This window comes from Indicator indicator, chromosome 22 (assembly GCF_027791375.1).
Source record: "Indicator indicator isolate 239-I01 chromosome 22, UM_Iind_1.1, whole genome shotgun sequence".
In the NCBI taxonomy this organism is placed as follows: Eukaryota; Metazoa; Chordata; class Aves; order Piciformes; family Indicatoridae; genus Indicator; species Indicator indicator.
In genome coordinates, this window is record NC_072031.1 from 11474033 (window position 1) to 11546121 (window position 72089).

At 40.5% G+C, this 72089-nt stretch overlaps 1 protein-coding gene across 1 annotated transcript; it reads right to left on the reverse strand.

Annotated features, from left to right (window-relative positions):
• Window positions 1–3915: 3915 nt before the first annotated feature.
• On the reverse strand, window positions 3916–39838 carry C22H7orf50 (chromosome 22 C7orf50 homolog). The gene is made up of 4 exons (XM_054391329.1): window positions 39746–39838; window positions 33198–33373; window positions 8875–8956; window positions 3916–4098 (listed from the first exon to the last, which is right to left on the reverse strand). Exons 1-4 carry the CDS (start codon window positions 39836–39838, stop codon window positions 3916–3918), a joined length of 534 nt encoding a protein of 177 aa, XP_054247304.1.
• Between the last annotated feature and the right edge of the window lie 32251 nt (window positions 39839–72089).

The following is a 72089-nucleotide window of genomic DNA, read 5'->3' on the forward strand; positions in this document are numbered from 1 at the left end:
AATGAGCTTGTCCTACAAAGGCAAGGACATTTAGTTGTGTCCTTGTATGACTGGAATCACTGTAAACAGCTAATATTCCTATTTGCAGGGACAGAAATAAGTGACTCATTCAGCTGTACAGAAAGGAAGACATAAAAGGAAACCAAAAGCTAAACCAGAATAAGCCACTGCAAAGTTTTTATGTCCACAAACCTGCATTTAAACTAAGTATTTTGATTGTAAACGAGTCAAAACATTCAAACATCTTTGTAAAGGGAACATTTGTGATGAAACTGCTTTGAGTGGTTCTTACAGCAAAGGAACAGGAAAGTTCCTACTTACTTCTTCTGCACAGGACCAAATCTCCACAGAGGGGTCACTTCTCTAACTTTAGAACTACTTCGTAGACCTAAATTTTGAAAATGAGAACAGCAGCAGAACTGCAATGGAGACACTGAATAAACAAAGTTATACACAATGGAAACACAGTGCTGATGACACAGTTGGAGGTTGCATCACATCATACTAGGTATGCGTGGATTAAATTAAAATTCCACAGACAATTTCCATGCCTCTGTTTCCTAATTTTCAGAGTGCTTGACTTTGCAAATTAAATCTCTTTTATGAGTTTTTTTTTTTCTGACACTGATTTGAAGAAGTGTGAGTGGATTCTAATGTTTGTTACTTTGCCTTACTCAGCGACAAAAGTTTTCTTTAAACAGCAAGAAAAACAAAACCCAAACCAACAAACCCCCAAGGCTCAATCCAAAGAAGTGCATTTTGGAAGCTTTTGGAAATGATGGGAGGTGAATCGAGGGCCACCTCGCTTTAAAATCAACAGCAACACAGCACAGCTATTCTCCAGTGAGAGGAAAGAAGGAAATACACTCCACATTCAACAACTACAACACACCCTTCCCAAATAAGAACAGAGAATTCATTTACTCAGTCGTTTCACAACAGCGATAACAAATTAACATTGTGGGCAGAGAGCAGAGAACCAAGAAGCTCCACAACCCCTAGCAAGGATCAGCCAAATTAGAGGGAACTTTTTACACTGTCAAATCTTGAGTAATTAGCATTTCCATTAGAGGCACAGTTCCAGCTTTAAGCAATTCTGAGTAATTATATTCTTTTATTTTGCCTAGAAGTCCTGACTTCAGCATTCTCTCAGGATACGAACTCTTCTAGCCAGAGCTGCACAATAAAGATTAACTCAACTAGAAGACAATTAGAGTAGGCAGATGAAGATGTAATTTGTCAGTCTGCACACACTGTTACTTCTAGCCTTGGATGCAGTTTTTATTAACACAGCAGACTGATTTAAATGGGGGGCAGAGACACAACTTTGTCCCGTCTGTAGCCATATGACTGGCTAAGCTACAAGTGACGTTGAGATCTGAAATGCAGCACTGGTGAGAGGCTTTAACTGTTCTTTTCCAAATGTTCACATGGACTCCAGATTGGAAGGGTCTGGGTGCTTTTAACCTTAATTGATATAAAAAGGAACATGACATTCTTGATCTACAAAGCCTCTTTTCACACAGATTTGTCCACATTTGCACATTGTCAGAACCAAGGTTTGGGAAAAGCAAATCTTGCCAAATCTGTCAAACTCATAAAAGGTTCTACATCTTTTTGCCTGGAACTTACCTTTACAATCTTTTTTTTTAATGAGTCCCTTCCAAAACATGTTTGCAATGTAGTTGTGCTTTTAAGCTACAAGGTATATTAAGTGCACAATGAGGACACACATTTTTGCATGATGGAGAAATCAAAAGTGACCTTATGAAAGAATACAAATTCTTCTCTGATAGCTAAAACGCAGCCATAGAGTCACAAAAAGACACTTTGAACATGCAATCCCTGGGAAACTCCTGTTTCTCCTGATGGACAGGAACCCTAACCCTAACCTAAGAGTCTCAGCTTCTGCCTAGAGTGACAGTAGTTTTTCCCAGCTGCATGCTCTCAGATAATCAGAGGGCTGGAGCACCTCTCCTATGAAGACAGACTGAAAGAGTTGGGGCTGCTCAGTCTGGAGAAGAGAAGGCTCTGAGGTGACCTTATTGTGACTTTCCAGTATCTAAAGGGGGTCTACAAGAAAGCTGGGGAGGGACTTTTCAGGATATTAAGTAGTGATAGGACTAGGGAGAATGGAATAAAGCTGGAAGTGGGGAGATTCAGGCTGGACATGAGGAAGAAGTTCTTCCCCATGAGAGTGGTGAGAGCCTGGAATGGGTTGTGCAGGGAGGTGGTTGAGGTCCCATCCCTGGAGGTGTTTAAGGCCAGGCTGGATGAGGCTCTGGCCAGCCTGATCTAGTGTGAGGTGTCCCTGCCCATGGCAGGAGGGTTGGAACTTGATGATCCTTGTGGTCCCTTCCATCCCTGACTGATTCTATGATTCTATAAAACACAATATCCAATTGTCTTTTACAAGTTCACTAAATATCAGTATCCTTTCTTTTTCTTAGACCCTTTTTGCCAACGTTTACCACGGAAGACCAGTTTCACACAGCTTTGGGCCTCAGAAAGGCTTTGACACCACATGCATCCTCTGCAGCCCCCATCCCAGCATCACCCCATGGTGCAGGAACAGCACCCAAACTGCTGCTGAACCATTGCAGAGGTTGGCAACTGCTGCGGAATTCTGCTCAGCGCTGCAGCAAGGCCCATCACAGTTACTGTGTTTGAGCAAGGCATGCTGGTCTCCAGTCTTTTTGGCTGAAAACATCATCTTCAAGAAGTCAGAAAGCATAAGTTACTTGTTACTAGTAATATATTTCCTGCTTTTAAAGATTTGTAGTAATCCATGACTGTGAAGGCTGTCAAATCCACTCGAATGCTTCTTATTGAAGAATTAGGTCTCTATATCCATAGATCCTCCCCTCCTTCCCCCATCCAAATGAAAGCTGTAATTCCCAAAGACAGCCTCTCTTCTGAAACACTACACATTTCATATAGTTGTTATTAATAAAGTATGAGCAATGTTTGCAGAAACATTAAAGAATGAGGTCAAGAACGCCGTCTGAATACAAGTGTTATTAAATAAGCCAATCAGCCAACTTCTGAGTAATTAATGTCTTTGGGTTTTACTTGAAAGCTTGTTCAGAGGAGAAAACTGTCCCATGCCAAAAGGAATGAACACAAATTAACTCTTTTGATGCCAATTAGAAGAGAAAAATGAACATGCAATATTGGCAGGCTGGATACAAAATGTTGCAGCACAGCCCTGCTTATGGCAGGGGAAGCTTAGGTGCAACCAGATGATTGCACTCCAAACACTCAAAGGATTTGGTCCGTTCCCATCTGTGCGTTATCTGAGTAGCTAAACCATTGCCATAATGCACTTGAAAACCTTAAGATACAAAAGGAAAGCTAACAAAGCTGATGGCATCTCCAGATTACTCTGTGAAGTACTAATAAGCAACTGTGTTATACAACTCATGTTCAACAGACTGAAAATGATCTTTCCCAAATCCAAATGACATACTTCTAAAGCTGAAAGTGATAGATTACAGCTGGCTGAGCAAGCACTGTACTGTACGCTCATTTTAAAAGCTGCCATTGTAAGAGACCCTCCAGGCTTTTTTGTTGGTTCCTTTGCTGCTCTTGTTAAGAGCTGCAAATCTTCCTCTTATTTAAAAGTAATTAGAGGGGAAGGTGGAGAAAAAATAACAGGGGAGAGAGGTTGATCTTTGTAAAGATATGCAGTGAGATTACTTTCAGCAGCACGTCTGTCAATCACATCTTTTTATTTCATCACCTCAAAACATGATAAATAATTGCAATTGGATAAAAAAGGATGAGTACAAAATCTGAACACTTACTGTTAGGATTCTTATTAGAAAATCCATCTTTATAACTAATTTATAGTCTCTGTATAGGACACCCTATCCCTCCTCACCACCAGACAACCATTAAGACACAGAATCACTCTCATGACAGCAGCTGCAGAACTTGTCGTATGCGCTCACACTTCTCCAACAGGTTTGGGTCTTCTGTATCAGAACCATCAAATTCCTTCATAAAAGCTTCAGCTTTCTGCACAGTCAGGTCTCGTGCACTGCCTTGAAGCCCTTGCAGGTAATCCAATAAAATGGTGAAATACTTGTCTGGAACCTTTAAAGAAGAAGAAAAAAAAGAAAAGGAAAGAAAAAATAGCTGTTTTATTTTCTTCTCTCTCCATACTCAGTCACAACCATTCCAAACCATCACCTGAAATGTAACTAGGAGGACTGCATGGGCTTTTGTGTTTGCCAACACCCATGTCTGAGGGGAAGAGTTTCTTAGCAAGGTTCAAGCTGCAGGGAGGGATGGACCATGGTGAAACCACTCTCATGTGCCCAGATGAGTGAAGCATCTGAGAGGAAACTCTCAGCAGATGTGGAAATGCTGAGCAGCAAATGCAAACACTCCCTAACAGCAAGCTCAAAGCTGTGAGGGTCATTGGAAGGAAAAAGCCACTAGCCAAATCCTACTTCTGGAAACACTTTTTAGGGTGTCATGTAGTGACAGGACTGGGGGGAATGGAGTTAAAATAGAAACAGGTAGATTCAGTCTGGATGTTAGGAAGAAATTCTTCCCCATGAGGGTGGTGAGACACTGGGACAGGTTGCCCGGGGAGGTGGTAGAAGCCTCATCCCTGGAGGTTTTTAAGGCCAGGCTGGATGTGGCTCTGAGAAACCTGCTGTAGTGTGAGGTGTCCCTGCCCATGGCAAGAGGGTTGGAACTAGATGATTCTTGAGGTTCCTTCCAACCCTGAAAATTCTATGATTCTATGATTCCATATGCAAACCTTACTAAAATCAGGGAAAATTGCATGTACCTGTCTGAGGAAAGAATTTTGCTGAAATAACCCTTGTCCCTACCCAAAAATGATTTGTTTGCTAAGACGAGATACCACCCACCATCAAGAACTTTGACTGGGTGCTTCTACAAAGGCACAGAATTTGAAAAACAAATTGAATTCAGACATATGGAAAAAATTTTTAAAGCATGCTGACTAGAACTGATAGGCTCCACTCACATCACTAACATTAAAAGCAGTTTAATCATCTGTAGTTGCATTATCCCCATTTCACTTCCTTTCTAATGAGCAAGTCACAGGTAATATTTTAGCTTATCTGGTACAGCACACATTTTAAATGATCATTACATTAAATAATCTTGGCAACAAGCTAGAAAAGACTTCAATCATTTTTATTCAGTGTTTCAAAGCAATTTATCTGCAAAAGCATTAGGTGAACAGATCCACGTTGAACCATATCTTAACTTCTGTTGTGTATTTGTGGAACAGGTTTCAGCCAATAAGAGATTTTTTTTTTTTTTGTTTTTTTTTTTTTTGTTTTTTGCTGTGAATCAGGAGATGTCAAAGTGATCTAATCTTGCAGGCATTTTCCTCCATGTTTAACTTTACACATACAGCTTTAAAAGGCATACTTTGCCAGGAGTCAAGTTAAACACACACGTAAGTATTTAAAGGATTGGAGACTAATTATTCAAGGGCTGTTTCAATGCTGCAAAGTATCAACATTCCAGAGAAGACAGAGCATCAACAGATACTCAATTTACAACTCATTTCTCCATCGACATTTGGCAGCATAACTTTGATCACTAAAACTTCTCTCGCTCCAAAAGAAGAGGAAGAGAGAATATTCCAACACTGCCTTCGCCCATCGGGGTTATTACAAAGCGATACATCAAAACTGAAGTCTGTGTTCAGCCTCTCATGCTATGGAAAAACCTTCTAATTCTTCACACAAACACTCCTGTGCTAAAGAAACAATACAGATACCCCCCAGAATATTAATATTAATTTTACAGTGACTAACACTGAAATGGGTGATACATGAAGTGCTGCTACAATGCACGAATCAAACACATTTAAACATGATGAAAAATGTTTCCATTAACCTCTTCACTCGCAGTAAACTGGGACTAATGACAGACAAAACCATTCAGGCACAAACAACTTCAGCAAGATAGTGTGCCTTTAAGCAGATGCTCTGGACTGGGTATTTAAAGCTCAGCACATTTGTATGTTTCAAACTTTAGCTCAATTATCCACGTAATTTACACCTCTTTTTCTCAGGCACTGCAGTACAGTCATCCCTCACCCTGTGGAATTACAGTTATTATTTTATCATTGAAGTAAAGTGCTTGAAGGGACAATTAAAACTCTAAACTTAGAAACACTAAGTGTGCAGATAGATATGTGGCTGCCTGAAACCCAGAAAACATTTAGCATTTGGCCCTAAGGATAAGTGGTCAAGAAGTCTGATTTTTCCTTTTTCGTACTGCTATTAGGTTTATTGCAGCAAGAGATTACAAGACAATATCCTCTTTCCAAGATAATATCCTCTTTCCTCCTAACTTACACAGAGAAAAGAGCCCACAGAAGGACTGGAATGTAGAAAGTGCCAGCAAAAAGTTAAGGAAATCTAAATTTTAGTACTCCACACACAGTAGTAGAAGAGCTGAAATTTCAGAGACTCTTGGCAAGGTTTGACAAGAAGGAACACAATCCTGCTTCTAAGATCAGCTTTTGGGCTGGCTGGAAACTGGATATCAAGACCTCCCAGCATGGCTCTGGCAAGTGGAAGTGATGCTTATGGGATTTTATTATTATTCTTTTGTTAAACTGTTTTGACCTTTTTCTTGTTTCTTTTTCTCTCACACACACATTAACCTTGCCTCTGTGCTAAGTAGCTGATACACACTGGAGCTAATACGGAAATATCCCAAAGTGAAATAATCACCATCAGCAGGAAAAGGAGGGGGGGGAAACTACAAAACAGTAGCAGGAAAAGAACAGTTATCACTTTTAAATTACTCTAATGTAACCCAAGAGTTTTCAGACTTTTTAGATCTGCAGACACCCATATATGTTTGGCAAAGCAGATACAGATATCTGCACAGAGAACTCCAGCTTAGTTTTCTCAGATGCCTTCTGAGGAAGCTTCAGAAACCCCTCCAGGGCCTTGCAGTCCAGAAGCTGAAGACAGCTGATAGAGTTCCTTGCTAAAAATGCTGTGCCAGATGACAAAGATCAACAAATGATCTAGTGCTTACTTTATACTGAACTCTGGAGAAATATATACACTGGAGGTATACAGGCTTGGCTTGGCAGCTGTCAGCCAACCACCAGATGGATTTTAAAAGGATTTTATAACCCCCTCATGTTGGAAAGGACTTTCAAACCTCAACTTAGTTCTCCCAGAGTCCTGTCTGTAAGACATGGCTTTTCAGTAGGCATCCAAATGACACCATGAGATCAAAGACACGCTCAGGAAAGAAAGAAACTCATCTCCTTTTGCGTTTTAGTCATGCTTGGATGTCCAACAGATTTTATTCTGTCATGGACAGGAAGTTGAATCTTGGTGTAAAAAAACTATTCAAAAGAAGCTGGCCTCCCTTCCCTACGGTCCTGATGAAGAAAGAGACTTCGTCATATGCTTAATTGCAAGCACTTGAGCAAGTTCTAACTGTACTGAATCTGGATGCAGATGTTAATCATTATCTAAAGCTCATATTCAGTGTGTCTCTGATTATTAAGCTACAAAAAATATATGAATTTAAATAATTCCTAGAAATTTCATCAGATTTGAAAAAGAAAGAACAGGGAAAAAACAAACCAAACCAAAACAAAATTCCTAGAAATTTCATCAGATTTGAAAAAGAAAGAAAAGGGAATAAACAAAACAAAAAGGAAGTTTCATTCAAGGAAGTTTCATTCCAGTGCTGAGAAATAAGGAGTTAAGCTGTGTTCCAATATGCAAAACAAATGCTCCCTGCAGCCAATTATTTCCCAGTATATTTCAACACAAACCCCAAAGTGAACAGGTAAAAAAACCTAAAAACATCATTCTGCCTGTAAAACAATTTCTAGACAGCTTTAAGGAGCCTACACTGATTTGGAAAGTTTGATAAAGATTTTTTTTTTTTTAACTTGAAACTAAACTTAAAAATAGAAGACAGAGAGAACAGCCTCTACACCTACAATCAAATCTGCATTCTACAACTGATCTTTTTAAAGTACTGTATTGTGTGAAAAGTTTTGCCTTCATGAAACTCTGCTTTTAATTATCTGGTTCTCCAGAAGTATTTTTAATCATAAAAGGTAATATCACTGTGCCAGGTGATTGGCTTAAGAACTGCTGAGTAATTTGGGTCAGGATGATTGGTATGCTTCAATGCTTAACTACACAGCAAAAAAATAAAAAAAAATAAATTAAAAAAAAAATTCAGCAAAACCTAACTGAATGTCAACTACATGAATCAATAACTTGCTGTGCAAACAGCTCAGTGTTTGTTCTGTTACACAACAAAATGAATGACCTGAAAGCCCCATTCAATACCATGCCTGGAAATTCAGTTTCTGGTGTTTTTCAAGTTATGAACTGAATGGGTTTCAGTCATGGTAAAAACCTAGCTTCTGCTTATACCTCATGCTTTTTACAATCACCATTGGGTTTCACTTATATTTTAATGAGAAAGCTATTTTAACATCTTGCCAGTATGGCTTAGATGGAGCCAGAGATATCTGAAGCAAGATGAGAATCCTGCTTGACACTACATGCAGAAATTCAAACGAAGGCTATGACTCAAATTCTCAGGAAGCTCCAGATCTATATAAAACATGAATCTGCTCTATTTATGCTTGGCATATATCAAGCACAAAAATCTAGCATACACATCAGAATGATCATCAATGACTAATTGCAAGCATTTTGGTTCAAAAGGAAGTAATTGATTTATAAATTTGTATTAAAAAAAAAAAAAGGAGAAAACTGCCTGGCTAGCAGTAGCAACTTTTGGTCAATAAAGAGTAGCTAAAACTAATGTACAAAACTTTGCATCATATTTGTCCTGAGAAAAGGCAGTGCTGATACAAACCTTCTCTTTATCATACATGTGCAAGAGAAGCCAGGTTTGTCTTGTCTTCTGAAACTTCCATTCTTCTGGGTTTTCAGACCAGCTGCAGCAAATTAATGAGACAAAACAAATAAATGACTTCAATGAAAGACTGTGTGACCAAAACATTCATTATTCATAAAACATGTCCTACAATGACTCCAAGTAATTTTGCATGCACAACATGGGGGTTTCATGACATTGTGTGAAACAGATGCTAGCACATATTTCATAAGGGTGTCAATAAAGGTCACAGGGGATGGCCACCTGATTTCTGTGCCACACCTGAAAGGTTTAAAGGAAGACATTATGGCAAAGAATTTTATAAACTTTCATCAGAAAGCATTGATTCCTTGAAGTTAAAAACCAAATCCCACTCCTCAGCTTGAATCAGTCCTTTACCAGAGATCATTGCCCTCATTTGATCCCTGACAAGTGAGCACCCCAAATCCTTACCCCAGCTACACAGACACTTGGGTGTTTGGGGAGGTGGAGTGGATGAGGAATTCAGACAGCTGGGTTTCAGAAAGTTGGTATAGCACAAAACCCTGAAGTTTATATGAAACTAAGCAGCTCTAAAGGACTGGAGAGTCATGCTCCTCACTCATCTCTACAAAAACTAAAGCTCATCACAGAGCTTCTGTTCTAGAGCATAGAAAATTAATTTTTCAGGAAGAGACATTTTAAAGCTCGGGTGACTTAAATAGTGATGCTTAGAGGACAGAAGAATTGTGTGTGTGTTTCCCTCCCCCCAGCAACTCTGATTCCAGTATTCAGCTCAAAACTTGAGGCTGCTTCAATATTGCTTAAAGTGAGAGAGTAAAAGAAATTATTAACATCTGCAAATGTTCTTGGGAGTGTTTAGCCAGCAACTTGTAAATATGCAACATTTTAGCTGGGTTTAAATGGCACTTTTAGGTACCTCTTGAACATGATTTTACTGTTGCTGTATTAGGGTTTGTAATAAGAAAGAGATGTTTATTTCCATTAACAAATAAGCAAGCTATCAAATCTCACTAGAAAATTAAGACAGCTTTTTAAAAGCATGTACTTGAAAATCAGCAGCTTAACAAAATGTACAAAATTTGTCAGTATATGGAAACATTATTTAAAGACCCAGGAAAAAAAATATATGAGCAAACCCAGAAAGTTTTCACTTATTTGATTTTTCTCTAAAGAAAAACAAGTACCCAGAGAGCAGCATGCAAGATGTCTTTAATGTTCCAGCTTGGTTTACACAGCAACAGAGAGCAGAGAAATCAATTGAGAAGCCAGCTGGGTATGAGAATTAGTATTGTTTAAACACTGTCAAGTCTAATAAAGCAAAAGAGTCCTCATATTCAGTGAATGCTGCACCAGCAAGTACATTGTTCAGACAATTCAATTGAAGAGAAAAGAAAAAAAAAAAAACAAGACCAGAGATTTGTACAGAAGGGCTTGATGGAAGTTCTCTGCAGAAAAACCCCAAAAGAAAAAAAGTAATTATCTTGACTGTAAAATTCAGAATAAAGAAAAAGCAGCAACAACTCATTAGGGTTATCACTAGCCAAATTCAATTGGAATGCCTATTAAGCAACATGCACAGTAAAAATCAGACAAATAACAGTAAACCAGGAAGGACAAACAAAGCTAATAACAACACCACCAAATTAAATCCACAAATGGCTTGATTTAAAGGTCTCTTTGGGGATGCTGTCAATAAATAGGCACAAGTTTACAAAACAAATATTGCAGGAAAGCAGGAGCCTGAAAGCTACAGAGTCCAATAAAACAAAATAAATAAAAATTATTATGGGGAAAGCATCCCTCTCCCATCACCACCAACCTAGAAAGCAAAGTACTGGCAAAATAAAGAACCCTCAGCCCTTGATGCCATTTGGCTTTGCAGCAAGATGCCCAACTGGGCAGCAACAACTATCAAAATGAAAACACCTGTAATGAAGGAGCCAACAGAGAATGAAGTCAAAAAGGGTTTTCTTGTGAGTGCAGTTTCTGGGGCAGGCTACTTCCTCATTTTGTACTCAATTTCTCTGTTTGCCAGGCAATAAAAGTCCTTTTTTTTAAAAAAAAAAAAAAAAAAAAAAAGACATCAAGAATGGTGCCTGCTGTTAAAAGAAACTCATTCTTTCATGAGGTCCATCCTTCTGAGCAATTCCATGGCAGATGTTATAAGAAATACAGTAAGTTTAAAATTCTCTGTCATGTTAAATGAGCCTGGAAGCAGTTTGCATCATAACCTTTGCCAGGTGACAAGAACAAGCTGAATGACAGACCTGTGACTGCATCCTGTGAAACCAGCATTCTCCTCAGGAAAACCTTTAACACAGATTTTTTATTTCCTTAAACTATACTCTGTATTTATCCATTTGTGATTCTATCCATTGCTTAGACACACCACACAGTACTCTGAATATTTTCCTCTCTGCCTATTTTGTTTCTGTCACTTATGCTGTCACCTGAGTACTGCTGGGCATTAACTGGAAAAATACAGCCTGATTTCACTAATCTCCTATAAAGCTTTAGGATGTTAAAATATCTTTATTGCCTGGTTTATAAACAACTGAGACCAACAAATGAGTGCACTATAAGGTTAATTGCTCTTATTAGTCTATTACTAAAACCATATGCTCTCTTCTACACGTTTAGGCAAGCCACTATACTCCTGCATGTAAGATCCCACATTGACTTTCACTCTAGGGAATTCTCTTGTAGAAACAAACAAAAGTTTCAGCTAGTCTTCCTGAAAAGTTTCATTCCGTATACATTATAAGCAACAAATACTTAAACAGAATCAACTGGGGGAAAAAGAGAAGAAAAAATGGAAGAAAAAAGAGAAGAAAAGGGGAAGGGGAAAGGGAAAGGAAAGGAAAGGAAAGGAAAGGAAAGGAAAGGAAAGGAAAGGAAAGGAAAGGAAAGGAAAGGAAAGGAAAGGAAAGGAAAGGAAAAGGAAAGGAAAGGAAAGGAAAGGAAAGGAAAGGAAAGGAAAGGAAAGGAAAGGAAAGGAAAGGAAAGGAAAGGAAAGGAAAGGAAAGGAAAGGAAAGGAAAGGAAAGGAAAGGAAAGGAAAGGAAAGGAAAGGAAAGGAAAGGAAAGGAAAGGAAAGGAAAGGAAAGGAAAGGAAAGGAAAGGAAAGGAAAGGAAAGGAAAGGAAAGGAAAGGAAAGGAAAGGAAAGGAAAGGAAGAAGGAAAAAAATGTAGGTTTGTGCTCATTATAGCACTGGAGCCTCACAAATAATTTCTTTTGGCTTATGCTCTGTCCTATCAGAATCAAATGCTAAATGAGTATGATAAAAAAACCCCAAACCCAGTATTCTCCTTAGCAGATTATGAGTATAGTCATACTTCCAGAAAATGCTCCCAAGTTTTTAACTGGTGCTCTACCCATGTTTGTATCAAATCCCTGTTTCTCTCCCTTCAGGAAAATAGGCCTTCTCTTGACCTTCATTCCTATCAGGCCATGGACAAAACACTCAGGATAATGGATGCACAATCTTTAAGACAGATAATGTGGCAGTGGCTCCCTGCAATTGGACCCCCCAACAGTTCCTGAAAGAAAAGTTTTCCACTGATTCCTATGACGGCTTGTTTCCTACTCCTGTAACAGCTTCCAAAACCTATGGAAAGTATCACTCCATGGCAGAGAGCTATCTCCTTTTAGCAGAATGACATAACTGGTATATTTTTAGAAAGGCTCAACTTTTAAACTCAAAAGTTAAAGCTTAGTAACACAAGAGAGGTCTCATTTTGCTGTTTATATGCAGATAAGCTTCCTTGACAGAGTACAGCAGTAGAAAAGGCTTTTCCTTTGAGTGTTTCAATATACAGAGTAAGACCAACTGCAATATAGTTTAAAAAAAAAAAAAAGAATTTTTTAATAGACATCACAACCTCTTCCACACAACCAAATCACAGCTAACTTGGTAGCCTTTAGAAGGATCTATGTCCAGCTCTAATATAAGCTGCAGACTTGGATGAAAACTGCACACATGTAAAGGATGCATTTTGCCAGTATGCCTCAGGCTAATTTTCAATATATTGTACAATCTCTAATTGCTTTCTTCGCACAGTTAATATTTGAATCTCTCTTATGAGTATTAGCTCATTGGAAAAAAAAAAAAAAAAAAGCAAACCCAAACACATTGGCTGACTTTAGTTAAAGAGAAACTGAGAAACTTGACGTTTCTCTTTTATGTTTACACAAATGATCTTCTTAAATGGCTTTGAAACTGAATATACAGAGGAAGTTAATCAAATTAATTACATGGCCTAGGGAATTTTACATTTGGGCTTTTGGATTTTAGCATAAGAGTATGATGTAGAAAAGCTGCCCAAGATTCCTACTGCTCTATCTCATAAATGACTTCTAGTCTCGGCATTAAAATAATCTCACACAAATCTATTCTCAAAACACTGGAATATGGGCAGGGCAAAGAGAATGCAACTGGTAGTGTGGAAGCACTCTCTGGGATGTCCTCATAGGAAGAGGAGGGGAGGGAATAATAGAAATTGGTTCCAGAAATACAGTAAGAGGGAGAAAAAAAAGAAAGAAAAAAAATCCCAGCACATTATTGTCACAAATTGGATTCAGGAAGACAACACAATGCAACTGCTTAGACTGCTGGGGCAGGACAAAACACTACAAAGCTGTCATAGTTATTACATAATCTCCTACATGTAGAAAAGCACTGGGCTAAGAATCAACCATTTTGCTCAATCAGCTTGAAAAGATGATTGGGTAGGAGACAAGTCTCAAGAAGCCAGAAAGACAGACAGATAGACAGACATGTGTCTGCTGGTAACTTTCCAGAAGACAAGACAGCACTGCTGCCTGCCAAATGCAAGGACACCTGGACTCACCTACATCTACTGCTCCAATTTTGTGTCATTGACAGTCCTGCCCACTTTAGATACACCTTCCAGCCTGGACATTTATCCAAGGTAAAACAGATTGCCACCAGATTTAGATCTCCCCAACACAGAGCCCAGGCTTAGCATCAGGGAATTAAATTTGAAAGGTTTCTTCAGCCCTGAGGACTAGGTCAGAGTGCAGCCTCTTCTTCCAATCCTGTGATTTATCCAGGAGGACCCTTATGATTTACTCTCTCCAGCTTCACTGAATCTCAAAGGAGGGACAGAGGAACAGATCTGGTCCATGACACTACCTTCAAGGCTACACTGAAAAGCTCTGTTCAACACATTAACAGCAGCACACTATGACTCCATACAACAACCATCACATTCTTCCCACCTCCTGCATCTGGGTATTTCTGGTTTGATACACTCAGTTATTCCTCACCCTGAAACCTGTCTTTAAGCATCACCTGTGTTCTTCTACATGTCCCACAAGTAAGTCCCACAAAAGTTCACAGGATCACAGGATATTAGGGGTTGGAAGGGACCTCTGGAGATCTTCAAGTCCAACCCCCCTTCTAGCACAGGTCACACAAGAACACATCCAGATGGGTCTTGAAAGTCTCCAGAGAAGGAGACTCCACAACCTCTCTGAGGAGCCTGTTCCAGTGCTCCATTACCCCTACAGTAAAGAAGTTCCTCCTCATGTTGAGGTGGAACTTTCTGCGCTGTAGTTGACATCCATTGCCCCTTGTTCTATCAGAGGGCACATGATTAAGGTTTGAAGGAATCACGCATGTTATTCCCCAAGGGCTCTACAAACAGTGCAAAAGGATCATTTCTGCACTCACTGCTCTATCCCTGAAATATGGATAACAGGTGCTTCCTCAATAAAGAGCAGCCATGCTTGAAAAAATTCCCTCAAAGAGATGTCAAGCCTGGCTGAAACACTTGGCACTAGAGTGCTCTGCTGTGATCTTTTCACTATCCAACACATACAAAAGCAGTGACTTTAAAATGCCATGCTCTTATGTTTAGGGCAGCTCACTGCCCTTAGAAGGTCTGAATTTGGAAACTCTGAATACTGGTATCAAGTCAGCTCAGCAGTGAGAGTGTGACACCACATATGGCTAACAGGTGAGCTGGGAACCCAGCACTTCAGAGAGGCTCCCTGGAAACACTGAAGGAGCAGAAACTTGGCATAAGCTTATTCTTGTGGGAGAAGAGCTGTTTTATAGATGGAGCTTTTATATGGATCTATAAAAAAAAATCTGTGGATGTGGATGGAAGTTTTATATATGCCCTATAGTGCACGGAGTGAAGCAGGAATTTTTTGTCCAGTTGTAACACATCGGGCTGTTTAAAGGGAAATGTAAAAGTGTTTATTTTTATTGGGGGTATTCAGAATTTCTTCTGTTTCTCTCAGGGGCATTTAAACAGACTTACTTTTGAAAAGATTGGCTTTGAATGTCTGTCTCTGTCAACACCTGCATGCCCAGAAAGCTGCCTTGCAACGTGCTTCAGTGCTCGCTGCAAGAGAAGAGGAAATCTCATCAAGCGTCTCTGATGCTAATATCCCTCATTTGGGAAATAAACAAACAAATACATAAATCCAACATTAAACTTCTAAATAGATTATCAAAGACTCGACTGGGATGGCTGTAGTTAAAATTTTAGACATATGAATCTGTGGCAGCAACTCCAATTCCTGAAGAAAGTCAATATATTTATACTGATATCCTCAAATCCAGTTTGGAAGCTAATTAAATTCTGACTCAGATAAAGGGTTTTTTCCTTATTTTCCTGGAAGAGAAGAAGAGACACTAATGGAACTCTTTTGCCAGAAAGAAAACTTACTAAAATTGTCAACAGGTTTCAGAATCAGTGCCACATTTTTGGTTGAAAATCCTGGCACCGTTTCTCAATTTATGGCTTCAAACCCAATTTTTAATATATTCTTCCATTTGGTTTAGACACAGGGTAATGACTTGAAGACTTGTGCAAAGGTGAGGGGAGGAAGCTTTTTTTTAAAGCTTTTGTTGCTGTTTTGGGTGTTTGGGGCTTTTTTGTTTGGTTGGCTTGGGTTGGGTTTTGTTTAATTTAGGAAACACCCATGCAGGAAATAAACCTGCTTTTTGGTGTCCCATTTTTTGTCCTGATGTCCAATACAAGGACAGATTGTATCTGATTGCACAGCAAATTGCACAGGTGATGGAATTTTCTTAGAAGAGTATTTATAAAGCAAAAGGAAAGAGCCTTTCTGCCTTGAAGCAAAGCTTTGATTACATCTACATAAAATGTTTATCACAGGGCATCCTTTACTATAGGCATTTTTATCACTTGCCATTATTTGTAACATTTTCTGTAATGTTTGCATCCTGAAGCTTCAGCCAAGCTCAAAATCCCCTTCCTCCCCCCACTCTAGGCACTGTTCAAACACAACAGGAGCCATTCCCTTGAAGAGCTTCGAGTATAAACAGATGAGACAGATGATAAGTGGAAAGGGAAGTTGACCCAGAAAATTAGAACAATGCCTCAAAACCATACAGCAGGTCAGCAGCAGAGCTCTTGTCTATGGTACAGTACACATAGGGCATCTTACTGTGAATCAACTTGTCACTGTACCTGCAAATGCCCAGAGCATTCCACTTGGGGGAAAAAAAAAAAAAAACCCAACAACAAACAAACCAAACAAAAAACCCCAACAAAACCAAAAGAATTTTTTTAACAATTTTTACAATAATTTTTACAATTATTTTTTAAAAATTATTTTTCCAGTACAGATTTTTAGTTGCTGCTATCTGTATTAGGCAGCCTGCAGCAAAACTGCATTCTGAGCTGAAATAAAATATATAGCAGTAATAGCATGCTGAGAACTTTCTGTTGTTTTCAGTAATAACAAAATGGTCAGCAGTAGGCTTGAAAGCCCACAGCTAATACTACTGGATTATTAACCTAAATGTGCTTTTTATTTAACATACATTCATAAAAAGAAGACAAAGCAGGAGCTGAATTATCACAAGTGAATTTAAAAAAATAGAATTTGAGCCCTCCATAGGCAATCTGTTCTGCTCCTGCAAGGAATCCATGACTAAGTGCTACCCCAGTGCTGTGCTGAAGTCCCAGCTCCTCTCCAGATGTCCATCTTTTCTTGCACTTAATTCTGGTCACACTGATGCCCAGACCAAAAATAAGGGAAAGGGAAAATGAAAACAACTGTTAAGCTTCCCTCCCATGAAGAACGTCCTGGGGGGTACGAGGAGATAAAGAGGGCCCCATAGTCTGTATGAAAATCATGTCAGAAGCCAGCTGCAACTAAAACCACTTTCAAAAGCTGGCAACAATCCAGTTATATAAATGCTTTCTGATGATCAGATGAGGGATCTGCTACCAGACCCAGAAAAAACAAATATGGTTACTTCTCTCCTGCCTTACCATCACACCACATAATGTCCAGCTGTGGTGCACAATACTCTTGCCAAGGCATGGACTCAAGCTGAGTTGCAACCAGTAGCTCGTTTTCATTGTTGGTTTCTCCTTTTGATTTGAAAATCAGCTTTAAAACTTGCAAAGTTTCTCCCCTTTTAGCATCTCAAAGAAGAAAAGAATAATGGAGGGGATTAAACGATTAAGAACAAATGAGGAAAAATTAATTTCTTAATCTTAACTAATTGTATTAGCAAAAATGTCTTTACCAAAAGAGTGGTCAGGCATTGGAACAGGCTGCCCAGGGAGGTGGTGGAGTCACCATCCTTGGAGGTGTTCAAAAACATGTAGACATGGCTTTTTGGGACATGGTTGTATCATGTTGATGGTTGGGCTTGATGACCTTAGAGGTCTTTTCCAACCTTAATGATTCTAATGATTTGAAGAGCATGTCATTGAAGTCAGGCTGAAATCACTGCTCCTGGCTCTACAATTCAGTGTTGTTGGGAGAAGACTGGGCTCTAGAATGGTTCTCAGCTAGAACAAGTCATCACTGGCTCTTACTGCTCATCGGGAGCAGAACAATGCAAGTCCTTTCACACTAGGTCTAGAAGCTTCGGTTCTATTGTTCAGTGCTACAAAATGACCACAGTAATCCCTAGGCATGGGTATAGAGTTCATGGAGCAGTAACATACCTTCAGCTTGCTCTGGGTGTCAAAGCAAAAATGTTACAGTTTCAGCAGTCCTGGGTCATAGTTAGATTAGCTATGCTTAGAACATTACAGTGTTGATGAAAAAAGAATTAGATAAGCTATTAAAAGCTGTTATGAGAAGTATGTGTTTGGAAAGAAAAAAAAAGTCTGTATAATTCTAAGATCTAAATGCTAGCAATGACTGAAAGAACCACTTTTGGCTTTTATTAAGAAAACAACAGCAGGGTCATGGTTTTCCATATAGTGACAATGAAAGCAAATACTGGAAGAGAAACCAACTTCATGTGAAAATGCATCAGTGAAAGTTTTTGAGGAGAGGTGAAGAAATGACCACACAGAGAAGGGTTTTAATACTGAAGATGTTGGCTGATCAAAATGGGTTGGAACCAGCCAGGCTGCCAAAGTGCTAATTTATTGCTCACCATACTGAGTTGAAAGTTGGTGTGATTCAGTCATTATGCATGGGCTATTTCAAGAAGCCCTGAAGCTATAAAGTGAGGCTGGCACCCTATGAAGGTGTCAAATCCAGCTGAGTCTCTGATCAGCAGCTGCTGAGAAGGTGTTGCTTTTTTGTAAGCAGATGTCTTTAATTTAACTTCAGGTTGGGTGTTTCTGTTCTGTTTCTACCCTTGCAAAGACCTAATGGTCAACATGATCACAAGTGCTCTTCTGCAGTTCCAAACTCCAGAGTAATATCCAACTATACTACAAAAACACAAAGCTCTCTCATGCTAACAAGATGCCCAAGTGCCAAATGCCTGCTGGCACTAAGTCCCAGCACCATGCTCTCAGCATCCAGAACATCTAGTTCCAGTTGCAGGGAGCCCCACTGGCCTCCTTTCCTCCCCACAAGATTCAAATCCTGTGCCTGCAAACTTCACCACAGGGTTTCTTGGTAGCCTTGAGGATCAGGAGCTGCTTAGAGCATGGGGCATGGTCTCAGTGAATTCGAGGGATGCAAGGGGTGCAGCCCACTCACTGCAATCTGGAGGACAGCCAGGCAGGATGAGTGCCAGCAGCACCTGTGAAGAAGTACCTCCTGTGTCCTCTCCTTGCTTGACAAGCAGAGACATTTACACTGACAAAGAGCTGGCCTCAAATCAATCCCATCGTGTCCAGAGTCTGTAGCTGAAGCCTCTAGGAAAGGAGAAATCCCTCTCTCAAGGGGAAGTTGAACCTTGAGCCCACGCAGGACTAACCCTACACCTTCTCTACAACACTGGTCTGCTCTGTAGGAATACAGAAGACATCCTGGATAGTTAAATTCTTACCTAGCCCCTTTACTTAACCAGCTTCTGTTAGGACACTTGAAGAACAGATACAGATTCCAGCCCTATATGCAATGTTGCAGAAATTATATTTGCAAGTCTTTTTTTTTTTTCCCTCCTTTTTTTAATGAAAACCAAGTATTTTTATTGCTGGTGAATTAAACACAGCTCATCCTTGTTACATGAAACCCCACACAGCCCTCTTCCAATAACCCATCACGCAGATGGCTTTTGAGTGCATCTGAGAGGATACCACATTTAGGCTTATTCTGGATCAACAGCAAGAACATACATAGAAGCTTTAAAAATTACAAAGATTCATTAACCCTCCCTGTCATTTTTTGCATCCCAATTTGGACATCCCACAGTAGTAAATAGGAAGCATGCCAAAGGCAGAAGGAGAGTGTTGCAGACCCCTGACCACTCGAATCTCCTAAGCTGTGACCTTCCAGAATGATTTACTCTTCTTTCTGCAGAAGAGCTCTAAAAAAAAATGAGGACAAGCCAATGAAAGAATAAAGATCAGCCTAAAAGTATACAGCAGCTGACAGCCCACTTGCCTTATCTTGATTTAGCTGCTATGTTCAGGCATCTCTCACTGCATAATAAAAAGTGCCACTGCACAACAGGCTTCAGGACAGTACCAGATTCCCCTCTTCTAATAGCCTGTGATATGCATTGCAGGACTAAGGTTTTAAGCAACCTGAACTTAAAAGAAACCAATCTGCCAATTACTGCTTCCTGCAGATGGCTCTCATTCCAATTCAATTTTATTCATATAAAAGTAATTACTGATACCTTTTGGGGCATCAGGGTATTAATAAATGTGTGAAGCAGGAGACAAGTTTTATTAAGGATCCAGTTTTATTATTTCAAAAATATTGCTTGTTATTCTAGGCTAGGAAGCCTTGACAGCTCCCTGGAGCTAATTGATTACTAATCATTGCCAACTGCCTTTTAAATTTTAATTTTGGCTTTGGCTGACTAGGCTAAATGATTCCCTAGAGCTATGAAAGTACTCACCACTATTTTGAGTATTTGGGCAGTGCATGAATAGTTCGAAAGTGTTTGAGGAAGTGAGCAGCAGTGCTAAGTCTCCTAGATCTGCATTTTATGACACAAAGAAAACATAAAAACTTCCTTTTGCATTTGTGCCATGACAAGGACACAGTCTGAATGGCAGAAGGTGGGTGAGTACAAAATGCCTTTTCTCAAAGCCAGAAGACAGGTTAAGGATGGGATGTCTGGGCTCAGAGCCAGGCACTAGGCAAGGATTTTGGAGAGCAGACTTCTGAGGCTGGGAGGAAAAAGCTATGCCTCATACTCCTTCAGCCAAGCCTCACTGCAAAGGAAATTTTATTAAGATCAAGACAATAATCCCTGCAATCTGTTTTTAGTTTAAAAAACACCAAGAGGTAGTTTGTTGTAATACTTCTATGTGAAATGAGTAATTTTAATTCTCCTGGTTTTAACCGACCTGAATAACACACAAGTTTTCCTCAAGACAAATGGAAAAGGTCAAAGTGGTTTTGTGAAGCCTTGAGCACTCACAACTTCAGTGAGCTATGAAGGTATCTAGTTCCTGGCACAGAATCATAGAATATATCTCCTTGCAAGAGACCTCAAAGCTCATCCAGTCCAACCTTCAATCCAGCACTGAAGGGTCAGCACTAAACCATGGCCCTAAGCACCAGGTCCACACACCACCTGAACACCCCCAGGGATGGTGACTCCACCACTGCCCTGGGCAGACAATTCCAATGTTTGAGAATCCTTTCAAGATATGGTCCTGAAGCAGACTGGCCTGTTATTAAAACCTTCTGCTTCTGAAGCTCCCCAATAAACCTCACAAAGCTTCTAAAAGTCATTTCAGATTAAATAATGAAATAGAGCTGCTTAATTATTCAATTAGATGCAACCTCTTTTGTCTAATGCTATGGTCAGATGAAAGCTGGATCTCAACAACAAATATCTAATGGCTACATTTAATAAACTGTTCAGAAAACTCATTTATACCAGATTTTATTTTACTGGAAATGAGAGTCATTAAGAAAGGATGCATTACGTTTTCTTAACGAGGTTTGGAAATAAGGATGGTATTTTACAGGAAAAAGAATCAGGCAAAGAAACTTTCTCTACTTTTACCCCAATATTTAGGGATTTACCAGGCCTAACCTAATTTTCTCCATCTGAGGAAGCACTTTAGAGCACACCAGTTAATTACTGCTAATACAGTTCATAGCTGTGACAACACATGTGTGAAAATTGGTGAGGAATCCTAGAAATATTACTGAAAAAAAATAAACAAAAGCAAACTAAACCTTGGGAAAAAAATCAATTCACCCAGAATGCATTGGAAGCTTCCTCAAGCACATGAGAACAGAGCAATCTCACCTGAGAGAAGATCATGATTGGGCTTGATAATCTTAATAATCTCTTCCAATCAAAATGATTCTGTAATGCTATGATTCCATATGCAGAAGGGAAAAAAAAATCTTCCCATATCTGACTGGGAATCAAAGTGCTGTCTGTAACCTTCAGTTTGCTAACTCAGGAAATTTTGTTCCCAGTTTTGTCAGTAGCAATAAGGTAGAATAAAGCTGTTCTGGTCATTTGCACACAACTGCAAGGAGACCTGAAAGGCAGAAACTCCTTCCAAAGTAGCTAGAAGGTTTGGAATATTAGTCCATACCTTACATGCCCAATTGGAGATTGAGTATAGCTGCTAGTGGCCTTTAGGAGAGCCTTCAGATGCCACTACAGAAAAAGATCCATGCAAAATCCTCTTTCAAAATCAGGGACTGAAAAAAATTCTACAGGTCTGTTGGGACCAGACCTTGGTACAGGGCCAAAGTAAACAGAGCCTGTGCTCAGATGAGAAGAAAGTTATGTCTGGTTTCCCTCCTGTCACTTGCTTGAAAGGAGACCTTCGGATAGCACAAGGACTTTGGTGAGTCAGAAACTTCATCACTCTTTAATTTATCCATCTGAAAAGTGGGGTAATGTAACAACTTCCCAAAAGCTGTCATAACAAGATTGAATAAATTAGTGTCAAAATATTTTTCATTAATTTTGTCAAAATACAGTCATGAGATGCTATCAAGACAGGCATCCTGGGAAAACAAATTACCATTACTACGATGGGGAGAAGACAGAGAAAGTATTTAAAAAAAAAAAAAATCCCTTTAAAAGACAAGAGCTGGTTAGTCAATAACATATTTTTCAGAGTGATCCTGCAGATGAAAGGATTTGTGAATCCATGTTAATGATACTATTAAATACAGCATTTCCCTAGGAGAATGTTTGAACCAAATGCCCAAGTAAATATTTTGACAGCTTTGTTTCACACTGCAAAAAGGGTAGAAGCACAAAGAGGGAGAAGGTTTCAAAGTAAATCACTCTGCAGCTTTTACTGAATATGCTGAGAGGTGTACTTGTGACCTTCCATAAAATTAATTCAATGATTTAGAAAGACAAATTATTTGATTTGGAGCTGTAAAGCAGGATTAGAGTTTCCTAATCTATTTCTTCCCTTTTTTTTTTTTTTGTTACATTTAGTGACCATTTACGGTGATGGAAATTACAAGAAGAAATTTCTTCCCTCTGCCATAAACTGAATAGAATGCTGAGCAGATTTAGAAAGACAGAACTACTGACTCTGAGACAAAAATGAGCATGGACATGAGCTCTCTTACTTTTTCCTCTTAAGCCATACATCAGTGCTAGGCAAAGGGGTAGGAAAGCTACTCCAAACCCATTCCCTATAGAAAGGGATAGGAAAGCTACTCCAAACCCATTCCTTATAGAAAGGGGTAGGAAAGCTACTCCAAACCCATTCCCTACAAAAAGGGGTAGGAAAGCTACTCCAAACCCATTCCCTATAGAAAGGGAGCAGGAAAGCTACTCCAAACCCATTCCCTATAGAAAGGAGTTTATCCAGAACAACATTAATAGCTGAACCAGAAAGAGGTTTGGTTCAGGGAAAGTTGTGTTTGTCTGGCTGCTTTTCTAAAACATCATAAGCATTTACTAATCTGGCTGGAAAATCATGCAATCATTGATGCTTCTAAAACTTCCTACTTCTTTATGAGTTGAAAATGCCACAAAAACATCTGAGAACTTCCAGGTATAAGCAAGCTTAGAAGTCTTAGGACCTGACATTACAGAAGCTTCAAAGCAATCACCTGTTTTGTCTCTGGAAAGCAGAATTGCTTACCCAGCAAGCAAAAAATGGCAAATTACATCCAAACATATTTATAGTTACCTAGGACCTTCACAACTTGATAAGTCAATATGGAGAAAAGTTGCTAGAAATGACTGAAATTGTCCAAAAAAGTAATTCTGCCCATCTGGAATATTTCCAGGCCGGTATTACAAATACCCAGAACATATTCTTACAGTTCATTTTCTTCCCAGAAATTCTTGGCAAAAATAGCTAAGATTGGCTCCAAGCTACTTAAAGTTGGGTTTTTTTTGTTCTTACTTTTGGTTGTTGTTTCTAGAATTATGTAGTAAATAATGCTATCATTTGTCAGCATTAGCTTTAACTGCATGTTTATCTCAGTGACATCTAAAGAAGCCTCAGTCTGACACTGGCAGGGGCATAACTGAGAGATCAGCCCTGGGCAGTGCCTGAGCTCATTTGCAGAGAGCCACAGCTCTTTAATTCAGGCTGATCTGGGTGTTAACCTGGTTACTCAGCTTCCAGCCCCCAGTCAGGATTTCTGCACAGCACTGTGTCATGCAGACACCTTCCTCTTAGTGCCGGTGCAAGCAGCTCTTCAACCACCTGCATTGCACAGCTGGACTTGCATGGAAGAGCTGCAAATCAGAATTGTTGCCTTCCTTGTTTTGGTGAGCATTCATCAGGAATAAGCCTGGATGGATCACTCAGTCTGGACAGCTGTAATACTTAGGGGTGGAAAATGAAACAGGATGTAGAATCATAGACTGGTTTGGGTTGGAAGAGACCTTTAAAGGTCATCTAGTCCAACCCTCTTGCAGTGAGTGAGCATCTGCAACTCAATCAAGTTGCTCAGAGCCCTATTCAACCTGCCCTTGAATGTGGTTTCCAGGGATGGGGAATCCACCACCTCTCTGGGCAACCCATTACATAAGGAGCATACACATAAGGAACAGGAATCTGCATGAGTTCACTAAACTGAGTAAGATGTTAACACACCTCTTGCAAAGCAATGAAATTGTTGTATTAGAACTATAAAAAGCAGCTGATCCACCAAGATGTTAATAATGGTTTAAAAGCAATTCCTGCTCAATATGACATCCTGTGGATGTCATGTGGGGGTTAGAAAAACACTGGCATGCCTCCAACACTGTTCTGCATATCGCTTGCCATCAAGACACAGGAAAGTGAATCCAGAAGTCAGTGAGTGTATCATAGGGACTGAAAATCATCAAGTCAGGCTGCTGTCAGACATCTTGATTAAACAGCAAAAGCTGTATGGAGCTATTACTGAGAGTGTAACGTGACATTCACAGAATCCTAAATGCATAGTTTGAATAATCAAACAATAATGAGAACACTAACATCTGGAAACGGGTACCATAAAGCCAGCCCTGAAACGGCAGAGAAGCTGACTTGCTGCAGCCAGGCTGAAGTAGGATGAGAAGCACTGTTCCTTCCACAGTCAGTGAAGAATTTATACCAGCTACAGTTGGCATGTCCATGCCAACACTGCCATTAACACAAAACTGAGCAATAGTCTGGGGGGAGGAAAGCAAAGGTTTTTAGTGTGCAGCAAATTAAATGTCAAATGTCAGCGTACTGTGGCTCAAAGATGAGTCGTTGCTCATAAACCAAAGGCAGAGTGACAGGGAGCAGGAAGGAATCACAGACTCTCAGTCTCTTCTGCATAAAGCTGGAAGGTGGCTCTGGTAAAAAGGCAGCAGGTCTCACATTTCCAGAACAATCACAGACACAGGAGTTCCAAGAGCAACAGAGCACATCAGTGTCTGGAAGGACTCAGCTGCAGATGAAGGATTATGGACATACTCCTTCAGTGAAGGTGCAGTGAGATTGAGAAAACTGATACAGAGCCATGTGAAGGATGTAAACACCAGGATGGGGAGAGGTTATTTACAGAATGTGGGGCAATACAATGAAAACCTTGCTCAACAACAGGTCCAACACAGCAGAACAATTTTTCTGCTTCAGCGACGTGACCGCAAGTTCTGCCTTCTGCAGAAGAGAATATGCTTGAGTACATTTACAGAATAGCCCTAAGCAGCACCAAATCTGTAGAGTGAACATGCCCTCTCCACCTACCCCCACAAGAATAACTGCTGGCATACCAGCACCCTAAAAATAGGAAAGGTGTGGGCATTGCAACAGAGAGCTTTGTAGAGTTTCTGAGTAATGCCTGGGCTGCTAGGAAACTGCAAACAAATCAAGGCAGCTTCATCAGATGCCATGGGGTACTGGAGTTACACAGGGAGTGTAGGATAATGATAAGGTAGCTCTTAATAAGACAAGACAACTTTTCTCTGCCATGCACAGAGACAGTGGATTCCTTCAAAATGAGGAAGATCTGTCCAACTATTAACATCAGTTGGAAAATCCTGAGTTTTACAGACATGCTGATTTAGGTCAAGGCGAAGAATCCCACTCAGAGGCAGGTCAGGCCCTGGTAGGAATTGAAAGTCAAGTAATATAGAAAGTTGGAGCAGTGCTAAACCAAACTCACTGATCTCTGCAGTAGTAGCAAGAGTGCAAGTGTTTGAAATCAGATAGCAGCAAGTGCCTGGCCAAGTTCATATGAAACAGCCGCAGAACAATGCCAAATGCAAATTTATCCTGTATCTGACTCTCTGGGTTCATGAGGCTTCTTATGGAGCTAATGAGTGTAACAAAATGACTAAAAGCATACATGAATAGATTAATTATACCCAGAGTTAATGCTTGCCTCCAGAATCTTTGAAAACCAGCCCTGTGATTATTAAAGCAAAACACTATTCCCTTAATCTTTGAGGAAAAAAGTTTCTTTCAAGACACCTTAAAGCCCCAGTAGCTGATGTGACTTCAGCAATGTTGCTGTGTCAAATTACCATGGTTTCTCTTAAGTTCATGTACTGGTTTTGCTAGTGGATAATTGAGATTCATCACTTGAGCAGCTCTCCAATATTTTATGAAATTCAAGATAACTGAGGAGCTTTTTTATTGGCTGCAACTCCCTGTCAGGAAGACAACTCATTCTCTGTCCCAGAGGGTGGGGGAAGGAGCAATGACATTAAATGCTAATGTTAGTTGTTATCAAGCCCAAGGAGTCTGCCTCCAGAGGGAGGGAAAAAAAAAAAAAAGAAAATCTGTATATGTTATATGTTTACATTTCTAGTGCATCACTTAATATCTAAAAGCTTAAGCCATTGATGGTGACACATTAACATCAGTGCCAAGTTTGAAATAAATAGAGATTAAGGCCAGAAGCAATGAGAACTACTTAAGTTCAGAATGAATTATCAGAAGCCATCACTGACTGAAGCTAGAAAAATACTTAAGCTGTGAGAGGAAAACCAGCTTCAAACATTATGGGTCAAAGAAGTAAACTCAGTCTGACACAAGCCCACTAAATGCACTTTAAATTTAGAAACTGTTTTTCAACATTAGTGAGTGTGGCATTTCTACGCCAGGGAGTGAGCATTTGCACAGAGGCTCTTCTAATAGAGTCACCTGGTCATAAATGTGGTAGGATGAATGCTTTTGTGATTTCCTGAAGGGCCACCATCATCTCAGCTGACTGACCAGGATCTCAAATGTTGCTGTTTTCATTACAGCCCAACACAAGCCCCTCTTGGTTCTTTCAAAAATCAAAACCTTCTTAGATGCTAACACTGAGTGAAGACCTATTAACACCCTTCTCCAGATGGCCTCTACTACACTAGGAGTAATAACTTGATATACTCCACACATCTTGTTTTTATTTATATCATAGCTATGTAATATCTATAACATACATTATAAAATACAAAGCTATCAAAATAAATGCTCACAGTTAACACCCCTCAGATTTCTGTATTCCTTGAAAGGAAGAAGAACGTTTTCAGCTTTAAAACCTCCCACGTTTGGCACTGCATGTAATAAAAGTTTGAGTGAGGACTGGGATCTGTTTCCATTCTGCAAACACAGCAGATAAACAACTGCCCTGGGTTCTACTCTGCTTCCAGCAGCACTGCCACTGTGCTCAGCAAAAACCACCTCGTGTTCTGCAGAGTCAGACTATTTCCCCACTCCATGGGAAATTCTGTCTCTCACTTTTGTGTTTCTGCGACATGCCCTTGCTTTGCCTTTTCCTTAAAAGCATCTTTTCTTCTTTAAAGAAATCTCTGACATCCTCTGAATCTCACCTACATTTAAAGTAGGGATGATGAAAGTAAAATCTATAAAGAAAACTGAAAAGGCAATGCCTTGGGAAATATGCTGGTGACATATTCTTAGTAGAACATAAATCACTACAGAAAGAAATGTGGTCCAGCAGTTTATGATTTGAAATTTTAACATGATGAACAGTACTGCAAGGCTTAGGTAATTCAACAGCAATATCCAGATAATGATATTATCAATCACTTCTACTTCAGATCACAGAATCACAGAATCTTAGGGGCCAGAAGGGACCTTGAAAGATCATCTAGTCCAAACCCCTTGTCAGAGCAGGATCACCTCTACCAGATCACACAGGAACACATCCAGACAGGTCTTGAATATCTCCAGAGAGGGAGACTCCACAACCCCCCTGGGCAGCTTGTTCCAGTACTCCATCACCCTCCCAGTGAAAAAAATTCTTCCTCATATGATATCAATCTCATAATTCTACATATTTTTAGTGACATCTTTTCAGATCTGTGTCTACTCCTTTGAAGGGTGATGGGAAAAAAACATATGTGCAGATCCATATAGCAATGAACTCTCTAAGCCAAGCACAGAAGAATTTCTAGGAGAGTGGCTTGCCAAGACAAACAAGTTCTGCCAACATTTTAACACCAGAGAAGGTCAGTTAGGTTATAATTAAGTCTAATTACCATTCTCATGAATTGCAACATCTTTTCATTTCAAGGCACTTTAAGCTCAGAAAAAGATGAATTTTTGTCTCACATTTTCCAAGAATCAGAGCAAAGACATTCTAATCTTGGCTTTAAACCTGAACCATTACTTACCATCATAAACAAAATAAGCTTCATGACTTGAAAGGAAGATATTTGTGCAGTTTATTCAACCATTAACACTTCCTCACTCCTCCTTTTCCCTATTCCCTTGCAATAATTGTACACTTTTTTTTTAACCTTCGGTTCAGTACCTCTCTGGTTATTTTCGTTATTCTGTATTTTCTTTTTTCCATCTCATAGTTTTGTAACCTTTCTGCTTTCTTTTTCCCTTTAGCTCCCTGTTTTTAATCCTTGATATATCTCCAGATCTTCCTCTCCACTCCCCTAGCAAGCTGGAGAATCTGATGGCAGCAGTTTCTTCTGTTTCCACACGATTGCTGCAATAGGCAGAACTGCAGTGGGAAACCACCTGAGTTTATCTCAGGTGAGATAAAAAATTGGTGAAGCAAAGGCATTTTTTTTTCCCTCCTCCTTTCATATTCTCACAGGCCAACAGAAAGTGAGAGAATCAAAAACCAGGAGGCATTTGGCTGTTTCTCCCCTACCAGGAGTGGAAAACATGGTGCATGCTTGTCCTGGTCTCACTCAAAAGAGAAAGCTGCTGAAAAGCTTGGGCTATCAATGTCACTTCAGCACCCTGAGGTCTAGCTGGGGGCTGCAGTTCACTAGTAGGCATCAGCTGCTGTTGCATGCAGCCATCCTATATGCATGGGGAGGAAGTTTCTCTCAGTTGCTAGGATGGTCCTCCAGAATTATGATTATTTGACCTCTCTGGAACCTGGCAAAGCACCCAGGACTGCTTGGTTTTAGACTCAAATAACAAAACTGGAAAACAGGAAGAACTGGGGAGCCTGCAGCACACTGCGCCCAACAGCACAGTGGTTTATGAAGACCCCCCAGCAGTTCCCAGCAGCATGGACACACACCAGCAGGGCTATCAAAGGCAGCCAAGTGCCCTTTGCTAGAAGCATCACTTTAAAGCCAGCTCAGCTGCTGCAGCAGTGGTCCTGCAGCCATCAGGAAGTGCAGCATGCAATCAGCAGTGCTGCTCCTCGCATGCTGCATTGCTTTGCTTCTCATCAGTGCTCTCCTCATTAACTCATCCCAACTGAAAGAACGAGGCACGTTGCTGCACAAGCCACCTCATACTTCAGCAGAGAAAGGAGTGCTGCCTGTGGGCTGCTGCCTACCTCCATCCTAGTTTTTAAATGGAACACCCAAAGCTATTGCAGAAGCAGGGCTTTATAGGCACAGGACGCCCACAAAACAGTCATTTATTAACTACATTTGATTTCCTGCAAGGGAAGTTCTGCTACTTCTCCCTGACCTTATTGCTTGAAACAGAAATTCATTCTCCTGGTGATGAATTCTGCTTACCCAAAAAAAAAAAAAAAAAAAAAAAAAAGGATGATTCTGCACTCTGAGGGAACTGCTACCTCTTCAAAAAAATGTATGACTGACAAAGTGAGTTTTCACTGGCACATATCAAAAGTCTAGATGTGTAATAAAAAGAAAAATCTTTCACTGAATGCTTCCTAACATTTGTCTTTTAAAGTTATCAACCAAATTTCACTAAAAGTCGTTCAGTATTTTACTCTCATACATTGAGGTCACGTACAGTGGTGCTCTCATGCTGCAAATTAGCTCCTAGCAAAGAAAAATGAGGTTTAGTTATCATATGGTACATCAAGTTCCACCTGTCCTACAGGAGATTCACATGTCATCAGGCAATTAAGATGCCACTTCACTTAGCAACCCTTATGGCATGTCAGGCTTTTTATTGTAGGTGGGGCAAAAAAGAAATCCATAGCACTTTTTTGATTAATTCCAATTATGTTAATCTCTTGCATCTATAAGATTACCTTCTCCTCCTACATACTCTTCATGCCTGTAGCCCTACAAAAAAAAATAGACTGAAATCCTTGAACTACTGATGCTCCTGGGAGTTTTGCAACAGACTTCCAGAGCTCAAACTTTAGTTTCCCTTCTCCACCTGATAGATTACTTCTCTGATGACTTTTAATCCATTTCTTTTTCCAGTCTTGCTAGGTTGAAAAAACAGCTGAGGTGCAAAAGGACAAAGCTGTTTTTCTGTCACTGACAACAACACAAGATGGTCTTGGCAGATTTGCAGCCACAATGTTCTCTATGGTTGTTTGCTAGGCAGTTCAGCATCTTGTGGCTATCCCTGATAAGCCTGTGGCAGTGAGTGCACCCTCAGCAAGTTTGCTGATGACACCAAGCTGGGTGGTGCAGCAGACACCCTGAAGGGAAGGGATGCCATCCAGGGGGACCTTGACAGGCTGGAGAAGCGGGCCCATGACTACCTCATGAGGTTCAACAACACTAAACACAAGGTCCTGCATCTGGGCTGGGGCAATCCCAAACACCGACATAGGCTGGGCAGCAACTGGCTTGAGAGCAGCCCTGAAGAAAAGGACTTGGGGGTGTTGGTGGATGAGAAGCTCAACATGAGCCATCAGTCTGCACGTGCAGCATGGAAAGCAAATCACATCCTGGGCTGCATCAGGAGAAGCATAGCCAGCAGGTCAAGGGAGATGATTCTCCCTCTCTGCTCCACCCGGGTGAGACCCCCCCTGGAGTATGGTGTCCAGTTCTGGAGCCCCTATTACAGGAAAGATATGGGCATGCTGGAACATGCCCAGAGAAGGGCTGGAGCTCCTCTCTATGGAGATAGACTGAGAGAGTTGGGGCTGTTCAATCTGGAGAAGGGAAGGCTCTGAGGAAACCAGTGCTCTTCCAGTATCTTAAGGGGGTCTACAAGAAAGCTGGGGGGGGGACTTTTTAGGGTGTTGGGGAGTGATAGGAGTGTGGGGGATGGAAAAAAAAAGGGTAGATTCAGATTGGATGTTAGGAAGAAGTTTTTCACCATGAGGGTGGTGAGACACTGGAACAGGTTGCCCAGGGAGGTGGTGGAAGCCTCATCCCTGGAGGTTTTTAAGGCCAGGCTGGATGTGGCTCTGGGCAATCTGATGTAGTGGGAGGTGTCCCAGCCCAAGGCAGGGGGGGTTGGAACTGGATGATTCTTGAGGTCCCTTCCAACCCTGACAATTCTCTGATTCTATGCAAATGCAAATTGTCCCTCACAACCTACTGCTGTACATACAGCCCTTGGACTTTGTGTGTTGCAAGACCAAATGACACAGCTAGTTTACTATTCCAAGGTAATCTGATACAGGTTAAGTGAAATTCTAGAGTTAAACTGGTTCAAACATTAGTTCAACTACAGTTTCATGTTCTCTCACCTAACAAGGCAAAACTCCCCAGGGGATAACAGTAGAATATGAAGCAAAACCCCACCGCTTGTTCCTTTGTTTTCCAAACCTGAAAGGCATTATCTAGAGATTCACCACTTCCTAGCACACATACCAGAGTGCAGTCTGAGCAGATGGTTCAAAGCAAACTGTCAATCCCTTTGCAGTTCAAACCAGCGGTGAACTACTCCAGCTGTTTTCCAGATCAAAAATATTATTGTCATTTTGCTATCGCTGCATGCTGAGGGTTATGTAACAAAAATGCACATGTCCCTCTGCCTGGAATGCAATTAATTTCCTCCCTCCCTCCCCACTGAGAGTGGTAAGTAGCAATTCAGACAGTCTGGATGCTTCAGTTTTGAGCACGGCCAGAGATGCAACCCTGGAAGGATTCCACGTGGTAACCCACTATTTGTAACACACCAGTCTTCTGGAGGTCTTACACACAGGGTATATTTTGCAGTTTGGAAAGAAAATAAACATTATCATCCTGTTTATACATGACCTTACTGTCTGCAGGGTGCTATGAATGCTTTGCTGTACTTCTTCTTCCTTAGCTATAGACTCTGCTTTAGGTTGGAACTTTAAATAAGTCTGCTAACTAGATGAAGCTTTGGGCTCCCCAGTTCAAGAGAGAGAGAGAGAGACCTGCTGGAGAGAATCCAATGGAGAGCCACAAGGATGGTTAGGGGACTTGAGCACCTCCCCTATGAAGAGAGACTGAGAGACCTGGGGCTGTTAAGTCTGGAGAGGGGATCTCGGTGGGTGTCAAGTGGAGGGGGCCAGGCTCTTTTGTGTGGTGTGCAGTAATCAGACAAGAAACAACAGGTAGAAGCTTCAACATAGAAGATTTCACCTCAACATGAGGAGAAACTTCTTTACAGTGAGGGTGACAGAGCCCTGGAACAGGATCCCCAGGGGAGCTGTGGAGTCTTCTTCTCTGGAGACATTCAAAACCCACCTGGATGCATTCCTGTGCAGATCCTGGGTGATCCTGCTTTGGCAGGGGGGGTTGGACTTGATGATCTCTGGAGGTCTCTTCCAACCTCTAATGTACTCTGATACTGTGAAAGTAATGGCTTCTGATCTGAAGTCAGCTGCTATACTTGCAGCATCCTTTGGTATGCAAAAATAAGGCATTGTGCACTATTGACTTTGAAACAGCAGCATAATCCCATCTTAATTTACAAACACCCAAACATCATCGTGCAGGTGGTTAAATTCAGATTCCATAATGTTCAACCACTTTGTGCAATTTGCTTTCCTAAAGAGAACAACTGGAATCCCTTTGCTTAGAACAGGGCACTCAAGAAAACAAAACTAATTTCCTCAATGCAATCTTCTCTGCAACGTGCCTTTCATCCTTGTAATGAGAGCACCCAGGGAGATTTATATCTCAACTGCAAGATCTTCAGGACAGGAGCTGTCTTTCTATAAAATGTTGGCACCATACTTACCATCTCTCAGTTGTTCCTGTGATATAAATACACTGAGGTGATCAACTGTATGCTGGGTGTCAACTGAGATGAAACATTAACTTAGCAATTAACTGCAGCAATTTCCTTTAATGTGTTATTAGGTGGTTCAGCTTGTTCTGCATTTCTGGCACTGTTTACAGCTGTGGGGAGCACCTGCAGTGGTTTTACTGTTCTCACCTGGTTAAATAGGCCAGAGCCAGCTCAGATGCTGAGGGTTTTTTGGGTTCCACCTTTTTAGTAGAGATTCCAGCTTCCCTCAGCAGCTGCTTTTCCTTCTTCTTGCGCTCTTTTTTTAATTTTCTCTCCAGTTTCCTCCTTTCCTCTGCTGTAAGCTCTTCCTCTTCTTCCGTTGCCTGAAATAATCAACATTTAAATACAGTGTTTATACTTCTATAGGAGAGTGAACAAAATATGCAGCAATCTTCATAACTCACTATTTCTACCACCCCTCTACTCTGCTCAAGTCACAGAACTGTAAATTCTGCACTGAGATCTGTATAACTGCCCTCTAGAGTTGATTCTACTGTTCTCAGCAGCACAGTAATCTAAGCACCTTCTAGCTGTTTAACACCAAAACCATGAAAATTTGTTGTGCTGTTTGTTCTTCCACGCTCAAACCTGAGGGGGGAATGTGAACAGCAGAGGCTGTTTCATAGTGGAGGGAGGGTATGGATTTATTTTAGCATACACAGGTTTAAGTGGGAGAAGTGGGATTTCCCTAAGATCCTAACTCTCTGGGGCTGTTTGTTGTGCAACCTCACACTTCCCTGGACTGAGAAACCTCTGTCTGCCACACAGGGACTTCACCTGCAGTATGCCAAAGGACATGTGATAACTGCCATCTTCATCCAAGACCACTCAGAGATCCTTTAGCAATCTTGGGTAAACATACACACAATCTTCAATAAACATACATCTCATAAAGGTTGAAGTTTCTTCAGGCTTGCAGACAGAACAGTTAATCATTCACATCTCTAATCACATCACTACAAATATACACATGAGCATACTCCAAATGAAAATTTGCTATTTCACATGCAGATGAAGAGGGTTAAATAGATAACCCTGTTTTTATCAGGGAAAATCCAGTATGAGATCACAGTGCGGAAATAAAACACCCTTCCATAGCAAAGTGAGACTGACTCCAGGGACTTCCAGATGGCTGAGAAATATTCATTCATATCTTTCCAGGCAACAGTCTCACTGAATTGTTAAGCATCAACTAGAAGCACACCAAAAAAAAAAAAAAAATTGGGTCTGCTTATTCAATGCCGTCCTCAATATTTCCCTAAGAGAAATATTACAGAACCTCAACTTTGGATACCTTGGGTATCCAAACACCTATGAACCATGGGAAGCAGGAAGGACTTGGGACAACACAATCCATCTCTTCTGTGAAATGCTAGAGCATCAGCAATGACTGGAGGCCAAACTGGATGCAAAAGAAAATGTTCTTCCTCCTTCCCACTTACTCGCTCCCTCCTTACCCGTTTGAGGAACCCATAACTGAAATCTGAGTCCATAAGAAGATCAACTGCTTTATGGACAGATTTTTGTAAAGCTCACTTTATAAACTGGCAAATCCTTAATGTTGTATCAGTTTGTGTTAGTTGAGTGCTTTCCAAAGAAAATTGAGACATGGTGCTAAATAACATTATTTCTGCTGACACACAAGCAAAAGATGGTTAAACAAGACAATACCCGGACACAATCTTATTTGCTTTTAGACACCTGCTAAAGACTAAACATTTGTTCAGTGTCAATTCATGTATCATCTAAATTTACTCAAGCTCATCTTTTCAACTTGCTATTTCCAAAGACCAAGAAAAAAGCAAGAAGGCAGAAATCAGAACAAACAGAAATGAGACAGTAAAGAGGATTTGTTTGGATTTTGTTTGGTTTTGGTTTGGTTTTTTAAACTTTTTAGCTACTTTTATGGAAAAGCCAGCATTGGTGTGCCAATGTGCAAAAAAGCAAGCAAAAAAGCGTTTGTGTAGAAGACATTTTGTAACTCATGCTGAGAATAAAGCAATATTTAGGGTGAAGGTAGGTACATAACTGTTACACAGGAAACAACATTTTCATTTGAAAAGCCACCCTGGTACTTACTAAAATAACAACCCAGCCACACAAAACCCAGGAAAACACTGAGGGTGGTCATTTATAAAGTGTTTGTAAAAGATTACTCCAGCAGCTGTCCAACAGACGACACACTACAGTTAATCTTCTTTGAAAAATAATGTAATGAATTTGTTTACTTTTCTGTGAGCTACGAAGCTTTCAAATAAAAGTGACTGTGGCACATCATTAGAGCTGGTCTGATAAAGCTTCTTCATACTTACAGTAAATGCACATCTCTGTACCTTCCCTTCCCCCTCCCCACATTCCTTGCATCATCAAAAAGCTTTTTATCCCTCTCTCTGACCGCTCCATTAAAAACAAAACAAGTTGCTCCCTCCCTGTAGGTCTCAACGTAAATACCGAGCCCCAGACGACGTTTGTTTCCAGCATCACAATCGATGCACCGTGGGCTGTCTGAAACACAAGCACTGTTCTCCCTGCAGGGCTGTGGCTGTCCTGAGCATGAAAGAGTTAGGATTTACAGCTGGAGGTACCTTCTGTTAGCCCACAGCATCATCCAAGGAAAATGGGATTCGTCCAGCTCCTGCCTGGGACTCCCGGCACGCATACTGTGGAAGCACTCACAACTGTACAGCACAAACAACTTTTTTGGTTATTTTACCCATCCACCTCAACTTGGATAACCTAGTAGTATGTACCACAATCTGGCCTTGACTAGTTTTTCATTTGAAAAGCCTCTAGTTTTACATGGTTCATAAAAATTCCTACATTTGGGGGTATCACTGCTGCTGAGGCTGAGGGTTACTTTTATCACCATTTGAAAGAAAGCAACACAACTACACCAAACCTTTCCCAAAACCTAGGCCTCACAAGAAAACAAAGCCAAACCTTTGACTGGAATGCAAAGTCTAGCTGTATTTATTTTGACATGGATGGGCTCTGTTATGATACTCTGCTGATGCATCTTGCTTTCCTTTAAATCAACAGCCTTGGTTTTTAAATTTCACTTTTCCTGAGCCATTGCTGTGACCATTTTACTGAAAGCTGTGTCCAAAGTCTGGGAGCCATTCAGGAGTTTTAGTATTATGTCACTATTTAAATTAAAAAAAAAAACCAAAACAACCAACCAACCAAACCCCTAACTAACAGGACTTCATTGTTTTGAGGTCATAAATTTTCCACGTTGTCTCCTCCTATATTTATAAAGTGACACCACAATTTGTAGTGCCACAATTTAGTCTTAACTACAACATTGTAAAGTCCATACTGGTGCCTGCGAGACACTTGTTTATTGATGTGATAAATTTAAACCATGTGCATCCAGAAAAACACAACACTTGCTTATTTGCAAAGCCTGCTGAGAGCTACCACACCACCTTGGATTGTGGGCTCATTAGATCTCAATCTAAACAAGGTCAGGCTAGGTCAGTGCACTTGAATGAATGACATTCAGAGGACAGCCAGTGTTTTCTCGTGATTAAGGAGGTGGGAGTCTTCCACTTGGAAACTTTCCAGAAGGCCTGAAAAGGTGCTAAAAGGGATGTTGCCACTGGAAGGCATTATTTTTGAGCAAAAGACAAGACCCCCAAATCTTTAGCACTTGCACACATAAAAATCCATGTGATCTGTGCAAAGGGCTGTGGAGCTGTGAGCTCAGACATCTGAAAACAAATTCCCAAAATTCAGATTATACCATGCCCATCTGCACGCAAAGCGCTGTGACTGCCAATGCTGTGCCTTTCATCAATGCCTGGCTCCAAATTCCTGACTTGCACATCAACACAGTGATATACTGTAAATAGTCTAAGATGTCTGACTCAAAATATTTGGAGGCTTCAGCTGTGGCAGTTTTAGATACCATCTGAAGTTCCCCATTATTCTTTGTAATCTGGAAATACTGCACAAATTTAAACCATTCTGTAGGTGATCTTTAGAAATGAGCTTACCCATCACAAACGGGGAGCCATCTGCAATGGAAGCAAAGTACTTCATGCTGTAAAGCAGTCCTGCTAGGCAAGCCAGAATAGAGAAAATCAACCACAACTGCAAGAAAAACTGGCAGAAAGATGTGCCCCAGACAGGATTTCTTGAAGATATCTGAGCCTTTTTTCTGCAGAAAGCGTGACAAACCCCAACAGCCGTAGCTTTTTCAGACACTGCATCTGTGTAAAAGCTTCTACTGCCAGGGGACTATGAACCATAATAACTGGGCAACCAGTACTGAGATGGCATTAACAGGACACTAATTGCATTGTGTTTCAGCAGAGCAGTAAGTGCATTTTTTAATTTGCTTCCAGATTTATAGTTACCCAAAGGTCCTTGACTGCCTCATACTTGAGTAGAACTGAAGACGTCTTCTAAAGGCTTCTGTTCCTCCTCCACCCTCATCACTGTTTCAAAGACTCCTACATTTGCATCCCTAGTTGTTGCCAGCACAGAATAATGTTGACAGAGTCAGAAACACTGAAGAATTACTGCAATGAACTGAATACTCATTTATTACAAATCTGCCTCTAGGATTTGCCTGTGTAGGTCTAAACTTTCTGCCTGTTCAGGGATTCAGCCTTGCTGCCAAACCTATAGCAGTAACCACAGACCAGCCACAACACCAAATTTGCTATTTATTAGTATCAGTGAATCCAGCTCCTCCAAAACCCAGCAGACTTTTATCCTTTTCTACCAGCACAGCAACAGAAGCTTGTAAAACAGCAAGGCAAGCAGCATCAGAAATTCAGAGGCCTGAATTATTAATTGATTAACAGGGACAAACATATTAAAAATGTGTCCAATTTCTGAAGTAAAAAAAAAGAAAAAGACAGGGAAATGTATGGTATGGCTTGTTTCATAGTAGGAGCATTGTACCACCATGTTTGTTCATTAAGCTCACGTTATTTCATAACTGTTAATACAGAGAGATGTCAAAAGGGGCTTTGTTCACTGACCAAGAGTTGACGAGGAGCTACCAACCTGTCACATAATGGCTTCTGCTTACAAATAGCCTTTTGCCCTAAAAATACCCCATGCATATGATATCTGCATGCACAATGTCGTGTTTCAGTCTTACACAATGCATAGGATCCCAGATAAACAACTGGCCATGTGCCAGCTTAAAAACAAAAAGCAGCATCTATAAACACAGTTCAAAACCTACAAAGAAGAAAGGCTGGCAAATCCTTAGATGCAAGGTTCATAAAAGAAAGATTGACAAATGATTTACTAGCTGAGGCTGGCCAAAGAACTGTGCTACAACTACAGCCACAGGATTTGCATCAAATGGTTCATGGCCATATTGAATTTGAATAACTATTTTGTATCATTTCTTACAAAAAGAAGAAGTATGACCAGAAAGGGCATGTGAAATTCCACCACATGCAGAAAGCAGATTCAGAATGAGAAGTACAACTTCTAGAAGCATACCTCCTTACATCATGTCTCTAGCTTTAACCAGAGGAAGATTTGTTTAAAATCAGGCATTGCTCAAAAGTAGTTTTTCACAAAACCTAGGTGGTTTAGGATCTCAACTCCTCGCCACAAAAACATTGGGAATAACTTACATTAAGCTGATTTGGAAAGATTTCTGTAGACTCAACCCAGGCAGAAAAGCCTCAAAATAAGTTCTGCAGGAAGCCAGATTTAAATGAGAACAAGCTTTTTATCTTTCTGATCCAGGAAAGGATTCTTTTAGTGGTTTAAGTGTTGTTCTCTTTCTTTAAAACAGAGTCCTTGTGTACTGAGCTATAGTATCTCACAAGCACAAGTGATCAGGTAGCACCCTAAATTAGCAGCTGTAATTTAGAATACATGCACCTTTATTAGCTGGAAACCAGGCTTAATTTACAACTATGTGATCTTTACACAGATCTGTTTCACATATTTACAGCTAATTCTGAGGAGCACATAAAGTGTTATCATTAGGAGCTGCTGAATAAGAAGAAATTGAACAATTTACTAAACTAAATGAAAGCATTTATAGGCACACAGCACAATAACCATTTACAGAACCTAAGCTTGTTGAGCTCCCCTTTATAGATTGTTTGCCCCTATAAAATATGTACTACAGCAGTTTCACTTCTAAGGCAGAAATTAGTACCACATTTTATTTCTCCTTTTTCTCCACCAGTATCACAGTCCTGAATACAACAGAAATATTTAAGACACCACCACAACTGCAGGCTTGGGGAATGCAGTTTTGCTTCATTTGCAACTCCAGCACTGCCAGGGAATTTCACATACTTGTTGAAGGATTTTGCTCACACTCTAACTCTTAATTAAACCATGTGAACCAATCAGAAGATGGAATTAAAATAAAACAAAACAAAAAAAAATAGGGAGGGGGGGACCCTCTTGGAAATAATTTGTATCCACATCCCTGTGGCTTACACACAGTCCTTTTAACCCCAACCCAGAAACACAGAGAGGAATTTTAATAGAAGGAGCCACGAGACTGTCGAAGCACTCGGCATTAACATCGCCACCAAAGTTGTCGACCCTATTAGGGGTGCTGACCAAGTCTGCAGGAGCTTAAAAAGGCTTCGAACTGCCAGAGGAGGTAGAAGCAGAGCACAGGCTGTTTTGAAATCCTTGCTGGATAATTATTTTAAATAAATAAATAAAAGAATAAAAAAAAAAATAAATAAAACAACCCCAAACCACGAGCTCGATCTCCTCCAATGAAAGAGGTACCACAGGGTGTAGGCAGGTTGCCAGGCGAGCTCGGCAGCGTGACCGCACTGCATTGAGTTTCTTTAATGAAAGCCAGGAAAGAACACATTACACAGTGTTTCTTCTGAGAGCCAGCTAGCCTCCAGTGATTGAAATCAATAAAAACAGTCGGCAAGGGGCCCAGTGGGGGAAGAGAGAAATCTCCACTACAGCATTCAGTTTGCTTTCCACTTTCTCCCTCCCCCCCTAAAGTTAAACTCTGAAGATCACCATGACAAGCTACTTCGCTTCCAGCCCTGGGAAGACGCTGGTGGGGATTTAAAGGAAGCGAGTGCTTTGCTTTCGCCTCCCTGCCTTCGCTCTGCCCCCAGCGTGAAGGAAATGAAAAGCTTGTTTGGAATCTGACTCCCTCCTGGAAAAAAACTTCATCAGACAAGTGCATCGTTCTACAATTCGGGAAAGGGATGGATTTTACGGTCGGAGAACGGTAAAAGGTGAGAGGGGAGAGAAAAGCAGGAAACTGATTCAGCCAGAGCCCACGTACAGGCTAGGATGTCCACCACAGCAGAGGGGACCTCTGAAGCTGCGGGAAGGACTGCAAGCCAGCGCCTGAGCTCGGCAGGATCCACATCTTAAGGCAGCCGAACCCCCGGGGTACACGAGACTGAGCACTGACCCAGGTAAGCAGAACCTGCTTCTCATGATCCCCTGCGCCGCGTCCCGCACCGGAGCCTCCACACATTGCCCCACGTCCTCCCTCATTAACCTCAGGCAAGTTAACGCTAAGCTCGTCGCGTCTCTAAATCGCGTCGGGCCACTAATCCTGGCTGGACTATAGGACATGTACAAAACCCCTTTGTTTACCCTTTTTTTTGCGTTGAATTTGGTAGCTGACAAGGTAGGACGGGGCCATTGCGTAAGCCCAGCCCCTCGAGGGGCTCACGCTGCCGGTCCAGGAGGGCCGGCTCGGAGTAAGGGAACAGGGCTGACAGCGCGCTGGAGCCGCCTGTGATCTGAGACAGTGCCAGTAATGAATTTCTAATGCGGTCCACATTTATCTATTTTAGTTATGTATTTTAATCACCATAGCAGCCACATACAGTACATACTTGGACTGAGTTCCATGTGCTGCTCTGCAGCTTGCATGGACGGGGGCGAGCCTGATTGTTTTCGTCGAAAAGAACTTTGCAATTACACGGTGAGACAGCCAAGGGGGATTTCTGGCACCTTGTTCAGGAATGACCAGCACAGGCTTACCCAGCACATGGATATTCTGCCGTCCCCCCAATGCATGCAGTTTTTACAGAGATAACCCTATGGAAACGGGAAAGATAAAGATCACAGCTGTAGATCACAACATTCTTCTCAAGTGTTTTTGGCCAACTGCAGATGATTTTTCTAGACTTCAGTGAGACATGAAGGGTGAAATCCAAGCTCACCTTTTGCGATGCAAGCAAAAAAATGATGATCGTTGCACCTCTTTTCCAGCGGCGGCAGGAATTGACTGGAACTGATAATAAATAGGTGCCTGCAGAGCAGAGCAAAAGTAACCATGCTTGGCCTCTCCATGCTGGTCACCATTAGATGTTGACAGCAACGCATATGCTCACTGTCAGAGAGGGCTGGGGAAGGACTGGAAGCCTCCACTTCCACTTAGTGTTTTGTCACCTCATTAACCCAAACCTGTCTGCTACAGTGCCTGGATGACTCCGATGGTAGAAGAGACTTCCCAGCATCTCCCCTATTTCAGTACCAGCAGGCAGAATGTAAGAACTAAGTACAGCAAATGTATTTCTACAGGTGCAATGCTGCTCTTTCTTTAGAAAACAGCCTTTTGAGGGTGATTTTATTATTTTCACATCACATGGAAATGGAAATGACCCCATACACTCAGAGAGTGACCTGGAGAACACCTCCATGACCAAAAGAAAGGGATTGTTATTTTTGCACATAAATTTAAGCATTTTTAAAGCCTGGACTGTTCTGATCAAGCTATGAAAACAGCTGAGGCAGTATTTAAATAGCAAGAAGTTTTACTGCTGATTTTATCAGTCCAGTTTTGAACTGTTTACACAAAACAGTCACAAAATTATAGCTGAAGATGCAATTAAAGAACAGTCATTTACAATAAAAAAAGCAAAGTTGTCATTCATGATAGAAGAGAGCCCCATGTGAGTTTTGGACATATCCACAGACCTTCTCAAAACCTGTTCCAGGTTTTGCCTCCCTTTGCAGAAATGACAGCGTTGTTACAGTGTGAGAGCTAAGATTCCCCTCCCACACCAACAATAACCAGGAAAAATTAAAGAGTCTTTAAAACCATCACACAGCACCTTCATAGCCTCCAATTCACAGCAATCACTCCCACACCAATCAACAAGTCTGTTTTACACTGCTCTTGGAGCTAAATTTATCCTTGTGCAGAGGAGCTCTCTAAAGTCTTAACATTTCAAACGAGGAAAGCTTAGGTGGGACTTAGACAATGCACATCATTTGTACTGACATTCTCAAGCTCAAATGATGTTCCTACACATTACTCCCTCAGTAGAAAATAGAAATATTATCTTTAAAGCAGAGTGCAGGGTATTTTTGCTCACAGTGTATACTTTTCAGAAGCTAAGTGGTATGAGTTTCCACAGCACTGACTGCTAACAGAATGTCTTCTTTTCAAACACACAACATAGGAAAAGAAAAAAATTCTGTTCTCTTTCAGAAATTTCAACCCAGGACAGATATTCTAGCAGTCATACCCACAAGGCAAGACTTGTCAAACTTCTTCATGTTATTAAAGCAGATTCCCTGAACAGTGACCCAGTCCTTCAGACTCTTCCTTAGAGTGTGGAGATCTAGAAGCATCCCATGTTGCTTTGCCAAGATGGATACAACAAAACAGAACTAATGGGAACATACTTCTTATCTTTCTACTAATCTTGATGGTCCCTATCATCAAAACACATGTTCACCATAGTCAAGAATTCCTAACAGTCAATGACAGTTGTCCTTACAGTCCTTTACAAGTGGTAAAAGAGCTTTTAGAATACAGTACGAAAGGTTTTGTAATGCTCAGCAAAGTAGATTAAACTATTTTAAAGATGGAAAGACAAACATTTTGGTTTAGTCTCATCTGTCTAAATCTTTATGAAGGGAAATACCTGGGATTCTACAAAACAAGTTGGATGGCTGTTCCAAAAATGATGAAATTGAACAATGAAAGTGCAAACATCAGGATCTGCTCAACACCTGGAGAGCCCATCTTGGGTGAAACATAATACTTGTGCCTGTACTGGTGGAATAAGTATTGCCATCCCTTTCCAATTATCATAATCTGACACTTCTTGAGTACTGTAAAGCTTCAAGGTATCTCCTTTCTTATTTTCACCAGTGGTTCATGTTCACAGTACTGGCTTCAGTCATCTGAGTATATTTAGTTTGCTCAAACTGACAGCTTCTCTGTAACATACCCCTTCTGACTCAAAAATGGAATACAATTAAACATACAGTTGGAGAAGGTGTGTTTTTCCCCATCTGTGGCAAAGACTAGTGAAGCAGAAAACTATTACATGAAAAATAAAAGGTTAGCAGTCCCAAGGAAATGTGGCTTTCCTTACAACTCAAGCAGCAATTCTTATGTTTGACTTAGGAAGACTTTTTTGTTAAAAACAGGAAGGCATCAAAACCCATAAAAAAAACTCTTCCTTTCTCTTTAACATCAAGTTGTCATTAGCTTCAGCTCCAGAGTTCAACATAGGGAATACATATCCTGGTACTTATCTACACTCTACTTTCAAACTCTCTGTATTCTCCCAGACCTCACCAAAACTTCCATTCATTAATTTCTTACTAAATAAGACTATCATCACTTGTAGTTTGCTATACTCAGATTCCTCAAGAAACCTAGCTAAATATTCCAGAGTGTGTTTTTTGCATACTTGTATTTATATACACACCACAGCACACACACACATGGAATATTCTGTGATGGTAAGACGCAAAAGGAGACACTCAAGAAAACAGAGTAGGCAGGATGAATTTCTTTAGTAGAACATGTTCATTTCATGATTCAGTGACCCTAAAGCAGGCATCCACATCAGTACCCAGAACACAAGCAGCCCCTCAGCTGTCCTGCACATTCATACTATGACACCTGAGCAGAAGGGTATCAACAACCTCACATCTTGGTATTTGATTTGCTTTATAATAGGAAAAATAGTTCAGGAGACAGAGAACTGGACCCTGAGTTTGGTTATGAAAACTTAACCCAAAATGAGGAATTAACGAGATGGACATTACAGATTTTTGCATTTGATAACCAGAGATCAAACAGAATTGTCAGGGTTGGAAGGGACCTCAAGGATCATCCAGTTCCACACCCGCTGCCATGGGCAGGGACATCTCACACTAGAGCAGGTTGCTCAGAGCCCCATCCAGCTTGGCCATAAAAACTTCCAGGGATGAGGCTTCTACCACCTCCCTGGGCAACCTGTTCCAGTCTCTCACCACCCTCATGGTGAAGAACTTTTTCCTAACATCCAATCTGAATCTACCCACTTCCAGTTTTGCTCCATGCCCCCTAGTCCTGTCACTCCCCAACATCCTAAAATGGGTGTCTTGGACTGTGACAATTAATTTCTGTGAAATTATTGATCTTGGAAATATATGTAATTTCCATTACTAGACTTTTGAACAGCTTTACACAGAATTTTAACCTGTTTAAAGAAACAAATACTGTAAAGCTCCACTTGTATCTTACATACAGTTCAGTTCCCACTGAATATCCTGGTTCAAGAGGTTTTGTCTCAGGGAGAAAGGAAAAGGAGTGATGTCTCTAAGAGCTGGCACAAACTACACCATCTAGCTTTCCTCCAGGTCTGTTTGCTGCTCTTCCAATTAAAAATGATCAAGTGCAAGCAGTACCTGTCTCATTAAACATGACTGGGGGCAGGGGGTGGGGGGGAAATTGAATGCATCGTTTTGTCAGTTAGAAATGGTCTCCTGGAAGTTCCTGAAGAAAGTTCCATCAATATTTTCAGCATTTTGAAAGTCTGTGAAATGAAGGTGCAATCCATTCCCAAATCCTATGGGATCCTATGAGTTCCCTGATAACTATATGTCTATGATACTAACTTAAGCTGTCCAAAGTGATCACACAGTCCTGGAAGACTGAAATGACATCTGCTTTTTATAGCCTCAGGTATGCCCTCATTATGCTTTGGTGAGGCAGAGCAGAAAATTGAAAACCAATTATGATTTAAGACCCTAAATTAAAACCGGTCGACTGTTTAGTAAAAATACTCCATAAACCCTGCTTGTGTTTCCACAGACCACACTGAAGGATATCATTGTAAGAGCAGCACAATACAAGGTGATGGTGGTTGCTTATTTTAAATTAAGGCACCTAGCAGCTTACCCCCAAATAAATTTGCTATTAATCTACACTTCAGTAGTAAGTAGCCTACAGATGTTATAAAATACTACAGGTTTGCATGGATTGAATTTACAGCTGATGTTAGTTTCAGAGTCAGGCTTTACATGCAGAAGTTACTTACATCTTTGAGAAACCAAGTATAAACACAGCAGAAAAGTGGCAGCTGCCCACAGCAGTTTGAAGTGAGGTATAAAACAGAGTGGATAATTACAGAGGGAATAACAGGTGAAATGCAAGCAAGCACCAAACAACACACCAGCAGGAGGATTAGGTTTATCACATACCTGTCGTGTTACCATGGAATTTTGCAGAGATGAAACCAAAGGGAAGTTTTAAGGTAGGAACAACAAGCAAAGTCTTCGCTGCACGCAGGGCAGCGCAGCAAAAAGCGCTGGAGATGGTCATTAGAAAATACAACCCTCAAAAGGTAAATGTTTGAATTGTTAGTGAAAGAAGAGTCAACATTTCCATAGTACATAGTTGATAATGGGTGGAGTGGGAATGGATTGCAGAGCTTTGAAAGTGAAGTGGTTTATGCTTGGCAGAAGAAAAGGAGAGCAAGCACTTGAACTTAAGGAAAAACTTCTTTACTTTGAGAGTGCCGAAGCACTGGAACAGGTTGCCCAAAGAGGTTGTGGAGTCTCCTTCTCTGGATACTTTCAAAGCCAACCTGGATGTGTTCCTGTGCAACCCAATCTAGGTGAACATGCCCTGGCAGGGGGGTTGGACTAGGTGATCTCCAGAGATCCCTTCTAACCCCTGATGTTCTGTGATTGTGCATAAAGGAAGAGAGAGGTTAACAGCAAATGGAAGATCCATCTCAAGGGAAATTCTGACCTTCAAGCAATTAAAAAAAAAAAAAATCTAACTAATATGACAAAAACCCAGGATGCAGAATTCCTTTTTGAACAGCAACATATTTCTTTTTACCTGCAAGAAATACAACATACTTTGAAAAGAGAGAAACCAAACTAAAATGAAAAAAATTAAAGATTCTACCTTAACATAAGACATTCCAGTACTGTGAATGGGAAATGTGAAAGCAGTTATCATACTCCTCTGTTGAAGGTTGAATTAAAAGTCAAGGTGTTTCCTAAAACACCTTAAATAAAATTGTAATCTCCAAAAGGAAAAAAAAAAAAAAAAAAGGCAAGCTTGACAAAAAATATTGTCTTACGTTTGTTTTGGGTGGTTGTTTTTTGGTTTGTTGGTTGGTTTGGTTTGGTGGTTCTTTGTTGGCTTGTGTTTGTTTGTTTTTAGAAGCTGGGTTTGTTGTGGGGTGGGTTTTTTGGTGGGGATTTTTTTTTGTTTAGTTGGGGTTTTGTTTGTTTGCTTGGTTGGTTGGTTGGGTTTTCATTTCCTTTAGAAATTATTAGTGGGAGCTAAAATTGTGCTGTAAGGTTTTAAGGTGGAAACTGTGAGGTGACCTCCTGCCAGTGAGGCAGGCAGCATGGTAAATGAAACACAGTTAAGAACAGGGAACAAGGGAACACTGGAAAAGTTAGAAAAGTCAGGAAAATCAACACTTATTTTTCTTTCAAGAAAGCCAAGACAAAACATTGTACTTCCAGCACAGAATTCTTCCAGACTCTGTGAATGAACTCAATTTATGTAATGCTCCTATAAAATCTGTCACAGACCCTTAAAAACTTCTATCAATTAACTCCAAAAAGCCCAAAGCAGTTTTGAAGCACTGATCTCTCTCCCACAGTACACAAAGAGGCATCCAGTAACAATGAGAGGTACAAATCCATGCTAAATTCCAACTTTCAAGTTATAAACAGGAGCATGATTCATACTTTTCCTGCCTTTGAAAATGTTTACAGTATTTATATTTTTTTTTAAATTCTACACCCAGATCTTCCTCTGATTAGACTTGGGATACAACTGCAAATGAAAGATAATAATCTGACTCATCAAACACTTGACAGCTTTCATGACAGGAAGCATGGTGCATGTTGGCACTTTGAAGCCAAACTTTGCAACTTGCCCCAGGTAAACATAAATTTAAACCAACAAGGGGAACTTCTCAGTTTAAAAATTCCAAACTTTCAGGCATGTGTTTAGCACAATATAGAATCATAGAATTGTCAGGGTTGGAAGGGACCTCAAGGGTCATCTAGTTCCAACCCCCCCTGCCATGGGCAGGGACACTTTCCACTAGATCAGGTTGCCCAGAGCCACATCCAGCTTGGCCATAAAAACTTCCAGGGATGAAGCTTCCACCACCTCTCTGGGCAACCTGTTCCAGTCTCTCACCATCCTCACAGTGAAGAACTTCTTCCCAGTATCTAATCTAACTCTCCCCTCCTCTAGCTTGGATCCATTCCCCCTAGTCCTATCATTACCTGACACCCTAAAAAGTCCCTCCCCAGCTTTCTTGTAGCCCCTTAAGATACTGGAATGCCACAATAAGGTCTCCTCAGAGCCTTCTCTTCTTCAAACTGAACAACCCCAACTCTCTCAGCCTGTCTTCCTGTATCACAGAATTAATTTTCTCCTTTCATATACTATGTATTCATTTTTACATACCTAAGATCAAAAAGGGTTATAGTTCCTAGAGTCTCCAACTGGATAAACATTCCCAAACCACCTTGGTTTGCACACATTTTTGCACGTCAGTTCTTTTGCACCTTTCTAAGTGTGCCCAACGTAGCTGTAATTAGGATGGCCTGATGGCAGCAAACAGAGCTGACACCCATTGCTTCCTGCATCCCACCCACAGCCTTCTGCCCTCCTTGTCCCTTTGCAGGGAGCCCTGGGCTCAGGAAATGCAGCAACAAAGGCTGAAGCCCTGTTGTGCTTGGCAAAACATACACAACAGAGTTCTTCAACAGGGTGGAAATGCTGCTCAGAGATTAGAAAATACAAAATAGATTTAAAAAAGAAAAACAAACAATCAGAGAACCATTAAGAAATTAGCCACAACTCTCTTCAGTCCCCAAAAGTGACACAGCTCCTCTCATTCAAGATTTGTCACATCAACATTTATATCATTTGACTAAGTATTTAATTTTCTAAATCCACCACATCTCATGAGCAACAGGAGTAGACAATGTGAATGAAAGACATAGAATGGTTTGAGCTGGAAGGTACCTTAGAAATCATCTACTTCCAACCCCCCTGCCATGGTTAGGGACACCTCCCACTAGACCAGGTTGCTGGAAGCCTCATCCAGTCTGGGTCAAAATACTTGCAAGGATGAGGTGTCCACAACCTCTCTGGGCCACTCGCTTCAGTGCCTCACCACCCTCATAGTAAAGAACTTCATCATAATGTCCAATCTAAATCTGCCCTGCTCTAGTTTAAAACCATTGCCCCTTGTCCTATTCACCACATGCCCTTATAAAAAGTCCCTCTGCAGCTTTCCTGTAGGAGAAGGACTTAATGAAACCACCTGGACAGCATTCCCATGATTTCTGCACACAGGATCATCAGGAAGGCCACTAAAGATGACCTTCATGCTGAGTGACAATAGACCAGAGCTCCACACCTTGCACACAGTGTAAAGCTGAGCTTAGCTCCAGTGTAATTCTGCTGGAGAAACCTAGTGAACAAAACTCCAAGCAGTGGCTAATGCAGTTTGCATAACATTCCTTGACTCCCAGCTGGTAGTTATTTTAGGGAATCTGACAGTTCAGAAAGGCACCATACTGTGTTTTAACTACTATAATTAACATAACTAACAGTTCTGGTTGATGCTTTCTAATGTTTAGATGTATGATTCAACTCCAGCTGCAGTCAAGGCCTTCTAAATGTCATCTGGTTTTTAGGCATCAGCAGAGCCTTCTATTACTACACTTCTAGGCTAGGCTTGGCCAAGGGCAAGATACTGTGGTTAGAAGATCTTCTGCATTCATTTATCTAATGACTACTCTGAAATGCAATTTCATAATTATTTCAAAGAGTCCTGCTGCTCTAAAGAAGGCCATGGGACTTGTTTTAATGACCATGATACCTACTGGAAAATTCAAAAGGCACACAAAAAAAGGGAGAGAAAAATAGAAACCCTGCATCCATGAGGCCCTCGCTGGCAAAATATATAGAATGTTCCTAAGCTGACAGTTTTATAACTCTAAATGGTTTCACAAATGCAATCCAAACAAAAGAGCAGAGATGTACTCTAAATCACTCAGCAATTGCTGCTTAGAAAAACCAGCAACCACCAACTCCAGCAAACAAAAAGAGCTGCTTTAAGTAAGCTTCAATGAATGGAAAAAAAATGCCAGATTTTTTTTCCCCCTTTGTTGTTGTTGTTCTTCCAGCTTTTGTTTTTTCTATATTCTTGAATCTGTACACATCATGATTCAATTCTCCCTGACAAATATTGTACAACCAACAATCAATCACATCAACTTTTTATATGTTGAGGGAAGTCAGATACCCAGTGATAAAATGAGTTCAGGCAGAGGGCATATGTTAAACAGCTGTGAGTCCATTTAAGCTGTCTAGATGCCTAAAAGCTTAATGGAATTACAGAGAGCTCTGATTTCTTCCTTCCCCACCTTACACTAGAATTTCCACATCCTAGATAATAGAAATTATTAACTTCTTGGGAGAAATATAGTCACACAGTGCAAACAGCATGCTTGTAAGTAGAGGCAGTGTATTTTGCTTACAGTGAAAGATTACACAACCAAGTACTTCTGGTTAGGCTCTAAAGAAAGCTTTACTTATGGATAAAAGAATCTCAGGTAATAGTTTCAGGAACAATTTAAACCTGCATAAGTTAATACTGCTGCCAAAAGACACATTCTCCACTTTCTCCCACCTTTTCCTTGGGTTGGCACAAGTGTCTGTATAGCCTTGCAAACTCATCTGAGTTAAAATTACTTCTCCATCCCCTCCCTTCCAAGGTTACTTTAAGCTCTTTAATTCAATTCACTGTGAATATTTCTGCCAGCAAAAGGAGGAGGTGATAGAAAGGTGGAAGCAGGTGGTTATGAAGCTTGTTGGGTCTCACTTTTTTGCAGCCTCTGGCTGAAGATACCGTTCCTTAAAATAAATACAAGTGCAAAATACGTAAATCTAATAAATATAAATGTAAAATATGTCCTGTTGCAATGTGTATCCTACCTTCTGCATAGAGGGATGATGAACTTCAGCTTGTCAACTTAAAAATTATCACAGATCTTTTGGTATTTGCTGCTTTTTAGGAGTGCCATGCATTGCATGGTTTGGAGCTTTCAGTTATTTCCCTCTCATTTCAAAATGACAGTAGAAGTCAAGTAAAAGCAGAAAACATCATTTTTGCTGCCAAGGGCCTGAACTCAGGCTGTTCCCATGAAGCATGAGGGTACAGCAGTCACCAAGAGCCTGGTTCTATTACCAAGACCCGTGACAACATTTTCAATGACCTCAGTCAGAGGCTGCAAAACATTAGACAAAGGAGGCAGCAGGGAGTGGGAACTGGTTTAGTAAAGAGGAACAAGAAACTGAAATGAGTCAGAAAAAATAATGTTTATTTGAAGGAGGAAATTGAAGGGGAACTGAAAGTACAAAGAGCAGGTAGTATCTAAGTGCACAGGAGGACACTGTGGGGCATGAGAGGGGCCCTGTGAAATAGTTGGGGTAATACAGTGAGTAAAAAAAGCTTAAAAGGGTGTGCTAAACCATGTGAAATACCACAAAGGGAGAGTGCAATGGAAGAAAGGGAAGTAAAGGCAAAAGTGAACGTGAGAAAAACCCTTGAGCACATGAGTAATATGACCAGAATAGCTGTTCTATGTTTAGAGAGCTGCTCAAGAATAAAAATGTCATAGAACAGTAGAATGCTCTAGTCCTACCCTCCTGCAATAAGCAGAGTCATCCCCAGGTCAGGATGCTCAGAGCAACATCAAGCCTGACCTTGAATGCCTCCAGGGATCAGGACTTCACCACCTCCCTGGGCAACCTGCTCCAGTGTTCCACCATCCTCAGAGTAAAGATCTTCTTCCTAATGTCCAGTCTAAGCCATCTCCCTAAACGAAGCACAGGACAGAGCAGGTAAATAGAAACACCTCCAGATGGAGAACAGGCAGCTCATGGCTTCAGACATGGATGCTTAATGAGACCACTGGCCAGAAGGCAGCCACTATTTCCACAAGTTAAGTAAACAATGAGGGATTCTTTTTAGATGTATGGTTTCCACTTTGTGATCTAGCCTCGGACTACCAATGAGGTCTGCTTCATATTTTTATTATGCAAAACGTGTCAGGTAAGAATCAGTTTGTCAGGGATCCAAGAGAACATTTTCCTTCTACACAGAGGGTGAGCATTTGCAATAGAACCAGACCAGCAGCATCCTCAGGTATTTGATCATTTTGAAAAAGGTGTTTTGCTTGCAGACACAAACAAGGAAATGTAAGAATCCACCAGCAGATAGCAAGTATAGCAATTCATAATTTTTTTATAGTGCACAGAACTGACATTTTCACAATACTTAAGGTATTAGTATAAAAGAGAAGTGTCTCTCTGTACTTCATCCTCTTAGCTGAGCTATTTGTTCGATTATTTTCTCCCTTTAGATGATGTTCCCTGGCTGCCAGAGCTGTTATTCCTCGAACCACAGCATTTAACTCTGAATCATAGCCAGGAAGCAAGCAGCCAGGGAAACAGATCAACTCCAATTGGAGTTGTCAGGTTTTCTAGCCTTTTCAAGTTCTAACTGCAGTGAGAAGGTGCTGGTTAGCTTCCTGCATTTGAGACTGAGTGAGAAAATCCCCTTCACTTCCTACCCACTGATCAGTGGCCAACAAACACCTCAGAACAAATTTGTCTGCTTTTGTTGAAAAAAAGTCTTGCTAATTTGAGGACAGGTAATGGTAGCAGTCAATTATGGAACTGCTCCAGTAGTTTAGCAGATGATGACTGAGATCAAAATAACATTTCCCTTTTATTATTTAGCTAACTAAATAAAGAAACACTACCAGCTAATAATAACTCATACCTGTAACTCTGTTAAGATATCTAATCTAATAAATAAATAAATAATCATCACATACTACATAAATATATGACAAGAGGTGATCAAGGCAGTTGAAGATAGAACACAGGGTGCCAGCCTCTGTCCTTCCCTTTGCATTTCCTCTTAGAGCTGCATCATGTTAGAAGACATCACTCAGTTCAGCAATCACTCAAAGCAAGCAGCATCTCCCCTGTTAAAAGTTAAACCCTAACAACCTTTCCAAAAGGCTCATTATTATGTAAACAGCACACACAATAATCACTGAAGTCTGTAACCTCACAGGGGATACACACCATAGCATGCTATACAAGCAGCAGAACAGAGCACAGCAATGATAAAAATCAATTGAGAATTTGAAATCCATTGAGAATTTGAAATCTTATTGCAAAAACTTTAACTGGGTCTGCTTAAGTCTCTTAGTCATAAGCCACGTGCAAAAATGCATTTCACGTGCCTGTGTGTCTCTGAGTACACTCAACATTACCAGCTACTTACACTTGCTGCAGAAAAGGAGTTCACAACCCCTGCTTCCAGAACAGGAAAAGGAACTAGGATTAGTGATTTAAATACTACCAGGATCATGTGGCACAGCCATTGAGCCATAAGGATAAAAGTAGTACCTAAAGAAAGAGGTAGTAATAGGGGTAAAACTAGTACCTAAGCTAGCTCTACTTACTGAAGTGTTAGATGAAGAGTGCTTTGCCACAGCATTTCTTAGAGCACACCTGCTAATTCTCATGAAAGCACTCCTAAAGCATTTCCCATTTACCACTTGAGTCCCTACAGCAATAATCTGTTAGGAAGGGTCTAATCTGAGATCAGGTTAAAAAGAAATCTTCAGATTTGATGAGCTCAGTCTAACTTTTGCTCTGTGGTGCCTGAAGTGAAAAGAGTCCTTTTAAATAAATCTGTTCTTTTTCTAAATGGATAACTAGCCAAAGGCATTGCAAATATTTGTTCAACTGATCAGGTATTGGATTAGGTTTAGAAAACAAATTAACCTAATGTTTGCAGAATTAGACATTTTGTACCTGAATGCTTTCTGTGTCATTATTTCTGTACCAATGACCCTAAGCACTTTGGTTAAAATAAAAGACCTTTCTGATGAAAATTAGTCAGGTAAGTGTTTTTGCAGCCCTACACCATTTAGGTGAAAGGAATACATTTGACAGTAGAAATATTCATATTAAAACCTATGCAAACCTTTTGACAGGCTGCAAAAGTCTAAAGAAGTGAAAAGTATAATCATCTCAAGGTTTATCTTCAGTTTAGAACTGGAAGCACCATCAAAAGACTGAAGAGAAGTTGTTACTTGCAAATGAATAATTAACCTGGACTGACCCCTAAAAGTGCTCAGCCTATAAATTTACTAGAAATAAAAGCAGGAAAATAACTTTCTAACTCAGTTCCTCTTGCAAGCAATTGTCCAGCTTTTTAAGCATTTTTATCTATTAAGCATTTTTTATCTATTCCAAACTGTGTATCTTTCCTTTTAAATAAAAAACTGCCTCAGATCCACGTGGAGAAGTGTCAGAAACAACCCATAAAAAAAAGCACACAGATCTCTGAAGGCTTCTGAAATCCTTGACCCAGCCTTAAAACTTGCATTATTTTCTTAGCTTTTTAGAATAAGGTTTGTATTTGGATTTCAATCCCATTAGGCTTAATGTTCCTGGTACTATAACAATTTCAGATATGAATAATTTTCATCATTCTTCCCAAACCCTTTTAAATCCTTGCTTCCTTGGAGAGTTACACAGTTCAGTAGGACACCAACTGCAGGTTCTCTGAAGTACTTCAACAGTTCCACTGAGGGAGATGCCATTTGTGAATTCTGCTTTAGCATATGTTCAGTCCATAAAGTTATTTAAGTGCTGTCCAATAAATAATGCAGCAACATAAGCTTTCAACACATTTGGAAGTCAAGTCATAAACCCACTCTTGTTTTGGCCAACGTGCAAACTTTTACTTGCAACAAACGCTGCAAATAGGAAGCCACAAAATCCACCACAAAGAAAATTTGGTGTGGCTCTTTCTCCAGAGTGATAATCAGAATGTAAAAACCTAGACCATAAAACACCTAACCTGTTTGGTTAACAAGGTCTTTTGTAGCTGAGTTTCCATCTCACATGCTGGTCTCAATATGACAGCCCCCAGCACAAGGAATAAGCCACAGCAGCTCTTCAGTACCTTCACTAGCACAGAATCCAGAATACAAAGGGTGGAAAGTGGATTTATGGTATGGGTATAGGCAGTACATTTTAAAAGAGATGTAGTGGCTCCACAGTAATTACTGACTTGGGATAATTGTTCACAGAGTATTTGGCTTATGGTGCCTTTCAGGCAGTGATCTTGCAGAAAAAAATCATTAGAAACTCTGACAATAAGACAAAGATGACTGCTGGAACAAGTGATGGGCACAGCATCACCCTTCAGAAAGCAATGATGGGTGAAGGTGTGAGTTGCACTCCCACCAGTTCTGTAAACTACTGGGGGGAGACACCTTTGACAAAGCTGCAAATATTCTCCCAGTGCTCATGGGGCACTCTGGTCTACACACATGTGCCCTGTTGGTTTTGCAGTTTGTTGGTTGTTTCATGTCCATGTTCAGCAGGGCAGATACCACGGAGGGTGGGAAGATCTCCAGTGTTAAGAGCACTGCTTGTGGTACACATCACAGGACTGCTTGGTGTCATCCACCAAGGGCAGTACTGTTCAGTTTTGATAGCACTGAGTATCACCATACTGGCTGGTTTGATCATTTTGTATCATGCCTGGATCATTTGAGAATGTATGAAATGTCAGCTGGATCACCATCTTAAGTTTTCCATTTTTCTCTACTCCAGTTGCTCAGCCCAGTGCTCCCTTCTCAGCTTTTCAGTGAACTGAGGAGGGGAAGAAGTAAAAATACATGGAAGACTCATAATAATTTTTCTGTTTGGAATGCTCATACAGCTCACATGGCTGACATGAAATTACTCACAGTTGTGAATAATTAAAAACTGCAGCTCGACAGATAAAAAGTGTCTGTAGGCAAAACCACAATCAGAACCTCCCTTGCAGTTTGTAAAACTGTCTAGTAAGGTCTGAACTTCTATATTTGCTCATGTTATATATGTGAAGGCATCTCAGTTTAAATGGTTTCCTGTTTAAAGATAACATATGGGACCAGAAAGAAATGAGTCTCTCCAGAGCTGTATCAATACAGAATCACCACAGAACCCTTTAACAGGAATGTTACTGAAATGCTGTGTTTAACACAGGTAGCAAAACTAAGCTAAACTTGCTGTGCTGTGCCTAAAAGCTGCAACAAACAATACAAAAGAATTGATAGGCTCTATGAAGAGGATCTCTGAAGGGCACTTTTACCCTTGGAGCCAGATTATCAGACACAGTTCCAGTCTTGCTGTTCATGAGGGAAAAGAAACACTAGGATTTTTCTACTTTAAAAAACAGGAAGGGGGATAACAGCACCAGATTCCTTACACATTTATTTCTGGTTACTGAAATACTGGTAGGTTAGTATAGGAGGAGAAAAAATGCACTAAGGAAGTCCAGGTTTATCTGTACTGTTCTTACAATGTGGATAATGTAATGTTACAATTTTAATTTTTTTAATTTCAATATTATCTCTGATACAGTTTGTTCCTTCTGCTCTGATTTACAGCATAAAAGTTCCCCCCTACACAAGTATAAAACTACATTTCTATCTTAGATTTTGGGGGTTGATTTACCTTTTTTATTACTTTATAAGAACTTAAATCCTAGGAACTCCCGTGGTCTGTATGAAAAAAGAAAACTTAAATGCTCTTATGTTCATGTGCCAAAAGAACATTTCATAAAGAACATTTCATATTCAATCCTTTTAGCTGCCAAATGAAATGCACACAATGGAACACACACACACACACACACAAAAGAATTAACATCAGACATCCATTTCAAACATTACACAAATAATCAAAGGAAAAAGGGAAGAAACCTAAAGCAAAGCTCCTTGCATAACAGACTGTGCATAAACTCTTGAGTTTTCTGAGTGGGATAAATACGTTTCAGGCTGTGCCACTAATGTGACATTTTAATGGTGTGAGAACTATAAATAAAACTTATTAAGGATAGATAACAGACTAGGAAGTTTGCTATACCATTGAAAGGTCCAAATAAACAAATACACATCTTTCTTTTCCTGCCAGAAGTGGACAACACATCAGTCCTGGTGGTAGATGCCACAGAGTTGAGAATGTTGTCACTTCTGGACAGTGAAACAAAACCACAGAAACCAGCAGGAGAAGCAGCCAAGTTTAGCCACCATATTTGGGCATCAGGAGCCTATAAATACACATGGAGCATCCAAACATGGCTACAGTTGGCATTGCCCTTGTATGAAAATGATTAGTTATACTACACTGATGATACACTCTCAAATCCTGAGGAATCAGAATCCATTTTCATGTAATAATACCAGAGCGTGGTTCCGTGCTTTGGGAATAACATTCTGCTGTAAACATGCAGCAAAGGTGTGTGCAGTGAAGGCTTGGTAATACAGATCCAGAGAATTATGCAGCAGCATCTAGTCCAATCCAGTTCCCAATGAGGGCAGGGGAGGAGGATACAGGAGGACACAGACTGAGCTACGATGGCTTACACTGATAAAGGAGGTGGCTGGAACTACTCCTTGTATGAGTTCATTACATACTGTGAGCATGATGCTATCACAGAAGTGCTTAAAAAGAAAGTCAGCAGCATAGATTGTTGTTATTTTGCTTGACTCTAAAAAGAAAAAAAAAAACAATCATTTACACTGGAAATTTTGTCTTCATTCATATCACAAAGAGTACAACATAAAATATGTTATCACAGGAAAAGCATGTCACAAGGAAAACCTCTTGACTTCATTTAATTTAAGAAGAGACAGAACTGGGTCAGTTTGATATACCATCATGACTCTGCTTTGTTTATCAACAAATACCATGTACAACTGCCCATAATTCAGTTTTAGGGGAATATTATCCAGCAGTTTTATAATCAAGATCATTTTTACTGCTGGAAATGATATAAACTTGGACAGGGATAACATTCAGCATTATCAAATGGGAGGCATCAGAGTTATGATTTCTAGGCACAAATGGTAATTGGATTGGAAGGCAAAGTTCAAGAAAACAGTAATACTCTTGTGTATTAACAGAAGGCCCCTTCTGCTCCATGGTGTACTACCCAAGGCCATTTCCTTCCTTAATATTAAAATTCTAATCAGCTTTCATTTCATCTGCAGAAATTTATGACCTAATCCAAGTTCTGTGTATAGCTTTAGAAACAAACAGACCTGGAATATGAGACCCAGCATGTTATAAATGCTAATTCAACTATAAAAGTCTCTACTTGCACAAGTGGAGAATGCTTAAAAGATGCTAAGTTCCACACTGTGCCACACAATGAATTATTGCTGTAACACTGCAAATGCAGCTGTGTTAATTACAGATGTGATGTTTAGATCCTAGATGGCAAACACAGAGGAAACTGGGCCCACTCTAGATGGAATGAAAACTGAGAACTATAACCACAAGAAGAAATTCTTGGCAAATTTGTCCTAAGCAGTGCTTTCCAAACTCAGGGCACTCACTGCAAGCAGCATGTCTGGTTTTTGTAAGCACTGCCAGAAAACCTGAGCATGGTCTCCTAAGTGCTGCTGCTGAAATCGGTGCCTTTGGCAGGACCTGTGTTTGAGGACTTGCAGAATACTGAAAAATAAGCTGTTGCTCCTACACAGAGAAAATAGTTAGCTCAGTCAGATCCTTAGCTGGTTATTTTTTTTTCTCTTTGCTCCCAAAGAGACACTTAACTCTGACTTAAGTATCATATCTCAAAATTAAGCTAACAGCAAAAAAAAAAAAAAAAAAAAAGGGGGAGGGGGGAGGAGGAAATCTGGAAAACAGAAGGAGAGCATGTTTATTCTGCAAGGTAACACAGGGAAACAGCTAGAAGGGCACAATTATAAATCTAAATGCTGAAGTCTTCAAACAACATATTAAAACATCAAGCTCAAGCTTCAAAGAGTAACAACAAACCACAAGTCTGCAGGTATGTGTCTAGTCTTCATGCCTGCACACAGCTTGAGAGTAGGTATTTATGTCAAAACAAGTGGGTGAGCCTCTCAGATCTGTGATGTAGCAATAGCAACCACATCACTTCCTCCTCATTGCAAAACCTCAACGCATTCAACCCACCTCCAGCTTCTCCATCCATGAGCACTACAGCACTCACCATCCTTTCTTCTGCCTCCCTTTTACAATCCTTACCTCCACCAATGCTGAGCAGCAACAAAAGACACGCAGGGTTTTCTGTTGCTCTCTGTCCCAGCAGCAGGTTAGCTGGGAAATAATCCCATGGCATCAAGCATCTACCAGAAAGGGAGGCAATGCTGACATCCCAGCTGCAGCTTGTCAGGAGGTGGTCAGGTTCAGATGGGCCAGCTGCACAGCAAGAAGATGCCCCTGTTCAAATCAGCCAGCGAGCCAGGAGGCACACATGTTCCCTTTCAGGGAGCTGCTTGGCCAGCAATGGGGCCACTGTGCCAGCATCACCTGCTGCCTCTTGGCTGCTGGGAGGTGAGAGGATGCACTCTTCTAGGTGTCAGCTTTGCAGGGCTGACTCAGAGATACGTGAAATGCAACCTTTGTGTGTGCCTCTGTGTGTGAATACAAGCTGTGCTGGGGGAAGTTTAGGCTTGATCTTGGAAAGAAGTTTTTCAGAGATAGAGAGATTGCCCATTGGAATGGGCTGCCCAGGGAGGTGGTGGGGTTGGTGTCCCTGGAGGGGTTTAAGAAAAGATTGGATGAGGCTCTTAGTGCCATGGTCTAGTTGATTAGTTAGGGTTGGGTGATGGGTTGGACTTGATTATCTTGGAGGTCTCTTCCACCCTGATTGAATCTGTGATTCTGTAAAGTCAGATCAGCCTACAAGGTTGGGACATGGAACAAAATGGAAACCTGGACAGGCTGAATCTTATGGTGACTAAATAATCTGCACCAACAGTTGTCAATAAGACGTGGATGGTGCAAAAAACTGTTCCAGCTGGTGATGTAACCTCCGCTAAGGAATTCAACTGACGTCCCTGGGCCACACCATTGCCTTCAGACATCAAAACTAGCTTTCAAATCTGGAAAAGCTCCACTAGCTTACATCAAACTCAGAACCAGTATATGCTGCATCACTGGGAGAGAGGGGAAGCAGGAGGAAGAAAAACCTCAGTTAGTCCCCGCAGTTGGGCAGCAAGTAGAATTGCAAATCCATCAAGGAAAAATGCACCTTAATAGTAAGGTCAGTTTCAGTATTTGACTGCAATTTCTTCAAGACTTTTCCAATCCCTAAGCCACGCCTGACAATTAGAAGCAACTCCCCAGATGCCCCAGGACTGATCCACCCGTGTGTCATCTGAAGAGAAATCTTGATCTGCCAAACTTATCATCATCCTGTACATGCTGTACTGGCAGGTGCTGCTGGGGCGACTTGTGTTTCAGAGTGCAGCAGCAGTTCACTGATTGACCAACAGCTCTGAACTATATTTGGGAAAGCATCCCAGCTCTCCAACTTGCAGCTGAGTCTCTCTCTGAGCATTTATGAATAAATAAATAAGAGCATTCACCAAAAGTGCCATGACAAACTGGCAATTGTAAAAAGTGAAAGTAAGGAATGTAATTAGGTTATGAAGTGTATAAGCTTAACTGTAAAAGATTTCTACAAATTAGAGCCAGTAAATACTCTTCATTTATATAATGAGGAATGACAAAAACCTTGGAGTTCGATCCCTAATTTTTGGTGACAGTAGGGGACATTTACAATTTAGACTGACCTCCAGTGATGGGGTACCCATGCAGGCATTCTTGGGTGGTTTTCCATTTTTCATGCCACATCTCAATTGTTTTAACAAAAGGGGAGTTGTTTTTAAACAGGCTACAGCCACGGCAAAGGCTCTTTTTCCATGTGTCCTTTATTTTACATTTTTAAAGCACAGAATCATTTCAGTTGGAAAAGACCTTTAAGTTCATTGAGTCCAACCACTACCTAACTCTACCAAGTATCTTCAGAAAGAGTGTGGCACAGCATTTGTTCTGCCTGTTTGCTCTAGATTAAAGTTACCCTTAAAACAAAACCACACATTTAAAATCCAAGAAATTATGCCCTGCTCAACTGATTAACACATCCATTTCACTGAAAGGAACAGGGGAGGTGAGGGGAGCTGCCACACACTGTACAACGTGAACCTGTAACTGAAAGGTTTAGTGCCATATTGACGTTATCTGTCAGAGAAATGGAGAATTCCACAAGGCAACAAGTTACATGTAAAGGCACTAAACTGACACTAATATTTGCAGTGACTTTATTTCAGGAGAGTAGACACACAGAGCTACAGCACAGTAGCAAAGGCAGCAAGCATTTGCCTCCTAGAAATACCAACCCAGTGATTACAAACTTAGAATTTGTGCAGATCTGTGCTATAATGGAGCATAAAAATATTAATTGAGAAGCGTATCCAGTTAGGCTTGTCAGCCTTAATATTTTCTGGTGATTTGAACAGGGCCAGAGAATAAGATAAGCATCTTTACAAATCCAGTTGGCTTTACTTCAAATCCAAAAGCTTGTTTCTAAGCTGCACAAGAACAGGAGCCCTGGTATCAAATTTGGAATGCAAAGCCAACCCAGTTCTGCTCATCATCCTCTACTCTGAACCCTGTCTGCAGCAAGCTTTTTGGTGAGCTCATTGTCCTGCAGTGAAATACTGTACAATATGCAATTATTGTTGTAAGATTTATTATTATTATTACTCAGAGCTATACTTACCTTAGAGATTATCTATAATTTCTCATTAAAAAAAAAAAAAACAACAAGACAAAAAGCAGCTTTGCATTACTAAAGTTTACACTAATTATTGTCATTGGCACCGATGAGTTAGAAATTGCTTCCACTTCCTTTGCAGGTTTTAGGGTTGTTTTTTTTTAAATCAAGCTGGCAAGTATTTCCCATTTATCAGTGCAGATCAATTGGATTTGCACAGAAGCTCAAACTTGGAGCAAACAATGGTATTTTCAAAACAAATAACACCAAGCTAAAGCGAGGGCAGTTGTGGTTTGTCTGAATCGTACAGCTCCAGATTTCAAATCTAAGCTAAGGAAACAGACGTTATGACATCCTGCAGCTGGGACAAGTAGTGTTCATAAAGCAATGTTAAATCAAGACCACTTGGCCAGTTCAGGGAGTTGCTTGTGTGAAAGTTAAAGATCCCATGAGAGCATTAGGGGGGAAAAAAATTAAAAAAAAAAATAAAAAAAAAAGGTTTTGGTGTCCTAGCCAAACCCCCTTCCTTCACTTAATGCTACCAGGGAGTAAGTTTCTTCAGAGCAAACTACTGTGGAAGGTTGCTGCCAAGTAATTGCTACTGATTTATTTACATCCAATCAGAGAGCACAGGAATTAAAACACTTTGCAAAATACATGGGGCAAGTTAATTACAAAAGGTCTTCCCATGCCACATGAATGCTGAGCAAGCAAGCTGCCACTTGGTAAGTCAGTTGTGTTGGGTGATTTGATTCACTGTGAGGTGCACACGCAAATTTTAACAGAGACAGTGGCAGGGAGAAGGAGCTGGGAGCTGCAGAAAGGCAGTGGTACACATGCTGCTGGTAGGCATATGCAAATCAAAGTTTTTCATTCCAGCTGGGAATCTCAGGACAGAATAGAGGATTTGGTCTAGAAATGTTATTTTACAGTCTCTCATTCAGTAGCTTTTTTTTTTTTCCCCTACTCATTTATTGTTACAAGAAGCACTGATAAAATACCTAAGAGCTAACATTTTCATTTACAGCAGTTGGGGGGGAAAAAAAAAAGTTTGTTTTCTAAGTTTTGTGAGACAGTATTGGTGGCTGAAGTAGAGGCACTACTCACTCCTTCCCTGAGTATCAGAATCACTCCAACTGGAGCTTTTTGGGTTGGGTTTTTTTTTCAAGCAGAGAGGAAGCATGAAACAGTAGTACTGAGTGGAGACTTTCACGACATTATCTGGATGCCAATGTCATGCTGTGTAAACATGTGGATTCATTAGACAATTGTTGGAAGCAGTGAATTCTAAATTTGATCTAGTGATAGGACTCATGCTGTTTGGAAAGAAAAAAAAAAAGGCATGGGGTTGCAAAACCACACAAGGAAAACATTTCAGACTTGTTAGAAGAAGTCCAGTGTGAGCAATGACATATGGCATGACCTGCAGATCTCAGCCTCTGGAGAACCCTGACAGACAGGAAAAAAAAAAAAAAAGAAAGAAAAAAAAATCCTTCCAAATTCTTAAATAAGTTTATAATATATATTCCAATCTGAAAGGATAAAAGTGTTTCCACAGAGAAAAATTTATATTCACATGCAGAATACAAGAGATTGTCCTTGCTAAAAGACAATCTGCAACAATGATTTATATCTTCTTCCACATTTCTGGTGCACATGACTACCTGAACTCATGAATCAAGTTTAGTGAGGCCTGAGCTCTGTGGTGTCCCCAGCAATGCTGGTCTGGGGAAGGGAGTGGTAGCTAACTGCCTTCCTTTGGTTTGTGCTGGCAACACAAAGCTTTTTGCTTTATAGTACTTAATAGTCCAAAACACACACTGAAATTAACTCCTTCATTAGCTATACAGCTGCTGCTCCTTATCTCTTTCATTTTTCTTAATTAAAGCACTGCCAAACTTTATGTTGTGATTCAGAATTGTGCATGATTAATACAATGCATGATTTATATTTGTTAGAACATTAAACACAGGCTTCATGAATAAAATTACACTTTACAGTTGACATTTGAAAACAAGCTCCATTCTTCAAGCTATCTAGAAAACCCCATGCTCATTCTGCCCATGCCACAACTTCATTTCAAGCTGATGAACCACCTTTTTATTCCACTCAAGCTGCTTACATTAAAAAGACAAAAACCAGTGGGTTCAGCTCCCAGCAAAACTGGAAACCCACTTTAAGGCTGTCACTCCAAAACTTGTTATTCATCTCCACAGGTTCATGGATGTGAAGTGCAATGTGTAGAGCTCAGCATTTCAGTTATGATTCATGTTGTAATTTAATCATTCCTGAAACACTGTTTACTACATAAAAGAAATTGTACTTCAGCAACAAGGATCAGAAAGCAAGGAAAAAAAATCAGATCGACCCAGAAGAGCTACTGAGTCACTAAGGAGGATGGCAACAAGACATGTTATCCTTGTGAATCCAGAGTAGGTCAGCATTAGCAAAGCTTCTCTTTGGTTACTGCTGGGTGACCACTGTGGACAGAACCTTTCTCCATCTTACCCCTAAGAGCTCTGTGACAGAGCAGTCCTTGAAGAGCAGGTCTCACTATTGCACTTTGCCACGCATATAAATAAGTTTGTGCAACGACAACTCCCATGTGCAATTCCAGTCGTGTCCACAAATACATGGTTATGAGGCCACAGGCAACAAGGAAGGCACTGAGGGCCTGTATTAGTCAGGAAAAGCCATCTCCTATGGCTTTGTCTTCTCATGGCTGAAGCTCATGGAGCTCCAGAACGTATTACAGGGAGAGGTATCAGCCCAGCCTCTTCACATCCACCAACGTAACTACCGAAATCCTCCTCCTCACCTAACAAACACAGAAGAGATCAGCACTCTGTATCCATTTGCTGCTCTGTTACACAGGGCAGCTGTCTTACTAGGTCCTTGAACGTGGCTTAAATTTGTGTGAAAGTACAAACAGAAGATCTGCTTTTTATTTGCATGCATTTGCAGCGCATTCGTTCTTGCTCTGGAGAAGAGAGGCCAGCCAGAGGCTGCAACCAAACAGCCAGCCACTACAGCATACTTTCAAGACCACTAGAGTTGGTGTTAGGTGATTTCCACCTGCATGTCACGTCACATGGACCCATTAGCCACGGAAATCCCTTCCTCTTCAGATCAAGACCACACAATAATAACAGCTTGTGCTTCCATTTACTATTCTTCATCAAATTATGAAACTGAAATTGCAAGCAAAATACTGGTTGCACTGTTTATTTTTCTTGGGTCCTTAAACACCAGCCACAATATCTGAAACAGAGGGCAAGGAACGGCCAAGCGGAACAAGGCAGCTGGGTGGCTCTGACTGAAACACAGGGTAGCAAAGATCACAGAATCAACCAGGTTGGAAAACCCCTCAGAGATCATCAAGTCTAACCTATTACCTAATACCTAACACCTCATGACAACCAAACCATGGCTCCAAGTGCCACATCCAATCTTTTTTTCAACACCTTTTTAGAGCCATGAGGATGATTTGGGGACTTGAGCATCTCCCCTATGAAGAGAGACTGAGAGCCCTGGGGCTGTTTAGTCTTCAGAAGAGAAGACTGAGAGGGGATCTGATCAATGTCTATAAATATCTGAGGGGTGGGTGTCAGGAGGAGGGGGCCAGGCTCTTTTTGGTGGTACACAGTGATAGGACAAGGAACAACGGGTTCAAACTAGAACATAGAAGATTTCACCTCAACATGAGGAGAAACTTCTCTACAGTGAGGGTGACAGAGCCCTGGGGGGTTGTGGAGTCTCCTTCACCAGAGACTTTCAAAACCCACCTGGATGTGTTCCTGTGCAGACTACCCTAAGTGATCCTGTTCTGGCAGGGGGGTTGGACCTGATGATCTCTTGAGGTCCCTTCCAACCTCTGTGATACCTCCAGTGACGGTGACTCCACCACCTCCCCAGAACCACTGCTAACAGTAGAGAAAATGGGAAGGGAAAATGTGCACCACAAAGAGATCAGGTCTTTTACAGACCAATATTGCACCTCAATAAAACTTTAATATGTCAAGAATAAAGTGGTCCAGGCTGCTCTCTTAAACCATTTTCCCCCCAAAGTATTCTGCTTACCTCAAACTTCAGTCAAAAATAAGCAGCCTTGAACTAGTTAACACTTTTTAGGGGAAAAATTCATCTATTCCTAAAAGCTACCTTGCTTTCCAGATATCACTGATAATTTACTTTTTTTTTTTTTTTACTGCATGGCGAGGGAAATTAGTGCTTTTCTTAATTTTTCTTCTCCCTTAGATATGTTGCATCTGCATATTGAAATACTGGCTACAAATTCTGAGCAGTCAGATATATTCTAATGTAATGATGCATACTTGTTCTTCATACCCTGTTCCCCACAGCGTGCAAAGGAACAAGTACACACTCAGTAAGCAAAGTGAATTAGTGTAAAACTGTGTGCCAAACCCACTGCTTTTTGCAGTAACAACCCAAACTGGCATAATTTATCAGAGTATCATATTACACAATGAATATTTCATATCAGGACTGTTATGTGTCAGTTTTAACCCACCAAGCATGACATTTTCTATGAGGAGAAGGAAGCTACGCCACTATTTTTTGGATCAGTCTACAGGTTTTATTCAAGATCCTCAGTTCACCTCACAGATGTAAATAAAACCATCAACAGCACTGTGAGGCATTAATTCTGTTGACTTTTCAGCTACAGTCAGGTCAGTACATGCAGCAATTCAATGCCAAACATCACCAACAATTAGGTTATCAATCTTCTAATCGCTGGATGAAAACATTGTATATTGTAAATTCTGCACCAAGCATGGAGATGGAAGGACAAAAAAAAAATAAATGGAAGTGATCTGTATTTATCAGAATTGATTAAAGTGTCTTTTCATTTCTTTAAAGCACCTAGAAACAACTGTTTCACCTTTTCTTTCTCTTCTTTTTTCCTCCCAGTGGTTCAACATCAGACTGGCACTCTCCTGGGCTGCACCTCATGTAAGTACAGCTGTAGCAATACAGTGTGACTATTATTGTGTACATTTATTTCACCAATGCACAACATAGTTATCAAAATTGGGACTTCTAGACCTGCTATGTACTGCTGGATTACTAAATCCTCACTGAAGAGTTAGCTAAGGCAAGCTACTCCCAAATCATCCTTCTCAAAGATCACCAACTGGGTATCCCAAGTAGTCTCATACAAAGACATCCAATTTATTACAGCTTCCTAAGTTTGTGAAATCTGGACTTCATGGAAGTGTTCCATGATCCTGAGGCACTCCAGTGCTCCTTGCCAGGGAGGGGAACCTCTGTTAACCACAAGTGCAGAAACAGACTGGAGGGACATCAGCAATCAGAAGGATTCCTTTGCATTATTTCTGTAAAGTGTTTGCCAATGAATGGGAAGAAGGAATCGAGGCTGTCATGGTGTCATGGCTCTACCACTGAGCCATCATCACAGTTAAAACTGCCTGAAATCTCACAGCCCACCTTAATGATTTTCATACACTAACAAGGGTTGATCAGGGAAAAGGAGAAAGACAAAGCCAACACCTGGTCAGTCAGCCTGGGCTAACTCTGCACACACCTTTAAGAAAGCCAACCATTAAAAGAAAAGAGACACAAAACTCAGTCTTCTCTAAATGGCCAATACCATCTCTTTGAGCACTAATGGTGCAAATACCAGCAACAGTCTGAGGATGTGTTTGGATGGAGCCTGAAAAATGTGCTCAAGTGCAAGGGCTGGCACCTGCTCAGAGTGGTAGGAAGTAGGGGAGTTGTTCACCTTGGTCTGGTTAATGAGCAAAGGACTAGGAGCCAGGAATTATTTGAAGTTAGTATCAGCTCTTGCCAGTACCAAGTGCTGCTCTGCAGCTCTCTCAAGTCACTTCACCTCTTCACATTCTCCTGTGTACAATTAATGCAACATTTTTGTGCCCAGTCCCTATCTCCCCAGTGTTTCATTCCAGTTTAATAATCCAGTCATAAATGCACTGGCCTCCTTTTTACTTTGATAAAGTACAGTCAGTATCAATAGGTAACACTTTTTAAAAACCTTATTTCAAACTATTGTGAAACAGGAGTTGAACGTTTATGGAGCAGTTATTTTTTTATGTCAGTTTACCATAGGGCCTCTTGAGCCACAAGCTTTCAGCCAGAGGCCCCAAGGCATTTTGGGGAATGGAAAACTTTTTTTTGAGTTCAGCTCTTAACAAATTTCCAGCCTGCAGTATGTTTTTCATTAGCCTACATGGTGTTATAATAAATGATGCACTTCCTCTTTCATTTTACGATTTTTTTTTTTAAACATGCAACAATTTTCCTGTGTCTGTTTTTTATTACTTTCAATATACTCAACCACACTAATCTTAAAGTCTATGTATTAAAAAAAAAAACAACAGAGAGGCTATCTTGAGTAAGATATCAGCTACAGCAAGACAAGCTTCTAGTTTAAATTCTTGATGGAAGGCCAGTCATAAACCCACTACATGCATGCAGCTCCATGGAGAGCCATCCTTTTAGGGGCCTAGAAAAGATTCTTCAAGGTATACACCTGAAAAACACTCAATTCAGAAAAAAAAAAAAAAAGATTGGTCCTATTGACCAGATAAAAAACCATATAAAAACCTCCATGTAACAGAATTGCAACAAAGCCTTTTTTTTTTTTTTTTTTTGCACAAAGATCTGATATCTCTCTGTATAGTTCTGCCCTCCCCCAACAGAAGAAATCATTCAATAAACTAGAGCAAGTTGAATGCAGGAACACCAAGATAGTCAGGGATGAGGAATACTTGCCCTGTGATGAGGGAACTGGGCTTGCTCAGCCTGGAGAAGAGGAGATTTGGGGGGAACCTAACAACCAGCATGTTGTACCTACAGAAGGCTTATGGAGAAGACTGATTGGAGCTTTTTATCACCATGCATGGTGGGATGAAAAAAGGACAATGGGTTTAAGATGAAAAACAGATGGATTCCAACATATAAAGGATTATATCTTCTTAACCATTAGGACAAACAAGCATTGGAACAGGTTGTCCAGAGGTTGCACACTCTCCATCTTCAGAGATTTTCAGGATCAGAATCTGGTCTGATCTCATAGCTGACCCAGCTTTGGGCAGGAATTTGGAGAGATGACCTCCTGAGGTCTCTTCCAGTCTGAATTATACTATGAGAGACTCAACCCAGTAAAAAGTTAAGATTGTAAATGCCACAAACTGAATGCATCTGGAATTTATTCAGACTGGTTTGATTTTTTTTTTCTCTCCACCTATTAGAATCATACTGCCATACTGGTTTGCTAATACTGTGGTGTAATAATTTAAATAATGACAGAAAAACAACTGGGGACAGTGCTTAACCTCAGACTCAATTTCTTGACTGAAGTCCTCCTTTGTGAAGCAAAGTTCAGACAGGAGAAAAGGGGGCAAATAAAGGCTTATCTTAACGAGTTTTGGACATGCAATCACAACAGTCATCAATAATCTTCATAGTGAAATACCTTTGGCACAGTTAGAAGACTTTTTAAAATTACCTCAGCTGTCTTTCCCTGAATGCAGCTTGCAGAGATCCCAGGTCTAATCCTTCTTAGGGTGAAGTACCATTACCATTGCTTGTCACACTGGATTCTTCGTATCACAGTCTACATTGGCCCCAGCAAATACAAACTCAAAACCAGCTGGCAGCAGTGACCCAAACAATATCCCAAATATTAAAAATCTAGCAATAAAAACAAACCACAGTATAAGGGGGAAAGTAAGTTTCTAAGAAGAAAAGCCAACCCTAACATTTCAGAATTTAAGTCTCCAGCCTAAAAGCACAACTACTCACATTTGCTCCAGCCAAAGTTCTTTGTGCTGTCTTGTCTTACCCAAAACTAGTTTGGTGAGCTCTGCTGGAGGTCAAAAGCAAATCAAAAGCAAATGCCTTTGACATTGTACTCTCAAAGATCAGCTCTGAAATGTTTTCAAGGAATGTTCATCTCCTTTCCGGATACATTTCCACACATCTTTGCTAGTAATTTAACTCAACACATACATAAGACAGACACTGCAATAATTCAAGATAGAGAAGGGGAGCATGTCAGAAGGGTTACAGGCTTCTAAGCTCATGCAAGCCAAGCTCACTGCATGTACCAGGGATTTCCTCACATCCCCCTGTTCCACCCCATTGGTTTGTACATATGCCACCTCCCTACCCACATACATGTCAGGCCTCCTTTCATTACCCACATCTCCTTCACCATTTACTCCTCTCCTTTTATCACCATGGAGCTTAATCTCCAGATTGCCCCCAGTCTCATTTCTGATGCCTGCTAAGATCTATGTCCCCTTTGTACTCATTTCTGTATTATTATAACAATCCCCCTACCAACTTCCTTCCTTTTACCAGTTAAACACTTGGTTCTTCTTTCCCTTAGGAAGTTTCAGTCTCCTTTCCTGCCAGGTGAGACCATGTTCACTTTGCAAAAAAAAAAAAAAAAGAAAAAAAAATCATTGCTAATGTTTTCTGTTTGAGAGAGGGGTTGGGGTTCTCAGCATGCTGAACTTGATTGTGAGGACAGTAGAGGTGAGATCAGACATGCTGTTATACTGGAAATCGTTAGAGATGCCACCAGTGAGCAGGGATAACTGAAACTGCAAAAAAATAAGGGCTCCAAACCCTATGAGGAGAGGTTGAGGGAGCTGGGGTTGTTTAGTCTGGAGAAGAGGAGGCTCAAGGGAGACCTTATTGCTCTCTACAACTACCTGAAAGGAGGCTGTAGACAGGTGGAAGTTGGTCTCTTCTCCCAGGCAACCAGCAACAGAACAAGAGGACACAGTCTCAAGTTTAGGCTTGAAGTGAGGAGAAAGTTCTTCACAGAAAGAGGAATTGGCCATTGGAATGTGCTGCCCAGGGAGGTGGTGGAGTCACCGTCCCTGGACGTGTTACCAAAAAAAAGATTGGACGTGGCACTTGGAGCCATGGTTTAGCTGTCAGGAGGTGTTAGGTATTAGGTAATAGGTTGGACTTGATGATCTCTGAGGTCTCTTCCAACCTGGTCGATTCTGTGATTCTTCATTCTTCTTTTTGTCTCCAGTAGTTAAAATCAATACTTCCTATCACTTACTGTCGTTTATCATCCCCAGCTACCAAAGAAAGAAAAGAAAATGCAAGACTCAATATGCATTTTGTTCCAAGAGCACTGGGGAGGTCTTTCAGAGGAGGAGGAAAGCTGAGAGATTTGAGAAAGAGAATATGAACATTAATTTAAAAAGTAACTGAACAAAGATCAGTCTTGAATTTTAAGACATATCCAGGCAAAATCCACACAGTTGGGAAAAATACAGAAAACACAGCTCTTTCTCTAGGGTATACACATCTGGAAATAAATACAACATTCCCTCTGCTGACCCTTCCAAGGAGGAGCAATTCTCCACATGTTCCACTGTATATATCTGCTTCTTTTAAATATGTTTTAAATACAGTGGGTACACTTTTCTTTCTGTCTTTCTTTCTTTTCTTTCTCTCTTTTCTTTCTTTCTTTTTTCTTGAGATAGCCTTCTTTTTATATTTTTCCCTCTATACATGATTATTAATAAGAATGTACTACCAGGCACTGAAAACATCAGGAAAACTAAGCTATGCCAAGAAGAAGGGATTCCAGTCAAACATCATCACGTCTAGCACATTGTGTTTCATTTACAAATCTTTGATTTCTAAATGAATGGCAGTTCAAAGTACACATTAAACACAGATACTTTCTGCTTATGTATGTAGAGATTGCTAGAGATTAAGCCACTTTTAATTAAAGACTTAAGCAGGTGTCAGTTCGTGATACTCTTTGAATTTGCTTTAAACAGATACATGTTCCATGATTACCCAGCAGCACGCTTTAAATACAAGCAGAATCAAAGAGATCTTCCTAAACAAAGCAAAGGGGGAAGCTGCTTTGTCAGATGTTTGAAGTTTGGTGCTACTCATCTGTCATATATGCAACATCATGTGTTTGGTTGGGAAAAGCATTCTAAAACACTTCCAAAACATAAACAAAAGCGCTGCAAACAGCCCTACAAGACACAGCCCCAGGCCACACAAGACCTACTAATTTCAGTGGGGTTTTGTTCTGCCTCTATATATGCATCTAACTATCCAATGTTAATTTGCAGTATTAAGGCCTAAACTAGGTAATTTAAAGGCCAGAAATGAAATTATTTCTAAGTAATTCTTCTCTCTCTGTCATACTTCAGAGCAGTAACAATATGAAGAGCACCCTGTTTCTCCATTACACAAAAGTAATTTCCTTTTTTAAAGGAAATCCAAAGATTAATTTAAAGTCATCTGATGAAAATACCTCAATATTTACCTTCATATCTTGTTGTAATGTATACTGAATTCAAGTGAAGTGATTTCAGAAATTATCCTGGATGCTTCTCATTTCAAGATGTTAAATATTGGCTCTTACAAATTTCCATTACACATTGTCTGACAATATTTGCTGCCCTGGACTACAAGAACTGACTTTTAATTCTTACAGAGGTCATGATAATAAAGTTTGTGCAAGCTGGGCACAGGTGACATTTAAGAGTTTTATACTTGCTACAAGTCCCTCCTTTCCAAGTCTAATTTCATATAAAGGAAGTGTACAAAATGGTTGGAACTGCCAAATGCATAAATTTTCTCAATCCTTTTTACCTCTTATATCATTAGTAATAGCTACCTTCGAATCTCCTGTCTGTTAAATGATGGCATTAAAACATCTCTGCAGTGATGTCAGAGCTGATGCCTGAGACAATGAAAGAGCACGCACGTAATCCCAGAATTCTGTAACCACTAAATCACAAACTGGAGTCTCAAAGCCAAGACAAGGCCATTAGTACAGCTGTGGGAAGAAAGCAAAGAGGGGGACAGCAAACCTTTAGCTGGCTAGGTCAAGGCATGGTGTGTAGTGGGTAGCTGGGAGGATGGCTAGCACGGACAGAGGCAAAGAGCACAACTGCCAAAACAAAGGATGCTGAGCATCTGGAGCTGTCATCTACAGGAACAAAGTACCAGCCTGAATCTTGGATGCTGGTTAATAGAAGCTCAGCATGACTGCAAAGTTTAAAAATAGCATGGGATGAAAAGCATGAAAGTACAATTCCTGGAGCTTCAAGTGATCCTGAAG

Bases quoted from the DNA above. Each gene is read 5' to 3' on its own strand.
- C22H7orf50 (XM_054391329.1), bottom strand. From the start codon at position 39,838: ATGCAGTGCGGTCACGCTGCCGAGCTCGCCTGGCAACCTGCCTACACC. The intron at 33,374-39,745 runs GTTGTTTTATTT...TGATTATTTCAG, and splicing joins GATCGAGCTCGTGGTTTGGG to GCAACGGAAGAAGAGGAAGA. The intron at 8,957-33,197 runs GTGAGAACAGTA...AATTTGCTGCAG, and splicing joins GCTCTGGCCTATTTAACCAG to CTGGTCTGAAAACCCAGAAG.